This window comes from Oncorhynchus masou, chromosome 12 (assembly GCF_036934945.1).
Source record: "Oncorhynchus masou masou isolate Uvic2021 chromosome 12, UVic_Omas_1.1, whole genome shotgun sequence".
NCBI lineage: Eukaryota > Metazoa > Chordata > Actinopteri > Salmoniformes > Salmonidae > Oncorhynchus > Oncorhynchus masou.
In genome coordinates, this window is record NC_088223.1 from 44921216 (window position 1) to 44993304 (window position 72089).

The window sequence follows — 72089 nt, forward strand, 5'->3', positions numbered from 1 at the left end:
AGCAGACGCTCTTATCCAGAGCGACTTACAAATTGGTGAATTCACCTTCTGACATCCAGTGGAACAGCCACTTTACAATAGTGCATCTAAATCATTAAGGGGGGGTGAGAAGGATTACTTATCCTATCCTAGGTATTCCTTGAAGAGGTGGGGTTTCAGGTGTCTCCGGAAGGTGGTGATTGACTCCGCTGTCCTGGCGTCGTGAGGGAGTTTGTTCCACCATTGGGGGGCCAGAGCAGCAAACAGTTTTGACTGGGCTGAGCGGGAACTGTACTTCCTCAGTGGTAGGGAGGCGAGCAGGCCAGAGGTGGATGAACGCAGTGCCCTTGCTTGGGTGTAGGGCCTGATCAGAGCCTGGAGGTACTGCGGTGCCGTTCCCCTCACAGCTCCGTAGGCAAGCACCATGGTCTTGTAGCGGATGCGAGCTTCAACTGGAAGCCAGTGGAGAGAGCGGAGGAGCGGGGTGACGTGAGAGAACTTGGGAAGGTTGAACACCAGACGGGCTGCGGCGTTCTGGATGAGTTGTAGGGGTTTAATGGCACAGGCAGGGAGCCCAGCCAACAGCGAGTTGCAGTAATCCAGACGGGAGATGACAAGTGCCTGGATTAGGACCTGCGCCGCTTCCTGTGTGAGGCAGGGTCGTACTCTGCGGATGTTGTAGAGCATGAACCTACAGGAACGGGCCACCGCCATGATGTTGGTTGAGAACGACAGGGTGTTGTCCAGGATCACGCCAAGGTTCTTAGCGCTCTGGGAGGAGGACACAATGGAGTTGTCAACCGTGATGGCGAGATCATGGAACGGGCAGTCCTTCCCCGGGAGGAAGAGCAGCTCCGTCTTGCCGAGGTTCAGCTTGAGGTGGTGATCCGTCATCCACACTGATATGTCTGCCAGACATGCAGAGATGCGATTCGCCACCTGGTCATCAGAAGGGGGAAAGGAGAAGATTAGTTGTGTGTCGTCTGCATAGCAATGATAGGAGAGACCATGTGAGGTTATGACAGAGCCAAGTGACTTGGTGTATAGCGAGAATAGGAGAGGGCCTAGAACAGAGCCCTGGGGGACACCAGTGGTGAGAGCGCATGGCGAGGAGACAGATTCTCGCCACGCCACCTGGTAGGAGCGACCTGTCAGGTAGGACGCAATCCAAGCGTGGGCCGCGCCGGAGATGCCCAACTCGGAGAGGGTGGAGAGGAGGATCTGATGGTTCACAGTATCGAAGGCAGCCGATAGGTCTAGAAGGATGAGAGCAGAGGAGAGAGAGTTAGCTTTAGCAGTGCGGAGCGCCTCCGTGATACAGAGAAGAGCAGTCTCAGTTGAATGACTAGTCTTGAAACCTGACTGATTTGGATCAAGAAGGTCATTCTGAGAGAGATAGCGGGAGAGCTGGCCAAGGACGGCACGTTCAAGAGTTTTGGAGAGAAAAGAAAGAAGGGATACTGGTCTGTAGTTGTTGACATCGGAGGGATCGAGTGTAGGTTTTTTCAGAAGGGGTGCAACTCTCGCTCTCTTGAAGACGGAAGGGACGTAGCCAGCGGTCAGGGATGAGTTGATGAGCGAGGTGAGGTAAGGGAGAAGGTCTCCGGAGATGGTCTGGAGAAGAGAGGAGGGGGATAGGGTCAAGCGGGCAGGTTGTTGGGCGGCCGGCCGTCACAAGAAGCGAGATTTCATCTGGAGAGAGAGGGAGAAAGAGGTCAGAGCACAGGGTAGGGCAGTGTGAGCAGAACCAGCGGTGTCGTTTGACTTAGCAAACGAGGATCGGATGTCGTCGACCTTCTTTTCAAAATGGTTGACGAAGTCATCTGCAGAGAGGGAGGAGGGGGAGGGGGAGGAGGATTCAGGAGGGAGGAGAAGGTGGCAAAGAGCTTCCTAGGGTTAGAGGCAGATGCTTGGAATTTAGAGTGGTAGAAAGTGGCTTTAGCAGCAGAGACAGAGGAGGAAAATGTAGAGAGGAGGGAGTGAAAGGATGCCAGGTCCGCAGGGAGGCGAGTTTTCCTCCATTTCCGCTCGGCTGCCCGGAGCTCTGTTCTGTGAGCTCGCAATGAGTCATCGAGCCACGGAGCGGGAGGGGAGGACCGAGCCGGCCTGGAGGATAGGGGACATAGAGAGTCAAAGGATGCAGAAAGGGAAGAGAGGAGGGTTGAGGAGGCAGAATCAGGAGATAGGTTGGAGAAGGTATGAGCAGAGGGAAGAGATGATAGGATGGAAGAGGAGAGAGTAGCGGGGGAGAGAGAGCGAAGGTTGGGACGGCGCGATACCATCCGAGTAGGGGCAGTGTGGGAAGTGTTGGATGAGAGCGAGAGGGAAAAGGATACAAGGTAGTGGTCGGAGACTTGGAGGGGAGTTGCAATGAGGTTAGTGGAAGAATAGCATCTAGTAAAGATGAGGCCGAGCGTATTGCCTGCCTTGTGAGTAGGGGGGAAGGTGAGAGGGTGAGGTCAAAAGAGGAGAGGAGTGGAAAGAAGGAGGCAGAGAGGAATGAGTCAAAGGTAGACGTGGGGAGGTTAAAGTCGCCCAGGACTGTGAGAGGTGAGCCGTCCTCAGGAAAGGAGCTTATCAAGGCATCAAGCTCATTGATGAACTCTCCGAGGGAACCTGGAGGGCGATAAATGATAAGGATGTTAACCTCTTACACTTATGGTGGCGCTATTTCATTTTTGGAAGAAAAACGTTCCCGTTTTAAACAAGATATTTTGTCACAAAAAGATGCTCGACTATGCATATAATTGCTACTGTTCGAAAGAAAACACTCTGACGTGTCCAGAAATACAAATATCTTCTCTGTGCGTGCCCTTTAACGTGAGCTTCAGGCAAAACCAAGATGACTTGGCATCCAGGAAATGACAAGGATTTTTGAGGCTCTGTCTTTCATGATCTCCTTATATGGCTGTGAACTCAAGAGGAATGAGTCTGCCCTTTCTGTCGTTTCCCCAAGGTGTCTGCAGCATTGTGACGTATTTGTAGGCAGATCGTTGGAAGATTGACCATAAGAGACCACATTTACCACGTGTCCGCCCGGTGTCCTGCGCCGAAATTGGTGCGCAAAAGTCACCTGCCAGTATTTTTCCATGGGGCACAGACAGAGAAGCAAGCTTCCAAGAACTGCATGTCAATGAAGAGATATGTGAAAAAACACCTTGAGGATTGATTCCAAACAACGTTTGCCATGTTTCGGTCGATATTATGTAGTTAATCCGGAAAAAGTTTCACGTTGTAGGTGACTGCATTTTCGGTTCGTTTCGGTAGCCAGGCGCAATGTAGAAAACGGAACGATTTCTCCTACACACAGACGCTTTCAGGAAACACTGCGCATTTGGTATGTGGCTGGGAGTCTCCTCATTGAAAACATCAGAAGCTCTTCAAAGGTAAATGATTTTATTTATTTGGTTATCTGTCTTTTGTGAAAATTTTGCTACATGCAAAAAATGCTATGCTAGCTTTGCATACTCTTACACAAATTAGTCAATTTCTATGGTTCAAAAGCATATTTTGAAAATCTGAGATGACAGTGTTGTTAAGAAAAGGCTAAGCTTGAGAGCAAACGCATTATTTTAATTTTATTTGCGATTTTCAGAAATCGTTAACGTTGCGTTATGCTAATGAGCCTGAGGCTTAGTCACAATCCCGGATCCGGGATGGGGAGTTTCAAGAGGTTATTAAGCTTGAAAGGGCTGGTAACTGTGACAGCATGGAATTCAAAGGAGGCGATAGACAGATGGTTAAGGGGAGAGAGAGAGAATGACCACTTGGGAGAGATGAGGATCCCGGTGCCACCACCCCGCTGACCAGAAGCTCTCGGGGTGTGCGAGAACACGTGGGCGGACGAAGAGAGAGCAGTAGGAGTAGCAGTGTTATCTGTGGTGATCCATGTTTCCGTCAGTGCCAAGAAGTCGAGGGACTGGAGGGAGGCATAGACTGAGATGAACTCTGCCTTGTTGGCCGCAGATCGGCAGTTCCAGAGGCTACCGGAGACCTGGAACTCCACGTGGGTCGTGCGCGCTGGGACCACCAGATTAGGGTGGCCGCGGCCACGCGGTGTGGAGCGTTTGTATGGTCTGTGCAGAGAGGAGAGAACAGGGATAGATAGACACATAGTTGACAGGCTACAGAAGAGGCTACGCTAATGCAAAGGAGATTGGAATGACAAGTGGACTACTCGTCACGAATGTTCAGAAAGTTAAGCTTACGTAGCAAGAATCTTATTGACTAAAATGATACAGTACTGCTGGAGTAGGCTAGCTGGTAGTGGCTGCGATGTTGACACTACACTAATCAAGTCGTTCCGTCGAGTGTAATAGTTTCTACAGTGCTGCTATTCGGGGGCTAGCTGGCTAGCTAACAGGTTGATTGCGTTACGTTACCTTAAAAGAACGACAATAGCTGGCTAGCTAACCTAGAAAATCGCTCTAGCCTACACAATTGTCTTAGATACAAAGACGGCTATGTAGCTAGCTAGCTACGATCAAACAAATCAAACCGTTGTACTGTAATAGTTTCTACAGTGCTGCTATTCGGGGCTAGCTGGCTAGCTACGTTAACAGAACGACAATAGCTGGCCAGCTAACCTAGAAAATCGCTCTAGACTACACAATTGTCTTAGATACAAAGACGGCTATGTAGCTGGCTAGCTACGATCAAACAAATCAAACCGTTGTACTGTAATGAAGTGAAATGAAAATGTGATACTACCTGTGGAGCGACGCGGAATGTTGACCGGGTAGTTGAAGTTCAATTCGGTAGAGGTAGGCTAGCTGTTGGCTAGCTAGCTAGCAGCATCTCCTACGTTAAGGACGACAAATAGCTGGCTAGCTAACCTCGGTAAATTAAGATAATCACTCTAAGTCTACACACTCTAAACTACACAATTTTCTTGGATACGAAGACAGCGAAGACAACTATGAAGCTAGCTGACACTACGCTAATCGAGTCGTTCAGTTGAGTGTAATAGTTTCTACAGTGCTGGTGGACAGTGGATGTTAGCTAGCTGCTTAGCTAGCTGCTGGGCAGATACGTTATGACGACGAAATACGATAATTATGCAATTATCTTTGATACAAAGACGGCTATGTAGCTAGCTAAGAAGAAATTGCTAAGATTAGACAAATCAAACCGTTGTACTATAATGAGATGTAATGAAAAGTTATACTACCTGCGGACCGAAGTGTAGATGCGACCGCTCGCTCCAACCCGGAACCGGAAATGACCTCAACCAAATTGAGATGGTTTGGGATGAGTTGGACCGCAGAGTGAAGGAAAAGCAGCCAACAAGTGCTCAGCATATGTGGGAACTCCTTCAATACTGTTGGAAAGGCATTCCAGGTGAAGCTGGTTGAGAGAATGCCAAGAGTGTGCAAATCTTTCATAAAGGCAAGGGGTAGCTACTTTGAAGAATCTCAAATATAAAATCTGTTTATTTGTTTAACACTTTGGTTACTACATGATTCCATGTGTTATTTCATAGTTTGAAGTCTTCACTCTTATTCTACAGTCTATAAAATATTACAAATAAAGAAAAACCATGGAATGAGTAGGTGTTTCCAAACTTTTGACTGGTACTGTACATCATTGGTCAAAACACTTGCAGTAGTCACCCCTATACAGTTTTTAGGTTCCCCTCACAAAATAGGTTAAATTAACTGTTAAATAAAAAGTGAAAGGCAAGAGTCTGTTTTGACATGAAAGTACTCAGAAAATGTGACATATTTTGCAAAGGACAATGCAAAGGACAATGAACTGAAGCTGGTTTGACTACTACTACCACCCATAACAATAAGGAGGACAGATTTTGCTTATTTTCAGAATGTGTATTTATTTAGAGTTAATTCTTGGTCTATGTTTTTTATTTTTATTTTACAAACATTCTGCCAGCAGGAGAAGTCTACATTTCGTCTGCGTCCCACTTTTGACCAAGAATCGAGTTGGTCGAAAGTAGTGCACAATATAGGGAATAGGGTGCCATTTCAGAGACAACCTACATTTCTAGAAAGCTTATCATTCATAAGAAGCACTGCTCATTATTTACAATCAAGCCCACTTTGAAATAATCCAAAAATATTCCCTAAAAGCCCAAATGATCATTAGCCAATGGTGATCAATATGATTATCAGACAAGTGAATTACTGCATTCTCGCTCCTTCTCTTACACACGCACGCACACACGCATGCATGCACGCACACACGCATGCATGCACGCACACACTGCAGAAGTTAAACATTGGAAAAACAATCAATGCACAAATGTATTAATCAAGAAGCAAGTGATAAAGGTGGCTGAAGCCGAAGCAGTATCATTCAGTTCCTAATTACAGTATTGCCTCATGTTCATGTTATCCACCTAACTAAATCTACTGTCTACTCAATTACAACAGTATTTAGTCCAGAGAAATCACTTTGGTTGGGGTTGTGATGGAGTGAGTGGGAAGATTTCACTAACAAGTCAGGACTTTTTACCATTGGGGATACACAGACGTAGATGTGTAAAAAGTGTTAGTACACAGTGAAGGGGAACCTGTTACATGAAGTATCAAAAAACATAGATCCGTCAAATTCAAATCTGTACCTCAAAGCCAGTTCCACCAGGGACACCAGGTAGGTGCAATTAATTATCAGGTAGAACGGAAACCAGCAGTAGCCCGGACCTTGTAGGGTAAGATTTGAATACCCCTGACCTAGATGAACACCCAGACATAACATGACTGAGAAAGAGTGTTTCTAAACTATATCTGTTCTTGCATATATATATATAAACATATATACTGTAAATATATACAGTATAGTGTGGATAATAGTGCAAGTGTCCGAGATATAATGAGACATTACATAATTGCTGTGTGTGTAATTTGACAGCTCCTACTTAAGCAATTTAGTATTTCTGACAAAATAAAATGTGCAAACCCCAAAAATAATGCAAAGTTAGACATTTGCATATTGGTTGCAATAAAAACTATTTTTCTCATACAAATGAAATACAAAACAACACAATCTCTGAGGTTACTAACTTTTTGCTCCGGCCAAGTAAATAGCTTACAATGAACTTTTCTTTCTATGTCCAATCAATCACCTCAGATGATTGATGTGCATTTTAAAGGCAATGTTACTGCATTTGCGGAGATCGCATTCAAGGTAAACGCTGCAGATGTTGTCACAATTACCTTTAAATGTCAAGCACGCTACGCCGTGTTTTCGGATTGAATCTGGCCTAGTTATTCAGATTAGTGACACGTGGTTGGATGGTGACCCTCCTGACTGGAGTCTGGTCTGCCATCCGATTGGCCACAAGCTCCTGTAACTGCAGCGCCCCTCCGCCAATAAAACAGAAAGCCGGGCAAACAGGGCCGGAGCAATCGACAGGCCCTTCCCATAGTGGACGGAGCGAGTGGGCATCGTAGAAAGTGACGCGACCCTTTTCGAAGTCAAGGCACACCCCGAGCCTGGGAGGCAGGGGGTAGGTGAGGCCCGTAGGCGAGGAGGCGGGGATGTTCCCGTTGGAGATGGTTGGGCTGCGGCGAGGGCTGGTGCCATTGGCGGGGCAACCATGGTTGTTATGATGGTTGGGACCGTGGGGCAGGAAGATCTTGCCCATCCCCATGGTGAGGAAGGAGAAGGGGGGAGGGGAGTCCAGGGAATCCTCCGCCCCACTGTCATGTCCACTGTCTGGGTCATAGCTAGAGAGCGAGAGAGCGAGAGAGCGAGAGAGCGAGAGATGAGTCATACATACACAACTAGAGCCTGTATTCATAAAGCATCTCAGAATAAGAAGGCTGATCTTCATGTCCCCCTGTCCATGTAATTCTATTCATTACGCTGTAAAATGCAAAACTGATCCTAGACCAGCACTCCTACTTTGAGACGTTTTTTGAATACAAGCCCTGATGTAGGTCAGTCTCTCAACATATTTTCCCATTGACTACTTCCTGTATTCCATGCACTTTACAGCCTTAACCTCCAGCACCACTCACCGGGGACTGGCCATGTCTTGGGGAAGATGAAACCACTCCTGTAGTTTGGCCTCTAGGCCCACCCCCACCTGCGGAACAGATAGAGGCACTGAAAAGGCGCAGCAGCATACAACGGGGTCTAAAATTATTGGCACCCTTGATAAAGATTAGCAAAAAAGACAGTATAAAATAATAATACAAATATTGAGCTATATTGTATGCTCCAGAATATTTTTAAATTACATTATTTTATACTAATACAATTGCTCAGAGAAATAGATTTTGTTTAACAAGAAATCTTTTTTTTCTCCATTTAAATGGTTGTTTTTGTCATCATTATTTTGACAGCAAACCCACCACTGGTGTGTGTGATAAAACAGCTCTATTTTCATTTAATCTGACCATAGCACCGGTTCCAATCGAAGTGACAATGCCATTTAGTAAACTCCAGGCATTTACATTTGTTGGATGACGTGAAAATAGAGATCTTTGGCCATGCATACCAGTGGTGGGTTTGTCGTCGAAAAATAAGTAACGCATAATCAGAAAAGAACCCCATATCTACTGTAAAATATGGTGGAGGATCTTTGATGTTATAGGGTTATTTGGCTTCCACTGGTCCTGGGGCCCTTGTTAAGATCAACGGCATCATGAACTTTACCCAGTACCAGGACATTTTAGGAAAAAAAACTGGTTGCTTCTGCCATGAGGCTGAAACTTGGCTACAAGTAGATCTTCCAGAAAGACAATAAACCCAAGCACACAGCGATATCCACAACTGGTACATTTCCACAAACTCAACATTTTTCAATGGCCATATCTTCGGACTTGAACCCCATTGAAAACCTGTGGTTTGAATTGAATAGGGCAGTCCATAAGCACAGACGAAGGATATCAAGAATCCTGTACGGAGTTATGGTTTAGAATCCCTCCCAGTGTGTTCTCCAATCTCATAAAATATTTTTTGAAAAATAACTTGCATGGTGAGTTATTGAAAGGTATTGAAAATGGGGTGCCAATAATCTTGACCCCTGTCCTTTTGAGAAAAATATGAGTTGTTAACTCAGAGAAAGAGTTATCATACAATATGATTATTTTCACATTTGTTTTGCGTACAATATAGCCCAGTATTTTGTATTATTATTTTTTTGCTCATCTTTATCAAGGGTACATTATTACCCAAGAGGTCAACATGCAAAAACACATGATCACACATTCATTTTCATACACATTTTTGTATATAGCCTACAAAACCATACAAAATACACCACACCATCTACAGTACAGTAAGGGCCAATCCCAAATTGCTCTTTAACTTCACTAGGGTAGGGGCACTATTTTCACCTCCGGATGAAAAGTGTGCCCAAAGTAAACCGCCTGCTACTCAGGCCCAAAAGCTAGGATAGAAAACACTCTAAAGTTTCCAAAACTGTTCAAATAATGTCTGTGAGTATAACAGAACTGATTTGGCAGGCAAAAACCTGAGAAAAATTCATCCGTGAAGTGGGATTTTTTATGTTTGCAGTTTTCTATTGAATGCCATTACAGTATCCATTGACTTAGGACTCAAATTGCACTTCCTATGGCTTCCACTAGATGTCAACAGTCTTTAGAAATTGTTTCAGGCTTGTATTCTGAAAAATGAGTGAATGAGTGGACACTGCAGTGTCCCAGAGATTTTTCAAGCGTGTGACCGAGACCACGCCTTTCTTGTTGACCTTTAATATTGACGACGTTATTGTCCGGTTGAAATATTATCGATTATTTAGGCTAAAAGCAACCTGAGAATTTATTATAAATATTGTTTGACATGTTTCTATGAACTTTACGGATACTATTTGGATTTTTCATCTGCCTGTTGTGACTGCATTTGAGCCTGTGGATTACTGAACAAAACGCGCAAACAAAAGGGAGGTTTTGGGATATAAAAGAGGGACTTTATCAAACAAAACAAACATTTATTGAGTAAATGGGAGTCTTGTTAGTGCAACCATATGAAGATCATCAAAGGTAAGTTATTAATTTTATTGCTCTTCCTGACTTGTGTAACTCCTCTACTTGGCTGGTAACTGTTTGTAATGATTTGTCTGCTGGGCGCTGTTCTCAGATAATCGCATGGTATGCTTTCGCCATAAAGCCTTTGGATTAACTGACACCGTGGTTGGATTAACAAGAAGTTAATCTTTAAACCAATGTATAACACTTGTATGTTTTATGAATTTTTATAATAAGTATTTCTGTTTTTGAATTTGGTGCTCTGCAATTTCACTGGATGTTGGCCAGGTGGGATGTTACCATCCCACGTTCCCTAGTGAGGTTAAGCCCTATGCAGTAGCGGAGATCTGAGAGGATTTGATTGGTATAAGAAATATGAGTAAACGTCCACGTCTGATGTTAGCCTATCAGAGGGCAAGGTGGAGTTATTACCAAATGGATTTCACCTGTCAAATCCTCTCAGATCTCCACAGGTGAATAGGGCACGGGGCTGTGGGGACGATATGGGATTGGGCAAAACTCTCTTCCCAGCCATTCCACTTGCCTTGACCAGATAGGAGCCGGGCTCCACTGAGCATGCCCAGTAGTGCCTGCCCTGGGTGATGGCCACGTCGCCCACCAGCAGGTCTGCAGTCAGGTGACAGGAAGTGAGCGCTAGGTCTGCGGCCTGCAGCAGGGACAGACCGGGGACGCTCCGGGCGCAGCGCTGCTCCTTACTCACCACCAGCCGGTCGGCATGGAGACCCCAGCGAGAGTCCAGGTAAAAATTTAACACTGAGAGAGGAAGGCAGGGGAGGAGAGTGAGATGGAGGGAGAGAGGGTGGAAGGAGGAGTGCAGGAAAGAAAGAAGCGGGAAGGGGAGGGTTTTGACGGGATGGAGTAAAGAAGTGAAATAGGAGAGAGGTAGAAAATAAGGGTACAGAGGAGGTAAATACAGGAATAGACTTAGAATCAGGGCAAGGAAAGAACTGAGAGTGTTAAGAGAGGAGGAGAGGTATGGACAACATGCAAGTCCTCTGTAATGAGGAGAGGAGACAAGGACTAATAGAAAGGGAGTCAAACTGTCCATCAACAAACTGGAAACGGATAGAAAACATTCAAAGCCAAAGGTCAATCAAAAGAGGGGATGCTTCTTTCCTAAACTGGGATAATTTTGGGGATTAATATGCCTGAGGGAAATATCACAGGATAGAATACTTTACTAGGGGAGACAAGGGATACATTGACCACTTCTCAGACCCATTAGCATGGATCTCAACCAACCAAATTGATTTCTCAAGCCTCAGGTCTTAACAAACAGCAAACCTCATAAACACACTCTGAGATTTCATTATGGGAGAGAGGGAGAAAGAGGGTGGCTGGGAGAACAAGAGATGCATGGTATTCATGTAAAAGAAGTAGAGATATGTGCAAAGCAACAAGAGGAAAAAGGGTGTAGATGCTCACACTAACAGGCAGAGGTAGAAATGTGGATTGGGAGATTGGATCTAGGAGCGGAATGAGAGAGATGAGGAGAGATATGTGAAGACAAAGTGTAAAGAGGAAAGAAGCTGGGTTGGATAGAGAGATGGGATGGGTAAAGAGAGGGATGGGAGGAGAGATGGATGTATGGGCAGAAAGAAGTATGGGAATGGGCAGAAAAAGAGAGACATTTGTCATTAAGATGATTTCCATGGATACTGTTCTGATATGCATACCAGCTATACCAAGACTTATAATGAGGCCAAGTGTGTGTGTTCGTGTGTGTGTGTATAGTGTGTGTGCGCCTTTAGAACAGTGTATAGACCTCACCTGGTGCTGGCGGGGTGTGTAGGTACACCTCCTCACTGTACTCCCCGAAGCCGGCCTTGTTGCAGCCTCTCACCCTCAACACATACACACTGTCCATCTCCAACCTGTCAATCACAGCACTGGTCCCGCCCACTTCCTCCAGCCGCTGCCAGCCCCAGCGGGCCGCAGCCAATCGTCCTTGGATACCACCTCTGGCCCCGCCTCCTGGCACCACCCCACGTCGACGGAACTCCACAGAGAAGTGCCAGGCGGGGGCGGATTCCTGAGGCAGCCGCCAACACAGAAAAAGCTGGTCATAGGCCAGGGTCTTTTGGGTGTCAATGACAGGGGCCAGAGGGGCTGATGGGAGAAAACATTACAGCTGTCAGTCAGATGTTAGATTCACAAACATACAATTCTCTCTGGCTTGATTATACTGTATATGCAATACTACCAGATGTTCATTACAGTTTATAGGGAAGCCTAGTGGTTAGAGCGTTGGACTAGTAACCGGAAGGTTGCAAGTTCAAACCCCCAAGCTGACAAGGTACAAATCTGTCGTTCTGCCCCTGAACAGGCAGTTAACCCACTGTTCCTAGGCCGTCATTGAAAAAATAATTTGTTCTTAACCGACTTGCCTAGCAAAATAAATGTAAAATAAATAAACAGTTTGTAAACAAATCAAACTTTATTTGTCACATGCACCCGAATACGTAGACCTTACCGTGAAATACATAGTTGAAGATGCAGTAATATGACATAATTAAAGGTAGAATCAGCGGGATGACGTGACCTTAACCCTCTCTGGCTGACTCTATCCTCCTTCACCTTCATATTATCCTCCTCTCTCTCTGGCTGACTCTATCCTCCTTCACCTTCATATCCTCCTCTCTCTCTCTGGCTCACTCTATCCCTCCATACCCCCCTAGACCCCACCTTCATCTTCCTCTCCTCTCTCTCTGTCTGACTATCCCTCCCCAGCCATCTCCTCTTATCCTCTCTCTCTGGTGGACTCTATCCCCGCTACCCCTCCCTAGCCCCTGGTCCCCTCCTTCATCTTTTTCTCCTCCTCTGTCTCACCCTGTATGAACTGCAGGTCTGTGAGGAGTTTGAGCTCTTTGGAGACGTCCAGCTGGAAGTGTCTGAAGGAGGGATCAGCGGCCAGAGAGAAACACTGCAGCCCCTCGATGGACGTGGATAACCTTGGAGAGCGCGGAGGGGGGGAGGGGAGAGATGGAGAGAGGGGAGGGAGAGAGAAAGTGAGATATATTTAGATTAACTGTTTGGAAGTAGTGGAGACATACAACAAGTCGGGGGAGGGAGACAATTTTATCATTAGGGTAATACACACAGAGATAGGCAGCATTTCTGTAGCATGTACACTACCAGTCAAAAGTTTTAGAACACCTACTCATTCAAGGGTTTTTCTTTATTTATACTATTTTCTACATTGTTGAAGAGTTTGCAAAGCTGTCATCAAGGCAAAGGGTGGCTATTGGAAGAATGTCAAATATGAAATATATTTTGACTTGTTTAATACTCAGAACACCAACCAAAAACAACAAACAGAATAACGACTGTCACGTTCTGCCGGCTTCACAAAGCTAACAAAAAAACAAGATCCCACAATATAGGTGGGAAAACAGGCTACCTAAGTTTGATTCCCAATCAGAGACAACGATAGACAGCTGCCTCTGATTGGGAACCACACTCGGCCAAAACCAAAGAAATACAAAACATAGAATGCCCAACCCACATCACACCCTGACCTCACCAAATAGAGAAATAAAACATCTCTCTGAGGTCAGGGCGTGACAAGTACATACGCAGAGGGTTAGGCAAATTAACATAGCAGGTTAGGAGAATTAGGCTAAGCTGTATCCCATCAAGACATGATCCCAAAAAAAGGTCAATAATAATACCCAGTGTGCTTTGCAGTTCATTTTGGAATGTTCATTTTCACATACAGTGACTTATTTCACATTCTGTTGTATTACAGCCTGAATTCAAAATAGATTAAATAAAACATTTTCACATTTTTGGGGGCAAATTTATTGAAAATTAAATACAGAAATATTAAATGTACATAAGTATTCACACCCCTAAATCACATGTTACAATCACTTTTGGCAGTGATTACAGCAGTGAATCTTTATGGGTAAGTCTCTAAGAGCTTTGCACACCTGGATTGTACAATATTTGACCATTGTTCTTTTTTACATTCTTCAAGCTCTGTCAAGTTGATTGTTGACCATTGTTAGACAGCCATTTCCAAGTCTTGCGATAGATTCTCAAACCGATTTTAGTCAAAACTGTAACTCGGCCACTCAGAAACATTCAGTGTCATCTTGGTAAGCAACTCAGTGTAGATTTGGCCTTGTGTTTCAGGTTATTGTCCTGAATAAAGGTGAATTTGTCTTCCAGTGCCTGTAGGAAAGCAGACTGAACCAGGTTTTCTTCTAGGATTTTGCCTGTGTGTATCTCTATTCTATTTATTTTCTATCCTAAAAACCTCCCTAGTCCTTGCAGATTACAAGCATACCATAACATGATGCAGTCACCACCATTCTTCAAAAAATATGTAGAGTGGTACTCAGTTATGTGTTGTTGGATTTGCCCCAACGCTTTGTATTCAGGACAAAATGTTCATTTCTTTGCCACATTTTTTGCAGTATTATTTAAGTGCCTTGTTGCAAACAGGATGCATGTTTTTTGTATTTTTATTCTGTACAGGCTTCCTTCTTTTCAGTCTGGAGTAAATACAATGTTGTTGATCCATCCTAAGTTTTCTCATAATACAACCATTAAACTCTGTAACTCTTTTAATATCACCTTTGGCCTCATGGTAAAATCCCTGAGCAGTTTCCTTCCTCTTTGGCAACTGAGATAGGAAGGACGCCTCTATCTTTGTAGTGACTGGGTTTATTGATACACCATCCAAATTCTAATTAACAACTTCACCATGCTCAAAGGGATATTTTTTTTTACACATCTAGCAATCAGTCTCCTTCATTGCGAAGCTTTGAAAAACCTCCCTGGTCTTTGTGGTTGAATCAGTGTTTGAAATTCACTACTCGATTGAGGGTCCTCAGGTTTGAAACTAACTGTATGTTTGGGGTACAGAGATGGGGGTAGTTATTTAAAAAATCAGGTTAACCACTATTATTGAACATGGAATGAGTCCATGCAACTTATTATGCAAATTGTTAAGCACATTTTTACTTCTGAACTTATTTATGCTTTCCAAAACATGGGGGTTGAATACTTATTGACTGAAGACATTTCAGCTTTTCATGTTTTATGAATTTCTAAAACATAATTCCACTGTGAAATCATGGGGTATTTGTGTGTAGATCGGAAGGGACTGTACATGTTTCATGCCACGGATCCAGTGTCAGTCAGACAAACTATCATTGGAAACAGTGAACACCGGTTGGAGCACAACTAAACTCAGCAAAAAAAGAAACATTCCTTTTTCAGGAGCCTGTCTTTCAAAGATAATTCATAAAAATCCAAATAACTTCACAGATCTTCATTGTAAAGGGTTTCAACACTGTTTCCCATGCCTGTTCAATGAACCATAAACAATTAATGAACATGCACCTGTGGAACGGTTGTTAAGACACTAACAGCTTTTCAATTAAGGTCACAGTTATGAAAAGTTAGGACACTACTAAAGAGGTCTTTCTACTGACTCTGAAAAACACCAAAAGAAAGATGCCCAGGGTTTATGTGTGTCTATGGTTGCCTAGATTGGTTGTCAATTAGAGGCAGCTGTTTATCGTTGTCTCTGATTGGGAACCATATTTAGGCAGCCAACTTCTTTGGGTATTTCGTGGTTATTGTCGATGTCTAGTTGCCTATGTCTGAACGTTTGTAGTATAGCTTCACATTCGTTTTGATATTTTGTTTGTTTGTTTGTTTGTTTTGTTTGTTTGTTTAGTGTACTTCGTGTTTGTTTTCATCTATCATTAAAAGGGTGTATTCACATCACGCTGCTCTTTGGTCTCCTCACTACAACGTTCATGACAGCGTGAACGTGTCTTAGGCATGCTGCAAGGGGGCATGAGGACTGCAGATGTGGCCAAGGCAATGAATTGCAATGTCTGTACTGTGAGACGCCTAAGACAGCGCTACAGGGAGACAAGACGGACAGCTGACCTCCATTGCAGTGGCAGACCACTTGTAACAACACCTGCCCCTTGATCGGTACATCAGAACATCACACCTGCGGGACAGGTACAGGATGGCAACAACAACTGCACGAGTTACACCAGGAACACACAATCCCTCCATCAGTGCTCAGACTGTCCAAAAAAGGCTGAGAGAGGCTGGACTGAGGGCTTGTAGGCCTGTTATAAGGCAGGTCTTCACCAGACATCACCGGCAATGTAGCTGGGCCAGACAGGACTGGCAAAAAGTGCTCTTCACTGACGAGTTGCGGTTTTGTTTCACCAGCGGTGATGATCGGATTCGCGTTTATCGTCAAAGGAATGAGTGTTACATTGAGGCCTGTACTCTGGAGGGGGATCGATTTGGAGGTGGAGGGACCATTATGGTCTGGGGCGGTGTGTCACAGCATCATCGGACTGAGCTTGTTGTCATCGCAGGCAATCTCAACGCTGTGCGTTACAGGGAAGACATCCTCCTCCCTCATGTGGTACCCTTCTTGCAGGCTCATCCTGACATGACCCTCCAGCATGACAATGCCACCAGCCGTACTGCTTGTTTTATGCGTGATTTCCTGCAAGACAGGAATGTCAGTGTTCTGCCATGGCCAGCGAAGAGCCCAGATCTCAATCCCATTGAGCACGTCTCGGACCTGTTGGATTGGACGGTGAGGACTCTAGGGGCCATTCCCACCAGAAATGTCTGTGAACTTGCAGGTGCCTTGGTGGAAGAGTGGGGTAACATCTCACAGCAAGAATTGGCAAATCTGGTGCAGTCCATGAGGAGGAGATGCACTGCAGTACTTAATGCAGCTGGTGGCCACACCAGATACTGACTGTTACTTTTGATATTGACCCCCCTTTTGTTCAGGTACACATTATTCCATTTCTGTTAGTCACATGTCTGTGGAACTTGTTAAGTGTATGTCTCAGGTGTTGAACCTTGTTATGTTCATACAAATATTTACACATGTTAAGTTTGCTGAAAATATATACGCAGTTGACAGTGAGAGGAGTTTAACAAAGAACAACATCACTAAAACCACGCCATGTTATTTTGATCTAACAGGTATAATGGTTCCCTTTTGTGTCCATTTGTTATTTTGCTGGTGATGTGGGATGAGCAACGAAAACACACAGAAAAAGGAAAGAAGCATAGACAATAGACATTGATAGAAGCAGTGGGAGTAGAAACGGAACAATAACAGAGAAACAAACAAACAAAGGAACAGCAAAATGAACAAACAACAAAACTAGGGAGTTAAAGAGTCCTGGGTATGCGTCCCTAATAGCACACGATTCCCTACAGTGCTTTTGACCAGAACCCTATGTGGAATAGGGTGTTATTTGTATAACAATAGGGTGCAATTTGTTTAAGTTGCCACGCTGTCTGCTGTCCAGCCAGTCAGACCTATTGTGTGTACCTGCTGTGTGTCTGGCGTGCTGCCTGGACGAAGCAGGGCGGGTCCGTCTCCTTCAGCAGCTCCTGGGACAACGCCATGAGGCCTGCATGCTCCAGCAGGCTCCGCCTCTCCGCTACCTGGCCCGCCAACGCATCGCCCCGCTTCTGCCTCGCCCTCTCCAGGGCCTCGGTCAATGAGGCGTGACGCTCGGCGAGGAGGGCAGTCAGGTCTCTCACGCTCTGAGACAGCTGCTCCCGTGCCGCTATGCTGTTGGCCTGGGGACAGACAGCAACACACAGGGAGTTTAGGACCATAGAGATATACTGTATATGAATCTATATTATTCTAGAGTTGTGTTCTATTTCATTCTGTGATTAACACTGGCTACGCATTTCAACAGTCAGACAGCAACACACAGAGAGGTTAGGTGGACCACAGAGATGATGTTTTACACAGCAACACACAGGTTAGGACCATAGAGCAAGATATTTTATATATACAGTATACAGTAGCATAATGATGTTTACTGTGGTAAACAATGTTGTCCATCGTGGTGTGGTCAGTAGGATCAATGATCCTAATTTGCCTAAATATTCTGAAATAACTTGAAATGGCCATGGTCTAATTGACTCAACAACCAAAAAACACATGTCTAAGTTGAACTTTCTTCACAAACCAGAAAATCTATAGTTATTGCTGGTTCTTTATCAAAGTTAGCTGGCTAACTCATTGATCCTGCTTTGTAGTATACTCCTCTGGTGGGGTATTTCTGGAGCTCTGCAGACTGCAGTATTATTTAGTCACCTCTGTCTGCGTGATGGCACTCTCCAGCTGTGTGATCTGGCCCAGCACTGTCTCTTGGTTGGCCAGAACGTAGTTCATCTCCTTGGTAATCTTGTCCTGACAAATAAACAGTGACAACAAACAAAGAGTTTAGCACCCAGACCAGACTTAAATCCTAATGCACAACAGTAGTTCTGTATTACACTACATACTACATTTTAACTGTACTCATCTCTTACACACTGGACGATCTAAACCCACAGTTCAATGGCTACTCTTACCCCTTTCCTGTCATGCACTGTACTACTAGACTAACCACCAACCGTTGGGGTGGCAGAGTAGCCTAGTGGTAAGAGCGTTGGACTAGTAACCGAAAGGTTGCAAGTTCGAATCCCTGAGCTGACAGGTACAAATCTGTCGTTCTGCCCCTGAACAGGCACTTAACCCACTGTTCCTAGGCTGTCATTGAAAATAAGAATTTGTTCTTAACTGACTTGCCTAGTAAAATATTGGTAAAAAAACAAACATCTCCATTGCATGTGATATCCACTGATGCCACCGAGTATAACAACAACTTGCCATTTAGCAGATACTTTTATGCAAAGCAGCTAAAAGGTATTACATACATTATTCAGTATATTGTACAGTATAAGGCCAATGCAGGAACCATGCTATAACCAATTAAGCTATTGCACCCAGATGCCCACCTTGAGAGTCTGGTAGGCCTGGGCGACTGGCGCCACTTTGTGCCCGGCGTGTACGCGGCGCAGCTTGCAGAGCGGGCACAGCAACCGCTGGCACGTCCTACAGTAGAAGTGCAGACGCTCCTGGTCATGCTCAGGACACGACAGAACCTGGAGGAGTAGAGGCAAGAGGGATGAGAGAGAGGAGAGAAGAGAGGGATGAGAGAGGACAGAGAGGGAGAGAGAGGCAGGCCTCACCTTGGGCCTAAAGTTGAGGGTGGGCTGGACGTGTTCGTGCTGGGCGCGCGGTGTCCCCCAGGGGTGGTAGAGCTTGAAACACTCATTACAGAAGCTGGCTCGGCAGTCGGCACAGCCCTTAGTGGCCTCCAGGGACTGGGGAGGCTTGCAGAACTGACACATCACAGCCACACTGCCTAGGCTCACTGTGTGTCTGTACCTGAGAGGAGGAGGGGAGAGGGAGTGGGGGGGGAGGAGAGGGGAATGATTAAATGGAGTAGGAGAGAAAGAGAGAGCATTGGGCGAATTAGGGCTGGATCGTAGTGGAAAGGGGGTGAGTGAGGGCGAAAAGAAATGGAAAAAAAGAGAGACAAAAAAGAATACGGTGGAAGGAGAAAACGGTGCCAAGACAGAGAGAGAGTGGATGGGTAAGACATGGTGATAAATATCATAAAGAGATTACTGTACAGGGGGGAAATAAGTTTCTTGCAGCTACACTGCAGTAGTCCAGTGGAAGTGCAGTGTATGTCCTGCTGCAGTAGGTTACAGGAGCTCTGCTAGCTTCCTCTCTAGCGCAGCTTCACGCTGATTAACAAGAGTCAGCACTTGGCACCCTATTCCCACTATGTAGTGCACTACTTTGACCAGGGTCCGCGCTACTTTTTAGCAGGGTGCCATTTGGGACGTAGAACTTGGACACGCTCTCTCACTCACTATTTAAGGAGCTAAAGCTGCTACTAAATTGAAATGTTACACTATAGCCTACCCTGCAGCATAGAGGCATGTAACAACCGACCACCACGCAGTGTGAATGCTGTTTTTATATGTATCTTTGTCTGAGTGTGTTTGTGCACGTGCATGTGTGTGTGCGCGCGTGTGTGTCAGGGGCAGCAAGTAGCCTAGAGGTTAAGATGTTAGGCCAATAACCAAGAGGTCACTGGTTCAAATCCCCGACAAGGTGAAAAAACTGTCAAGGTGCCCTTGAGCAAAGGCACGTAACCCTAACTGCTCCTGTAAGTCGCTCTGGATAAGAGTGTCTGCTAAATGATTCAAATGTGAGATCTGAACCTCTTGGGAAACAAATCTTAAACAGAAATTCCTTTCCAATGGTGACACCGATTTTGCGGGCAGGGAGGGCTACATCCTCCCATAACAGAAGAAACACGATTTCACGGAAAATTCAGAAAATCATGTGAAAAGGTCATTTCGGAACACCAAATGTGATCATGTGTTTTGCATGTTATCACATTAACTTCACATAAGGTCACGTGAAATTCTCAATTTTTCACATAAGGGCTCACAAGACCATGAACCGACACCTCCACTCCATATGATTGTGCATACGCGCATGTGTGCGTGCGTGCATGTACAAGTGTAAGTGTGTATAAGTGTGTGCGTGTTACCTCTCTACAATGCGCTCCAAGGTGAGGTTACGCAGGCAGTCAGTCAGACCCTTCTCTCCCAGCTCTACCTCCCTCCCACAGGGCATGCATGGAAATAACATTGCATGGGGTGGTTCCTTACGCCGTCGCCCGGGCGACAGATAGGTCCCAAATCCTGGATACAGGGTGGGAGAGGGGATGGGTAAAGGGTGGAGGAGAATAGAGTAAAAACAAGAATCAGAGGAGGATGTGTGTATTCCCATCGCATCCCCAGACTAGTCCTATTGATCGTCACATTCGACATTGAATCTAAAGACACACACACTCTCTCTCATGTGCACACACACAAACATTACCTGAACGTAGCACGCGGTCAATGGGTCGATGGTCGGCCTTGCTGGGCATGGGCCTGCGTGCCTGGTGGGGAGAGCGGGTGTTGGGGGTGGAGGCAGGAGAGTTGGGCTCGGGCGGCAACTCCGGAGGAGGGTAGCCATTTTGAACCAGGACCTCGGAAGCACACATCAGACAGACGCTGTGCTGACACGGCAGGACCACGGGCTGCTTGACGATCTCCTTACACACCGGGCAATGCAGCTCGCGCTCCATGCTCTTCATGTTAGACTGTGGAGGAGGGAGATGGAGAGAGTCAATGAATCACACAGGTACAGCAGATAGACAGAGCTAAGGCTGAGCCATGTCGCTCAGTTGGTAGAGCATAGCGCTTGCAAGGTCAGGGTGGTGGGCCACTACTGTACGTCGCTCTGGTTAGAGTGTTTGCTAATTGACCTAAATGTAATGTAAATGGGGAGTCTCTACTATATTGATATTCAAGGGAATTACTGTAATTAATTTAACGAAAATTAACCCACCAAGACAACAACAAAAAAGGAGGGGGTCCAGGGATGAATTTATAATACATTTTTTGAAAAGAGACCGAAGTATGTACGGGACAGAAAAAGAGGAATGACATGAAGAAAATTTAAGAGAGTTATAGAAATAAAACAAATAGCTGCACCACCAACTACAATAAACCGCAGCACTCAAGATCCATAACCATGCAAGTCACGAGAACACAGAGCACAGGAGATGAGCGGTCTCGGTAACTGAGTGAGATACAAAGAGGCTGAGAGGTTGAAGGAGGAGAGATAGGCTGGCATCCCAAATTACACCCTAGTCCCTATATAGTGCACTAACTTTGACCAGAGCCTTGGCCTTGGTAAAAAAAAGAATGCACTATATAGGGCCATCGAACTGAATTATTGGCCTCGAAGCCAATTCCACTGCATTTTTTCATTGTTCCCCTATAATCAGGGACTGATTTAGACCCGGACAACAGGTGAGTGTAATTAATTATCAGGTAGAACAGAAAGCCAGGAGGTTCCGGACTTCGTAGGGTAAGAGTTGATTACCCCTGATATAGATAATAGAGGGCCATTTGGGATTCAGCCGTAGCGTGAGAGAGGGCAGAGATTTCTCTAGCTAAGTGTTAACATGTGACATTATGACAGTGGGCTTTATAAATAGCTGTCCCCAATGGGCTGTCGAAACAGTGTGAGACGCGTTAAATATCAATAAGGAAGGAGGAACAGACGTTTTGTAATTCCTGCACACGCCTGATCCGGAGTTTGTGTGTGTGTGTGTGTGTGTGTGTGTGTGTGTGTGTGTGTGTGTGTGTGTGTGTGTGTGTGTGTGTGTGTGTGTGTGTGTGTGTGTGTGTGTGTGTGTGTGTGTGTGTGTGTGTGTGACCCCTGGTCCCGATGAATTCATTCCACACACCTCTGCTTTATAGACGGGTGCTCCCTGCTGTCACACACACCATACCTGAGTGTATTCATAAAGTTTCCTGCAGAAGTGAATGGAGGAAATGCATTTGTAATGCTGAAGATAGCGTGTCCCTTAGAGCTAGACAGTGGGCACTGATAGGTCCAAGACTAGGTGTGTTGCTTCTGCGGGTGCCTTTGACAGAGGTCTGAGACATAAAGCTTTGGCTAAAACAGCTAGCGGCTAGATTCTGTTAGCTGTTTAACTTTTTAGATCATAATGAGTAAGATTACATGGACAGGGAGGACCTGATCCTAGATCAGCATTCCTACTCTGAGTGAAGGAAATTAATGAATTAAGAGTGAATGAGTGAGTGAATGAATGAAGGAAATCCCTCTGTAAACTGTAGCAGCGAAGGTGCTATCCAGAACCTAAAAGGATTCTTCGGCTGTCCCCATAGGAGAACCCTTTGAAGAACCATTTTTAGTTGCAGGTAGAACCCTTTTCTACAGAGGGGTTCAACATGACACACACACACACACACACACACACACACACACACACACACACACACACACACACACACACACACACACACACACACACACACACTCACACACACACACACACACACACACACACACACACACACACACTGCCACAATTTAATCAGACAGATTACATTGAAAACCACCTAACATGTCCATTATATTGATTGCAGAGGGGAGAGGGGAGAGGAAGAGGATAACAACCTCCCTGTGAATTTTCTAAACAAATCACATCCACTTGAATTACATTATTTGCATTTGATTATATTATTTAAGCAACAATATAAACTGGGTGGTTCAAGCCCTGAATGCTGATTGGCTGACAGCTGTGGTTTATCAGACCATATACCACTGGTATGACGAAACATTTATTTTTACTGCTCTAATTACATTGATAACCAGTTTATAATAGTAATAAGGCACCTCAGGGTTTTGTGGTATATGTGCAATATACCACAGCTAAGGGCTGTATCCAGGCACTCTGCGTTGAGTCGTGCTTAAGAACAGCACTTACAGTGAGGGAAAAAAGTATTTTTTAATTTTTTATTTCACCTTTATTTAACCAGGTAGGCTAGTTGAGAACAAGTTCTCATTTGCAACTGCGACCTGGCCAAGATAAAGCATAGCAGTATGAAAAGACAACACAGAGTTACACATGGAGTAAACAATAAACAAGTCAATAACACAGTAGGAAAAAAAAGAGTCTATATACATTGTGTGCAAAAGGCATGAGGAGGTAGGCAAATAATTACAATTTTGCAGATTAACACTGGAGTGATAAATGATCAGATGGTCATGTACAGGTAGAGATATTGGTGTGCAAAATAGCAGAAAAGTAAATAAATAAAAACAGTATGGGGATGAGGTAGGTAAAATTGGGTGGCTATTTACCGATAGGACTATGTACAGCTGCAGCGATCGGTTAGCTGCTCAGATAGCAGATGTTTGAAGTTGATGAGGGAGATAAAAGTCTCCAACTTCAGCGATTTTTGCAATTCGTTCCAGTCCAGAGAACTGGAACGAAAGGCGGCCAAATGAGGTGTTGGCTTTAGGGATGATCAGTGAGATACACCTGCTGGAGCGCGTGCTACGGGTGGGCGTTGCCATCGTGACCAGTGAACTGAGATAAGGCGGAGCTTTACCTAGCATGGACTTGTAGATGACCTGGAACCAGTGGGTCTGGCGACGAATATGTAGCGAGGGCCAGCAGACTAGAGCATACGCAGTCGCAGTGGTGGTTGGTATAAGGTGCTTTAGTGACAAAACGGATGACACTGTGATAAACTGCATCCAGTTTGCTGAGTAGAGTGTTGGAAGCTATTTTGTAGATGACGTCGCCGAAGTCGAGGATCGGTAGGATAGTCAGTTTTACTAGGGTAAGTTTGGCGGCGGGAGTGAAGGAGGCTTTGTTGCGGAATAGAAAGCCGACTCTAGATTTGATTTTCGATTGGAGATGTTTGATATGAGTCTGGAAAGAGAGTTTACAGTCTAGCCAGACACCTAGGTACTTATAGATGTCCACATATTCAAGGTCGGAACCATCCAGGGTGGTGATACTAGTCAGGGTGCAGGCAGCGAACGGTTGAAAAGCATGCATTTGGTTTTACTAGCGTTTAATAGCAGTTGGAGGCCACGGAAGGAGTGTTGTATGGCATTGAAGCTTGTTTGGAGGTTAGATAGCACAGTGGCCAAGGACGGGCCGGAAGTATATAGAATGGTGTCGTCTGCATAGAGGTGGATCAGGGAATCGCCTGCAGCAAGAGCAATTTGATCCCCTGCTGATTTTGTACGTTTGCCCACTGACAAAGAAATGATCAGTCTATAATTTTAATGGTAGGTTTATTTGAATAGTGAGAGACAGAATAAAATAAATATTTAAAAACCGCATGTTAAAAATGTTATACATTGATTTGCATTTTAATGAGGGAAATAACTATTTGAGACCCTCTCAATCAGAAAGATTTCTGGCTCCCAGCTGTCTTTCATACAGGTAATGAGCTGAGATTAGGAGCACACTCTTGAAGGGAGTGCTCCTAATCCCAGTTTGTTACCTGTATAAAAGACACCTGTCCACAGAAGCAATCAATCAATCAATCAGATTCCAAACTCTCCACCATGGCCAAGACCAAAGAGCTCTCCAAGGATGTCAGGGACAAGATTGTAGACCTACACAAGGCTGGAATGGGCTTCAAGACCATCGCCAAGCAGCTTGGTGAGAAGGTGACAACAGTTGGTTCGATTATTCGCAAATGGAAGAAACACAAAAGAACTGTCAATCTCCCTCGGCCTGGGGCTCCATGCAAGATCTCACCTTGTGGAGTTGCAATGATCATGAGAACAGTGAGGAATCAGCCCAGAACTACACGGGAGGATCTTGTCAATGAACTCAAAGCAGCTAGGACCATAGTCACCAAGAAAACAATTGGTAACACACTACGCCGTGAAGGACTGAAATCCTGCAGCGCCCGCAAGGTCCCCCTGCTCAAGAAAGCACATATACATGTCCGTCTGAAGTTTGCCAATGAACATCTGAATGATTCAGAGGACAACTGGGTGAAAGTGTTGTGGTCAGATGAGACCAAAATGGAGCTCTTTGGCATCAACTCAACTCGCCGTGTTTGGAGGAGGAGGAATGCTGCCTATGACCCCAAGAAACCATCCCCACCGTCAAACATGGCGGTGGAAACATTATGCTTTGGGGCTGTTTTTCTGCTAAGGGGACAGGACAACTTCACCGCATCAAAGGGACGATGGACGTGGCCATGTACCGTCAAATCTCGGGTGAAAACCTCCTTCGCTCAGCCAGGGCATTGAAAATGGGTCGTGGATGGGTATTCCAGGATGACAATGACCCAAAACACATGGCCAAGGCAACAAAGGAGTGGCTCAAGAAAAAGCACATTAAGGTCCTGGAGTGGCCTAGCCAGAATCCAGACCTTAATCCCATAGAAAATCTGTGGAGGGAGCTGAAGGGTCGAGTTGCCAAACGTCAGCCTCGAAACCTTAATGACTTGGAGAAGATCTACAAAGAGGAGTGGGACGAAATCCCTCCTGAGATGTGTGCAAACCTGGTGGCCAACTACAAGAAACGTCTGACCTCTGTGATTGCCAACAAGGGTTTTGCCACCAAGTACTAAGTCATGTTTTGCAGAGGGGTCAAATACTTATTTCCCTCATTATTAAAATGCAAATCAATTTATAACATTTTTGGCATGCGTTTTTCTGGATTTTTTTGTTTGTTATTCTGTCTCTCACTGTTCAAATAAACCTACCATTAAAATTATAGACTGATTATTTCTTTGTCAGTGGGCAAATGTACAAAATCAGCAGGGGATCAAATACTTTTTTCCCTCACTGTAGCTGTGGTATATTGGTAATATACTACACCTCCTTGTGCCTTATTGCTTAAATATAGCACAGCCTAAATCAATTGATACATTTCCCACATTACAGTTTTTTTCAATCACTTAGAAAAAAAATCAGATATAAGTGGTACATTTTCAAAATTTTAAGTAAAAAACTCTTAACCGATAACACTTGTAATGCCCCCTATCTTATGTTCAGAAACTTTGACAGTGCATTCATTGGGGTTTCACACATTTTTCACCACTGAGCCATTCATGAAAAATCAAAGTTTTCCGTGAAATACCATGTGCACATTTGGTTCAGTCACCAATACATCAGATAATGATAGGCTCACCATTTAGTCATTTTAACTATCATTTAATCCAATCTCATTTTCCATACAGTACTTGACTATAAATTGACATGCACCATTTCGTTTTTTTGTATCCAATGGTAGGTTGTGAGGATGTTGAGAAATATGTCAGTGTTACCGTTTTATTATCCCTATACATTACATACGTAGGACAAATCATCAGAAATAGGGGTATTGTGAAGCAGTTTGCTAAAAACGTAGCATAGTGTTTTCTCCCCCATGCAAGATTGTACAAGATCACGTTTTCTACGTGACTTGTCAACTGACGCAGTACCACCTATCTGCTTGACAAAATGGATTCGCTTACAGTGCATCAATGAAATTCAGATAGCGAGTGGAATATATTGCTATATACAACCCAGATCTTTCAGCAGTGCATTGTACACTACACTCTTCGAAAAAAGGTGCTATTCAGGGTTCTTCGGCTGTCTCCATAGGAGAACCCTTTGAAGAACCCTTTTTGGTTCTTCGGTTTGCACGACCGAAGAATTTCTGCACAAACTGTCAGAAACCGTCCCAGGGAAGCTCATTTGCGTGCTCATCGTCCTCACAAGGGTCTTGACCTGAATGCAGTTCGGTGTCATAACCGACTTGTGGGCAGATGCTCGCCTTCGATGACCACTGGCAAGCTGGAGAAGTGTGCACTTCACAGATGAATTCCGGTTTAAACTATGCCGGGCAGATTGCCGGGCAGTATGGTGCAGTGTGGGTGAGTGGCTTCAACGTTGTGAACAGAGTGCCCCATGGTGGTAGTGGGGTTATGCTATGGGCAGTCATAAACTACGGACAATGCACAGAGATACCTTGAAGAAATCCTGAGGCCCATTGTCTTGTCATTCATCACCTCATGTTTCAGCATGATAATGCACGGCCCAGTCAGTGTCTCAAGGATCTGTACACAATTCCTGGAAGCTGAAAATGTTCCAGTTCTTCCATGGCCTGCATATTCACCAGACATGTCACACATTGAGAATGTTTGGGATACTCGGGATCGATGTGTACGACAGCGTGTTCCAGCTCCTGCCAATACCCAGCAACTTCACACAGCCATTGAAGAGTAGTGGGACAATATACCACAGCTCACAATCAACAGCCTGACCAACTCTATGCGAAGGAGATGTGTCGCGCTGCATGAGGCAAATGGTGGTCACACCAGATACTGTCTGGTTTTCTGATCCACACCCTTACTTTTTTTTAAAGGTATCCATGACAACATATGCATATCTGTAATCTCAGTCATGTGAAATCCATAGATTAGCGCCTAATGAATTTATTTCAATTGACTGATTTCCTTGTATGTAAGTTAAATATTTTTAATTGTTGCATGTTGTGTTTATTTTTTTGTTCAGTGTACAGGAGACACGTTAACTATTACACTACTTTTGGTCCAGCAGTTAACAGTTTTAAGCAGTTTGATTAAATGATAGTTAATTGTATTGTTAACAAATGACAAGAACATCATATCAAAAGTAGGCTTATTGCATTTTGAAAAGCAGATACTTCGATTGAATATGTATACAACTTGAAAGAATGATTTGATGTAATTAACAAGTGACTGTGAATTCATTTGTTGTACTCAGTCAATTTAAAATGTGCTTAGAGTTTTGAAACATGAGCCATTTTCGTTTGGATTTGTGTGCTTACAGTTGTGAAAATGTACCACATAGCCAGCCTACTTGTTGAAATTGCACCAAAGCGATTTTTTGTTGTATTATATGAAGCAATACCAAACAATCCACACACACATCACATCATAAAAAACATGCAGACCTGGAGGTTAAAGAAAGATCATTTATAATTTACCAGCAGGACATGGTTAGAGATCCTGTCTCGCTGCCATTCACCAATGTCAAATCCGTCCTGTCCTTTCTTGTTCTGTTCAAAACAGCCGGCGACTAAATTAGCAATAGGCTAGACAGGCTATGCTACACTGGCTACAATCTATTGACGCCCACAAATTAGTTTTCCAAATAGGACCTATATTCCATATTACAGCGAAAATTGATTTGCAATGCGATGTCTGTCTGTCACCGGTTTGATTTCCAGAACACGCGTTGTGCTACAGTGTATTTCTTACCTTCAACTGGAATCGAGGCGCCATGATATGAAGGTTTCTTCCATAGTAATCTGAGCGACGCACCCAGAGGGGATAGTAGAAACTGAAAGCCGGGGGTATTTCTGCCCCGCCACAAGGTGTGGCATGGGAGATTTGTGAGATGCAAATATTTAAGGACTCCCTTTTCATCCCTGTTAATATAGTGCGTAAAAATAGTTATTTTCAGTCTCTCGTTGTTCTTATTTTTCAAAAGTAGGTTAGCCTATTGCGCTGTGCAATAGTCCCCTAGTTTTTTTTATCTCCCCCTCTGCTGCGCAAGACGGCGGCGCTTTCCTGCATCCCGTCTCCATGGTAACCAGCATCCGTGGTCCCTGCGCATCCCCGGAGCATGCACAAAACGCCTAGCATTTTAGTTGCACGGCTTCTTTATTTGTTTCCAGTGTGTCTAATGTTGCATTTGAGTAGGCATATGGTCTACATTTCTTTAGCATTTTTGTTGTCCACCCCAAAACATATATATACATGATAGAGCACCTTATAGCCTAGTTCTCAAAAATGTTGCCCAGAATGGGTAACGCCTATAAAAGGCCTATAAGTGGTTCAATACATTTGGTAGGCATCCACATATTTGCAGGTGCATTCAATGGAAATTGGAATATTGCCTAATGGGAATAGTATGGTAAATGATAGTGTTATTTAAAACATAAATATATGTTTCCTTTTGGTCTAGGTTGAAGAATATTTAGGCCATCATAACGAATTCATCACCACATTCAAGGTAGAGGAATGGGGTGGAAGGGGAATAGATTTTCTAGAAAACAGTGTACAAACAGGCATATATCACCTAAAAAAAAGATACCAATGTGTTACATTGAGCCGTGTTAAATGTTGGCATTTATGTCGTAGACTAATAAGAGGGGTCCGACAGATGCATATGAGGGCGAATCATACACCTGAAAATAAATGGTGATCTGTTTCTGGTAGCCAAGGCTTTAGGCTACAGCCTGCATCATTAGCCTTTGAAATGTAATAGGATATTAGTAGACTACAACGGGGAAACAACAAACCATGTAAACATATACAAAACACTGACATGACCAGATACATGTTACTCACACTACTCACACGAACCAGAGCGTCCATCATTGAAGAAGTGAGCGTTCAATCCGATTGTGCCTCCTTCGATGAATTAGACATGATAGGCCTACCGTTATCATAACAATAACAACAGGTGCCATGAAGGCAAAAACGGCAAAATAGATATTCATAACTCCTGGATCAATAAAGCGTATTTAGCCATAATAGACATTTGCGCATTATTAGAAATGGACGCATGCGCATGAGCCTACAACCTCCAAAAAAACCTTAACAAAATAAAAAATGAAGCCAAATGGAAGAGAGAAATGGAATTCGTAACCAAATGAAATGAAAGCGAACATGAAAATACACACACCATTCCAAATCCTGCCAGATTATGCGCTTGGTAGGGTACTCCCCACCTAGTCGTCTCTCAACCTTCATTTACCGAATCACATCAGCCTCGGAAATTCTGCCCACGATTCAGTTTTTCTGTCTCTGTCGGGGTGAGGACCACAGTAGTCGGAGCATGCGTAATAAACCCGGCCTGTTACTAAAAAGAGTGACCTCAATTTATTTATTTGTTTTACTTTAAAAAATGCTACAGCTTTATAAACAGAATTTTAAAAAAGTACACTAGAGTCTATAGCACAGGCAGGATTGCAAATGTTCATAAACGTGTGCAAAATAAACCACTTTCCAAACGTGGATCTTTGGTTGGGGATTTTGCCCATTTATTAGCAGCAAAGATAAAACATATCACGGTAAATACACATAGCCAACACACACTGTTTACTATCTCACATGCTATGCTCTGTTTAGCAGCATTCTTGAGATCTTAATATAATCTAACAATATAGGTCATTCATAGCAGAGGCTTTTATCCAAAGCGATTTAGTCATGCGCGCCTACATTTTACAACGGGTGTGCCCAGGAATCAAACCCACTATCCTGTTATCGAAAGCGCCATGCACTACCAACTGAGCTACTTTCTGACAACGAATCCTTGTGGGTGCATGTATTTGAGGATCAGTCTCATAATTATTGCCGAGTTATGCAACCCTTTGTGTCTGTGCGGGCGTGCGTGCATGCGTGTGGACACAGGGAGGAGGGCATTTACCCAATGTACTCAATGAGATATGAGACATTAGTGTGACATGTAGGCCTAATGCAATACACTGTAGAAAGCAGATGGAAGCAGGCAGGTTTTTTCATGAAATGCAAACACATTTTCCCTTCCAGGACGCAGTTGCACATGCAGGCAAGGGATATAATCAGGGTAAGGTACTCCATGAAGTTCAGAGCGCCGTCGCCGTCCTGGTCCAGCATCGTCATCAGGTCATCCCCTTCAGGACCACCCTTCTGCTCATGACAACGTAATACAGGATCACAAGGAAGACACAATACATTAGGATTTCAGTATTTTGTTGTCAATCGCACTTGAATAGCTGACACTTCGCACATGTCAAGAGAACGTGAAGGGGGGTTTGGATCACAAGGAAGACAATACATTAGGATATCTATACTTTGCTGTAGGCTACTAAATGAATGAGACTCCATGCATTATAATCAGTCAATCTCAATTCAAATTTATTTCATGTAAATGTTTTATTAAATTCACAACACATAACAATAAAAAATAGCATTTGCTAGTTTGTGAAGGATTAGTTTCCCAGACACAGATTAAGCCTAGTACTGGACACAGATTAAGCCTAACTGGCACGACTGTTTGCGATCTTACAACAAAAAACGTTACTGCAAACAATTTATACTTTTCACTCGGATATCCTTGCACGCGCTATAGAACAGCACAATACGTACGGCATTTCCTTTTTATCACATTGCACGACGCTCCTCACCAATACATTGTCAACAAAGCAAAAAAAAAATAACAACAGTGGTTGGGCAGGCTGTGTCCTCACTGCGGATCCCATCTTCACCTAAAAAAAGGCATGCTCAACTGATAATCTTAATTTAAAGTGTTTTTTAGTTCAGGACTATAGGCTTGATCTGTGTCCGAGGTCTTGCAATGACTCACCACAGCGATGATGGACAGCTTTGCCTTGAAGAGGTTGGTTAGCTTTCTTGCTGAGGGTCTTGGCATCTCCACTGCCAGCTTGCTTGTGGAATGTCATGATGATGGCTCCCAGGGAGGCTTCCAGGGGTGTGGGCTGTGCCATGGTGTCTGAGGGTGATGGTGATCCTGGGGGTGGAAACTATTATAAGTAGGCTACTAGGCAAGCAGCTTACTTGTGGAATGCCTTATGTTTTGCATCGGAATAAAGAGGACTAAGTCAGTAAGTAAGTGAAACTACATACAGTAATGTAAGTAGGAGTTTACCACATGCAGAATATACATGTTAAATTGATACATTTACTCAGACGATGATATCACACAAGTAACTGACATTTGAACTCTTGTGAATGCATGAACAGTAAATTAATGTTCATGTTTGAGACATTCTAAGTATTTTTATGACAAAGTAGCGTGTGTAGGTAAAGAACTAAACAGATATGAATAGTACACTTTAAGGAAAAAAATCATTAACAGAAGAATAATTTCTCAAAAATGTTTAAAAGTATTTACTTCCTGCATTCTACCCTAATGATCAATGTACTATTTTGTTCTTCAGTCGAATCAGCCGATTAAAAAATATCCCCCCCAAAAAATGGTATGTAGGGAAGACCAGGGATGGCTGTAACACTTTTTGCATTTTTGTCAATTTCTCAGATTGTTTGAGGTACTAAATTCAAAACTTGATACGAACAACTTACATCTGCTACAAATTGGTATAGGTGTTATTTATCTAAATCAAACTGACAAGGTGTGACTTTTTCCTCAAATACAAGGAGTGAAATTACAATTTTACACCACTTCCCGGGTCAGATGTAACAGGGCTTGGGGTGAAACGTAACATTTTGCAAAATTGCATAAATCATGACAAGCAACAAAATATTGAAATCCTTTATTCAGACCATGAGAACAACATTGCCATGTTTAACATATATTTTTGTGTGGCAGAAATAATAAAATAATACAAATCATAAAATGTTTATTATTTTTACACTCCATTAACTGTCCCTTCTCAACTAAACAAAAACATCTGACAACTAAACAACAACTGAACAAAACAGCTGAATGTTTGTGGTGTGTGTGCACATGTGTGTTTGTGTGTGTGTGTGAGTTTGAGAGAGACAGAGGTGTGTGTGTGTGTGTGTGTGTGTGTGTGTGTGTGTGTGTGTGTGTGTGTGTGTGTGTGTGTGTGTGTGTGTGTGTGTGTGTGTGTGTGTGTGTGTGTGTGTGTGTGTGTGTGTGTGTGTGTGTGTGTGTGTGTGTGTGTGTGTGACTGAATCTTGGACATGCTCACTGAATCAGAGTCACAGTTGTGATAGTGGTAGGGTATTCCTGGGGTACAGGCTTGGTGGGACCTGTCAATGCCAAAAAGTGTCCCTTCCGCCTGCGTCACAATGGGATTCAATGACCTCTAGGTTCCATTGATAGGGCTGTTACTTGAACTTCAAAATTCTGACTGGCCTACGTAATGAAACAAAGAGTCCTTTGCTATGCTGGTTGCTTGGCTCTATTTTACCTTGTAGCGTCTCGGAAGAGGGACGACGTTCTAGATCTATTTCACCTCATAAGTGCTCACTCGGTCCGCACAAATATATTACCTCAGAATCGCTCTACAAGGACGTTGTTTTTACGGTGAATACCTGCTGACTACCTACTGCTTCAGAAGATCGAAAATACCGAAAAGGAAAAAAACTCTTTCTTTGATATTTGTCTTTATATAAGAAAATATTGTCAAATAGGAAGAAATAATTGAAGCTGTTTTTAGATTGATTTTAGATGGACATCGCTAGCTATGTATTTACAGTACATTCGGAAAGTATTCAGACCTCTTGACTTTTTCCACATTTTGTTACGTTACATCCTTATTCTAAAATGGATTTGCAAAAAGAAATAAAATAAAAAGAAATATTACATTTAAGTATTCAGACCCTTTACTGAGTACTTGGGTATGATGATGCTACACGCTTGGCACACCTATATTTTGGGAGTTTCTCCCATTCTTCTCTTCAGATCCTCTCAAACTCTGTCAAGTTGGATGGGGAGCGTTACTGCACAGCGATTTTCAGGTCTCTCCAGAGATGTTTGATCGGGTTCAAGTCCGAGCTCTGGCTGGGCCACTCAAAGACATTCAGAGACTTGTCCCAAAACCACTCCTGCATTGTCCAGTTGGAAGATGAACCTTCGCCCCACTCTTAGGTCGGGTGCACTCTGGAGCAGGTTTTCATCTAGGATTTCTCTGTACTTTGCTCTGTTCATCTTTCCCTCAATCCTGACTAGTCTCCCAGTCCTTGCCGCTGAAAAACATCCCCACAACATTATGCAGCCACCACCATGCTTCACCATAGGGATGGTGCAAGGATTCCTCCAGAAGTGTCTCTTGGAATTCATGCCAAAAAGTTCAATCTTGGTTTTATCAGACCAGACAATATTCTTTCTCATGGTCTAAGAGTCCATTAGGTGCCTTTTGGCAAACACCAAGCAGGCTGCCATGTGCCTTTTACTGAGAAGTGGCTTCCGTCTGGCCACTCTGCCATAAAGGCCTGGTTGGTGGAGTACCGCAGAGATGGTTGTCCTTCTAGAAGGTTCTCTCATCACCATAGAGGAACTTTGGAGCTCTGCCAGAGTGACCTTCAGGTTTTTGGTCATCTCCCTAACCAAGGCCCTTCTCCCCCAATGACCCTGATTGGCGGGCGCCCAGCTCTAGGAAGGATCTTGATAGTTCCAAACTTTTTCCATTTAAGAATGATGGAGGCCACTGTGTTCTTGGGGACCTTCAATGATGCAGAAATCACCCTTTCCTAGATCTGTGCCTTCGACACAATCCTGTCTCTGTGCTCTACGGACAATTCCTTCAACCTCATGGCTTGGCCTCATGGCTCTGACATGCACTTTCAACTGTGGGACCTTATACTTGTGTGCATTTCCAAATCATGTCCAATCAATTTAATTTACCACAAGTGGACTCCAATCAAGGTGTAGAAACATCTCAAGGATGGTCAATGGAAACAGGATGCACTGAGCTCAATTAGAGTCTCATAGAAAATAAAACTTATGAACACTTAAGTAAATAAGGTGTTTCTGTTTTTTATTTGCAATAAATTAGCAAAAAAATGCCTAAAAACCTGTTTCCACTTTGTCATCATGGGGTATTGTGTGTAGAGTGATGTGGAACATTTTTTATTTCATCCATTTTAGAATAAGGCTGTAACATAACAAAATGTGGAAAAAGGGTGGGGGGGTCTTAATACTTTACGAATGCACTGTACTTCAGCCTGATTTGTCAGCTAGCTAGCCAGACAGTTTTATTTAGCTAACTAACTGTTTTTGTAGCTTTCTGAATGTATGTAGCTTGCACTTTAATGGCATCCCTCGAGGAGATTTTGTTTTATCTTTCCAATCAGGTGGAATACTATGAAGGCATCGCTGATCTCGAACAAGAGACATTCACAGGGTAAAGTTTAATAACTAACTTCAATTAGATCACTTTTTATTTATTTATTGAACAACTGTTTTTCAACACTTAGCCATCTGGTTGGTGATCTATGTGTTGCTCGCTATACATTTAGTTATCGGTCTGTCATATTGAGGTATCTAGCTACAAGTTAACCTTGATAAATCCAATTTTTTATTTTTTTACTAGGCAAGTCAGTTAAGAACAAATTCTTATTTTCAATGACAGCCTAGGAACAGTGGGTTAACTGCCTGTTCAGGGGCAGAATGACAGATTTGTACCTTGTCAGCTCAGGGATTTGAACTTGCAACCTTTCGGTTATTAGTCCAATGCTCTAACCACTAGGCTACCCTGCCTCTCCAAATGTATAGGTGTGAGCAATTATGTAGCTCCAACTGCCCTTAGCTAGGTTTCTTCACTAGACACAGAGAGAGAGAGAGAGAGACAGACAGACAGACAGACAGACAGACAGACAGACAGACAGACAGACAGACAGACAGACAGACAGACAGACAGACAGACAGACAGACAGACAGACAGACAGACAGACAGAGGAAGAAAGTGTGGAGAGCGGGAGGTGGGAAGAGAGTGAAAGACAGAGAGCGAGACGGAGAGAGAAAGAGAGGGAGAGAGAGGGAGAAACAGAGAGAAAGAAAACAGAGCAAATTTACTTAGACTAGTATTTCAACAACCCTTGTCTTCCAACTTGTTAGACAATCACATCAAATCGTATTGCGATGCGGGGGGCGGACACTATTTGGCATGACAGGCCCATAATTTGCATTCCCAGCACTGAACCCATACCCATGAAGGCTTGTTACAACTAACCCTGATCCTTGCATTGTTATCTTACATCAATCTACACACACTGGTTATGAACCTGATACAAGTTTGGTGAATCTAACTACAATGCAGGTAATGCCATCACAAAAACAATTTTGGTAAAAAAAAAGTATTTCTTACCTCCAAATCAGATTCTTGTCAATGAAATCTGCTGTCTATCACAGGTCCATGTTTCTTCACATGAGGGTTGAGGACTAAACTGAGCATGTGCACAGCCAGTCACATAATTCTAGCTTGTTCCTGATTGGAGATATTGAGAGTGTTACAACTATCCTATGTTACAAACAACCCTGGTCTCCCCTAATTTACTGGCAGACAGTTAATCACCATAAAAACAACATTTTTTTTTAGAGTGCAGGCAGGATCCTCCACATACCACTGGTCCTCACAAGCAATTTGTCCAAATAGCCTATTACAGCGCAAATTGCTGTGCAATGCGATGTCTGTCTGTTACCGGCTTGGTTACCAGAACAGCGCATTTCTTACCTTCACCTGGAATCTAGCCGCCATGATAGGAAGGTTTCTTCCATGGTAATCGGAGCGATGCTCCCGGAGAGGATAGAAACTGAAGGGGAGGAGGGGTATTTCTGCCCGCCACAAGGAGGGGTGAAAGGAAGATTTGTCTGCATGCATCATCATTAGCCTATAAAATGTCATAGGCTATAACTACAACGGGAAAACAACAACACGTGTAAACACAGACAAATCACACACTGACACGATCACAGACACAGGCTACTCACGAACCAGAGCGTCCATCATTGAAGTGAGCGTTCAATCCGACTGTGCCTCCTTCGATGAATTACACATGATACCCCAACCGTTATCATAACAATAACAACAGGTGCCATGAAGGCAAATATTGCAAAATAGATATTCATAACTCCTGGATGATCACGTTATTTAGATGTAGAAGGCCTTGCTTTAATATGGCGTATGTTTTGCGCAATAAAATTGGAAATGGACGCAGGCGCGTAAGGCTATAGCCTACATTATTCAACGCAATAGAACAATCAATTCAAATGGAAGAGAGAAATTCAATTTGTAACGAAATTAAATTTAGGTCTAAACGATAATTCGATCATGAAAATGCACACACCCCTTTCAGAGTGTTTGCCAGATTATGCGCTTGATAGGCTACTCCTGCCCTCTTGATAGATTTCTCCCGCCCTCCTTTATGGAATCGCATCATCCTTGGACACCGTGCCACGCTTCAGGGATTTCGGTCTCTTGCTGGTACACTGCAATATAATGGGGCGGGGGTAAGGGCTACAGTAGTCAGAGAGCATGTGGTAGCCTAATAAACCATGTTAAAGTGGCCTCAGTTAAATGTATATTTTACATAATAAATTACTGCTGTAAAAAAAATGGTATTACAGGACATGCCTGTTTACCACTGTCAGGTGGGATTGCAAATGTTCGTAAATGCTTTACAAAACGTACTTGGGTCTTTGGCCCATTTATTAACAGCAAAGATAACATATTTTGTAGTGATCATCACTATATGAGTCATTTTCACAATTCCCTCCGGTTGAGGTAACCCTATTACCGCGATGGTGTTTGACTTTCAATCCAGCGACCCAGGTTCTCTTCCCTGCCCCACCGACGTGTGAAGAGGCGGAGAAGTAAAAAACTAGAAGGGGCAGTGTCGCGATTCTTGCTATATGAGCCACTTAGAGATGTATAGAGGACTCTAATGCCCAAAAGTCAATTTTAGCATCAAATCAAACTTTATTTGTCATATGCGCCGAATACAACAAGGTGTAGAACCTACCATGAAATGCTTACTTTACAATCCCTTAACCAACAGTGCAGTTCAAGAAGAGTTAAGAAAATATTTACCAAATAAACTAAAGTAAAAAATACAAAATAATAAAAAGTAACACAATAACATAACAATAGCGAGGTAATAGGTACATGTAGGTATGGGTGAACCGATTATGCATAGATAATGAACAGCGATTAGCAGCAGTGTACACAAATGTAATTATTTGATTAATTGCACAGCAGCCTTATGGCTTGGGGGTAGAAGCTGTTAAGGAGCCTTTTGGTCCTAGACTTGGTGCTCCGGTACCACTTGCCATGCAGTAGCAGAGAAAACAGTCTATGACTTGGGGGACTGGAATCTCTGACAATTTTATGGGCTTTCCTCTGACACCACCTATTATATAGGTCCTGGATTGCAGGAAGCTTTGCCCCAGTGATGTACTGGGCCGTACGCACTACCCTCTGCAGCGCCTTATGGTCAGATGCCGAGCAGTTGCCATACCAGGTGGTGATGCAACCATGCTCTCGATGGTGCAGCTGTAGAATTTTTTGAGGATCTGGGGACCCATGCCAAATCTTTTGTCTCCTGAGGACGAGACTGAAAAGAGGGCACAATTGTCTTGGTGTGTTTGGACCATGATAGTTCGTTGGTGATGTGGACTCCAAGGAACTTGAAACGCTCGACCCGCTCCACTATAGCCTTGTTGATGTTAATGGAGGCCTGTTCGGCCCGTCTTTTCCTGTAGTCCACGATCAGCTCCTTTGTCTTACTCAGATTGAGGGAGAGGTCGTTGTCCTGGCACCACACTGCCAGTTCTCTGACCCCCTCCCTATGGGCTGTCTAATCGTTGTCGGTGATCAGGCCTACCCCTGTTGTGTTGGAGTCATGTTTGGCCATGCAGTCGTGGGTGAACAGGGAGTACAGGATTAGCCTACTAGTTAGTTTTTATTTTATTCATAAAACCTTTCATTCCTTATAAATTCCTTAATCCACAAAACCTATTCACAAAGAAAACAAACAAATGAAAATGAAACAGCCATTTATTAATGTAGAATCTACAGTATATTATAATACTGTAAGCCTCTCAACTGCGGTTGATTTGGTCATTGATTTTCTTCATTTTAGGCTGAAAGGAAGCACGTCCTCTTGTGTTTTGTATTTTTTATTTTTTTTCCTGGTTTTTGTGTTTTGGAATATCCGATATCCCTGGGATATCATGCTGTCACAATATAAATTATGTAAGCAGTTGAAGCCAAATTTTGATTCTGTAGAATCAATTGCGCATTGACTGGACAATCCAAATTACCATGGCAATTATGCATCACATTAGAAGTATTAACATGCAACATGCAGCAATCCAAGGTATACTATCAACAGTGCTGCTGCGTTTATAGCACCCTATTCCCTGTGCATAACATTTGCAAAGGCAGATCTCATGGCTCACTGCCCTGTTTTCCCCAACTCTTAAACTAACCCTCAAAGCCTTTCAAATAATGCTGTTAAATAAAGCAAGATACTTTGACAGGTACCAAAGTGCAGCGTGGTACGTATCCATAATACTTTTAATCAAGAATGAATACACAAACAAAAACAACAAAACGATAACCAAACAGTTCTGACAGGGGCAACAAACACTAACCAGAAAATAATCACCCACAACTCAAAATGGAAAAACAGGCTACCTAAGTATGGCTCTCAATCAGAGACAACAATAGACAGCCTCTGATTGAGAACCATACCAGGCCAAACACATGGAAAAAGAAAACCTAGACCTACAACATAGAATACCCACCCACATCATACCCTGACCAAACTAAAACTAGAAACCTACAAAGCAATCTACGGTCAGGGCGTGAAAGTAAAGGTGCGGACTCCGGCCGCAAAACCTAAACCCTTAGGCGAGGGTCTGGGTGGGTATCTGTCCGCGGTGGCAGGATGTGGACCCCACTCCACAAACAGTCTTGGCCCGCTTAAGTGGCGCCTTTGGAGCGGCGACCCTTGCCGCCGACCTCGGGCTGGGGAACCTTGCAGTGGGCCCCAAATAGACGGGAGACTCCGGCAGTGCCGGACAGGCGGGAGACTCCGGCAGCGCTGGAGTGAAGGGCGACTCTGGCGGAGCCGGAGTGAAGGGCGACTCTGGCGGAGCCGGAGTGAAGGGCGAGGACTCAGGCACAGGACGCACTGGGCTCTACAGACACACTGGAGACACAGTTCGCAGAGTTGGAGCAGGATAACATGGGCCGAGGAGATGCACTGGAGACCAGATGTGCTGAGCTGGCTTCATCCCTCCTGTCTCGATGCCCACTCTAGCCCGGCCGATTTGAGGTGTTGCGATGTAACGTACCGGGCTGCGAACGTGCACTGGAGACACTGTGCGCTCCACCGCAAAACACGGTGCCTGACCAGTACGACGCCCCACCCGGTAAGCACAGGGAGTTGGCTCAGGTCTCCTACCTGACTCCGCCAAACTGCCCGTGTGCCCCCCCAAGAAAGTTTTGGGGCTGCCTCTCGGGCTTCCTTGCCAGCCGTGTTCCCTCAAATCGCTGGCTCCCTTTTCCTGCTGCCTCCACTCTCCTGGTCATGGTCATGGTCATGTTTTTCTGTAATAAAAGGGGTTATTACCGGCTGGCATGGTTACACGTGGTCTGTGGTTGTGAGGCTGGTTGGACGTACTGCCAAATTCTCTAAAACGACATTGGAAGTGGCTTATGGTACAGAAATGAACATTACATTCTCTGTCTGTCAACAGCTCTGGTGTACAGTCCTGCAGTCAGCAAGCCGAGTGCACACTCCTTCAAAACTTGAGACATCCGTGGCATTGTGTTTTGTGACAAAACTGCACATTTTAGAGTGGCCTGTTATTATCTCCAGCACAAGGTGCTCCTGTGTAATGATCATGCTGTTTAATTGATATGCCACCCCTGTCAGGTGGATGGATTATCTTGGCAAATGAGAAATGCTGACAAACAGGGATGTAAACAAAATGTGTGCACAAAATTGGGAGAGAAAATGACAGAAATAAGCATTTTATGTGTTGGAACATTTCTTGGATCTTTTATTACAGCTCATGAAACATGGCACCAACACTTTATTGTTCAGTATAGTTCAAAGAACGTTAAGAAACAACATTCTACTGTGGAAATGTCAGTACTTCAGCATAACGTTTCCTACAGGTTTCCACATGGTTCTATTTAAATTCATGCTCTCAAATTTTCCAAGAAAGTTAAGAAAACTACATAAAAAATCACAAGAAAACATTCTTAGAACGTTCTCTGAACATTACCAAAGTTATCTAAAAACATATACATTCCATTCTCAGCATCATCATACTCCCAGGAAACTTTAAAGGAACCAAAGTAAAACATTCTCAGAACCTCCCTGCAAGCTAAAATTAAACTTTCCCAGAACAGGCAACATTTTCACTTCTTTTCTCAGAAGGTTTAAAAAATGTTTGGGTTTACTGATCAGGAAACCTATGGCTTCATTACCAAAATCAATGTTAAACCAAAAATATACAGTGCCTTGGAAACTATTCATAGCCCTTGGATTTCTTCACATTTTATTGTGCTGCAAAATGTATTTAATTGTCTTTTTTTTGTCAACAATCTACTCAAAATACTCTGCAAGAAATTTTTTTTAAAGAATAATACAAACTAGATCACTAAAATATAGTTGTTGCATAATTATTCAGCCTAAATTAGTTCAGGAGTAACATTTGGCTTAATTAATAAATCACATAACAAGTTACATGGACTCACACTGTGTGAAATAATAGGGGTTGACATCATAAAGAAGTGTAGTGATTGGTAGATGGGTAACAATAACAAATAAGACATTAAATATCTCTTTAAGCATGGTCTAGTTAACAATTATGCTGTAGATTATGTATTAAACCACACAGACACACCAAAGATACAGTCATCCTTATAAACTGAGCTGAAGGACAGGAATGAAACTGCTCAGGGATGTTACCATGAAGCCATTGGTGATTTTAAAACAGTTACAGAGTTCAATGGCTATGATGGGATAAAACTGAGGATGGGATCAACAACATTGTAGTGACTCGAAAATAAAGACTTAAATGACAGAGTAAAAAAAATTAAAAAAATACAGAATAAAAATATTCCAATATATGCATCTTGTATTTTATTTAACTTTTATTTAAGTAGGCAAGTCAGTTAAGAACAAATTCTTATTTACAATGACAGCCTACCCTGGCCAAACCCCAACCTTGACAACGCTGGGCCAATTGTGCGCCGCCCTAGGGGACTCCCAATCATGGCCGGTTGTGATACAGCCTGGAATAGAACCAGAATCTGTAGTGACACCTCTAGCACTGAAATGCAGTGCTTTAGACCGCTGCGCCACTCGGGAGCAGAGGTCTATGCAATAAGGCACTAAAATAAATGCATTAAAAACCATGGCAAAGGAATACACTTTTGGGCCTAAATTCAAAGCATTATGTTTGCAGATGAGTCGCAGCAGTACAGATTGCCTCCCATTGAAATTAATGGATTTCCGTAATGGCAGTTGGTGTGCACTAGGCTTAAAGGAACATTCCATTCGGGGTATGATAGTAGGTGCCAGGTGCACCGGTTTCAGTGTGTCAAGAACTGCAATGCTGCTGGGTTTTTTACGCTCAACCCCATGTGTATCAAGAATGGTCCACCACCCAAAGGACATCCAGACAATTTGACATCTGACGGAAGCATTGGCGTCAACATTGGGCAACATCCCTGTGGAACGCTTTCGACACCTTGTAGAGTCCATGCCCCGATGAACAGAGGCTCTTCTGAGGTGCAACTTATTAGGAAGGTGTACACTCAGTGTATTTAAAACATGCCTTTAGGTCTAGGTTGAATACTATTTAGGCTAACATAACAAATGAATGACCACATTCAATGTAGTGGAATGGGGTAATGATGGGCAGGATGAGGCTATAGCTTTTTTTTAATAGCCTATAGATAGGCCTATAGGGCTATCGTGTTAAAAATATCAATGTGTTACATTGCGTTGGGTTAAATGTTGGAATGGAATGACATGAGGTATTGCATTGAGTGCTGAATGTTGTTGTGAGGATATAGAGCATAATAAGAGTGGTCCAACGGCAAAAATGCGGACAAATCAGACACCTGAAAAAGAATGGTAGCAATCTGTTTCTGGTAGCCTTGGCTACCAGTATGCATCATCATCAGCCTGTAAAATGTCATAGGCTATAACAAAACATGTTAACACAGACAAAACACGCTGACATGACCACAGACACAGTATACTCACTAATACGAACCAGAGCATAGAAGTGAGCGTTTTCAAATCCGACTCTTGCCTCCGATGAATTATACATGGTACCCCTACCGTTACTATCACAAAAATGTAAGGTGCCATAAAGGCAAATACTGCAAAATAGAAATTCATAACTGCTATTTTGATGGAGTAGGCCTAGCCCTAATATGGCATCGGTTTTGAGCGATAAGATTACTGAAACTGGACACACGCACGTACTGTAGGGCAATAGCAGTTCACGATAGAAAAATGAATCCAAATGGAAGAGAGACATTGAATTTGTAATAAAATTAAACGGAAACGACCACGAAAATACACACACTGTTCCAAATGCTGCCAGATGATGCGCTAATGTGACTCCCCAAGCTCCCAGAGGTCTCCCAACCTTCCTTTATCGAAGAGCATCAGACTCTGAAAATCTGCCGATTCAGGGGCCTCTGTCTCTGCTATACACGGTATGTAATATAATGGGGCGGTGGGTGAGAAGGGCTGCAGTAGTCACACCATGCACAATAAACCCTGTTTAAAAAGAGTGGTCTCTAAATTCATTTATTGCAATTAAATTAATCTGATATTTTACATAGGAAATTGCTACTGCTTCACAAACAGAATAAAAAGAGCACTGTAGTAGTAGGCCTAGCCAATGATCTACATAAACACTAGATTGCTGATGCTATGTATTGGTCAATGAGAGGCCCTGAAGCCATATTGGTTCTCATTAGAATGACCTGTCCTCCATAGGAATGAATGCTATTCTTCAGTTCAAAAATTATATTATATCAGTATACATGTCATTGATAGTAGCCAACATCCCTGTTAGCCACACAGGTGGGATTGCAATGTTCATAAACGCATGCGAAACAATCAGCTTTCCAAACATTGATCTCTGTTTGGGTCTTTTGCCTTATGAGCAGCCAGGGGCATAGGCCTGGGTGGACACAGGCTCACCCACTGGGGAGCCAGGCCCCGCCAAGCCCACCCGATCAGATTGAGCAAAAACAAAAGAATAATGCATTATTAGTTAAAAAATACTCCCCAGCATTCATTGCGTTACCGATGAGAACTATACAATATGCTCTCCATACTTTTGCTAAGAATTAAACTACGGTGTTTAACATACTACAAAGAACTCTGATTGTAAAATGTCTACACTTTTTAGTCAATAGGCTATGGCTATCCATACCTGTGCATCCCTACTTCTTGGTCACCTCCAGTGGGGCAAAAACGTATTTAGTCAGCCACCAATTGTGAAAGTTCTCCCACTTAAGATGATAGAGGCCTGTAATTTTCATCATAGGTACACTTCAACTATGACAGACAAAATGAGAAAAAAAAATATCCAGAAAATCACATTGTAGGATTTTTCATGAATTTATTTGCAAATTATGGTGGAAAATAAGTATTTGGTCAATAACAAAAGTTTATTTCAATACTTTCTTATATACCCTGTTGGCAATGACAGAGGTCAAACGTTTTCTGTAAGTCTTCACAAGGTTTTCACACACTGTTGCTGGTATTTTGTCCCATTCCTCCATGCAGATCTCCTCTAGAGCAGTGATGTTTTGGGGCTGGTGCTGGGCCACACGGACTTTCAACTCCCTCCAAAGATTTTCTATGGGGTTGAGATCTGGAGACTGGCTAGGCCACTCCAGGACCTTGAAATGCTTCTTACGAAGCCACTCCTTCGTTGCCCGGGCGGTGTGTTTGGGATCATTGTCATGCTGAAAGACCCAGCCACGTTTCAACTTCAATGCCCTTGCTGATGGAAGGAGGTTTTCACTCAAAATCTCACGATACATGGCCCCATTCATTCCTTTACACGGATCAGTCGTCCTGGTCCCTTTGCAGAAACACAGCCCCAAATCATGATGTTTCCACACCCATGCTTCACAGTAGGTATGGTGTTCTTTGAATGCAAATCACCAAAAAAATAATATTCTATCTGCTATGACTACAAGGTCCGATAGGAATTCAGGGAACTCAATGAGGAACGCTGTATATGGCCCAGGAGGCCTGTAAACAGTAACTATAAAAAGTGATTGAGTAGGCTGCATAGATTTCATGACTAGAAGCTCAAAAGACGAAAACAAAAGGCCTCATTTAACAGTAAATTCATCAGGCTTAAGCCATGTGTCAGTCAGGCTAATCACATCAAGATTATGATCAGTGATTAGTTCATTGACTATAATTGCCTTTGGGGTAAGGGATCTAACATTAAGTAGCCTCATTTTGAGATGTGAGGTATCACGATCTCTTTCAATAATGACTGGACTGGAGGAGGTCTTCATCCTAGTGAGATTGCTAAGGCGAACACCGCCATGTTCAGTTTTGCCCAACCTAGGTCGAGGCACAGACACTGTCTCAATGGGGATAGCTGAGCTGACTACACTGACTGTGCTAGTGGTAGACTCCACTAAGCTGGCAGGCTGGCTAACAGTCTGATGCCTGGCCTGCACCCTATTTCATTGTGGAGCTAGAGGAGTTAGAGCCCTGTCTATGTTGGTAGATAAGATGAGAGCACCCCTCCAGCTAGGATGGAGTCCGTCACTCCTCAGCAGGTCAGGCTTGGTCCTGTTTGTGGGTGAGTCCCAAAAAGAGGGCCAATTATCTACAAATTATATCTGTTGGGAGGGGCAGAAAACTTGTGAGACTGCTGTAGAGCTCATCACTTCCCCTAACTGGGAGGGGGCCAGAGACAATTACTCGATGCTGACACATCTTTCTAGCTGATTTATACTCTGAAGCCATGTTGCGCTTGGTGACCTCTGACTGTTTCTTCCTAACATCATTGGTGCCAACGTGGATAACAGTATCTCTATACACTCACCAGTTTTAGCTTTAGCCAGCACCATCTTTAGATTAGCCTTAACGTCAATAGCCCTGCCCCTGGTAAAACAGTGTATGATCGCTGGATGAGTCATTTTAAGTCTAATACTGCGGGTAATGGAGTCGCCAATGACGAGAGTTTTCAATTTGTCAGAGCGAATGGTGGGAAGCGTCGGCGTCTCACACCTCGTAACGGGAGGAGTAGAGACAAGAGAAGGCTCGGCCTCAGACTCCGACTCGCTGCTTAATGGTGAAAACCAGTTGCTAATTGGGGAGTCGCTTATTCAACCAGTGTCTGCTGAATAAGCAACACCGGTTGAGCATTCTTACAGCATTTCCCTCCAGAAACCACAAGAAAGTTGTCCGGCTGCGGGGACCGTGAGAGGGGATTTATACTAACGTTACTATCTGTATTTACTGGTGGCACAGACGCCGTTTCATCCTTTCCTACACTGAAATTACCCTTGCGTCTGAAGCTGAGCTTGCAGCACAGCTATCCTCGCCGTAAGGCGATCGTTCTCCTCTATATTATGAGTACAGCGACTACAATTAGAAGGCATCATGTTTATGTTACTACTTAGCTTCGGCTGTTGGAGGTCCTGACAAACCACGTCCAGATAAAGCGTCCGGAGTGAAAAAGTTGAATGAAAAAAAGTTGAGTGAGGGGAAAAAACAAAAATAAACGGTAATTACAAAGTAAAAACCGTAAAGTTGTCAGGTAGCAAAGTAAGGTTGGCAACAAAACGCACAGCAACACGTAAACAAGTCTGCAAGTTGTGACCTGAAATGGCGTAAACAGTTTCAGTCATCTATCAGATAACCAGTGCAACTATGTGTCAAACATTTTTCCACATACAAAACCCTTATTCACACAAAACACTCAAAGTAAACACCCAAAAAGACAAATTAAAATTAAACTACCATTTATTAATGTAGAATGTAATGTACAAAGCAGATGGAAGCAGGCAGGTCTTAACATCCAATCACATACTCCTCAACAGGGCACAGTTGCATGTGTAGGCAAGGGATCCAATCAGGGTAATGTACTCCTTGAAGTCCACGGAGCCGTCAGCATCCTGGTCAAGCATCATCATCAGGTCATCTACTTCAGGACCACCCTTCTGCTCATGCAAATGTAATATAGGATAATTTACATTTTAGTCATTTAGCAAATGCTCTTATCCAGAGCAACTTACAGGAGCAATTAGGATTAAGTGCCTTGCTCAAGGGCACATTCAGATTTTTCATGTAGTAGGATCACAAGTAAAGAAAGACCTAATACCTTAACATTTCTGTATTTAATTGTCATTCGCACTGAATACAAAACATTCCTTGTCCTCTCTTGTGTTTTTGTGAACAGTATGCCTTCATATATCATGCAACAACAACTTCATATAGAGAGGATGGTAAATGGTTTATGTTATCTAAGTTCATTTTCTATTACACTGTCGGTGGCATTTCATTGAATGGCAGGGTGTGTCCATGCTCTCTTTGTCTTGCAGTAAATACTTGCATTCCAGATCAGGTTATATTTTAGTTTATCCTGTTTATGGTTTGTTATAGTGGTGTCATTGAAAGCACAGCCTCTCAACCGTCATTTAAAACAGGCATTTTTTAAGTCAGACTCCATGCAATATAGAATCAGTCAAAGTTCAATCAAACAAAGCATTAAATTGTTTTTATTCAAATCGCAACACACTTAAAGGGTTACTTCAGGATTTTAGCATTGAAGACCTTTATCTAGAACCCAGAGTTAGATGAACTCGTTGGCACAATTTCTATGTCTCTGCGTACAGTTTAAAGGAACTGCTAGCATGCTAGTAGATACCATAGACTTCTAATCATTGCGGTAATGCTAGTTAGAATTCACTAGTGAAACTACCTCTAACTTCCTTCGCACTGGATGCAGAGACATAAAAATAGTATCCATGAGATAATCGGACACTGGGAAAGTAAATAAAGGGCTTAGTTGCCAAAATCCTGAAGTATCAGGGTGGCAGGGTAGCCTAGTGGTTAGAGCGTTGGACTAGTAACCACAAGGTTTTGAGTTCAAACCCCTGAGCTGACAAGGTACAAATCTGCTGTTCTGCCCCTGAACAGGCAGTTAACCCACTGTTCCCAAGCTGTCATTGAAAATAAGAATGTGTTCTTAACTGACTTGCCTTGTTAAATAAAGGAAAAATTAAAATTAAATCTCTTTAACAATAAAAGGTGGCATTAGAATAGCATTTACTATCTCATGAGCGGCCAGTTTCCCAGATACAGATTAAGCCTAGTCCTAGATTTAAAAAGAATGCTCAGTGGTAGCTAGCAAATCGAAATGGGCCAATGTGATATTCCATTATCCGTTGCTGGATAGCTACTGTTTGGCGTAGCACAGAGAATTTTCGACCAATTCGGCCAAACTGTCAGAGTCCAGTTGGTTTGTTTGAATTGATAAAATCCGGAATTATAAAGTTTTGCTCCATGAAGTAATCTAACAATGTGTTCGTCGCCATCTTGTCTTTTTCAAATCTTTTCTCATTGATTGAGACAGGTGGGTCCACCCCAAAGTGTTACAATGACACTCATCGGTCTCGATCAATGAGAGAAGATTTGAAAAATAAAAGATGGTGGCGTACACATTGTTGGATTACTTCATGGAGCAAAACATTTATTTTAATAACGGAGCATTTTCTAAATTGAAACAGACCATCTGCAACTGGACACGGACTTTTTTGAAGATACATGTTTGGCCTGAATCGAGAAAGATACAATTACCTAAATTAAGGTTGGTTGAATATTCTCTGTGCTACGCCAAACAGTACCTATCCTCTCGCAGGACTGGGCACACACACACACGTTTGCCCTAACACACCTGACTCCAATAAGCAGCTAATCATGATCTTCAGTTAAAAACACTTTTTTTTTTAAATCAGGTGTGTTTGCTAGGGATAGGGGAAAAGTGTGACACCAATCAAGCCCACAAGGACTGGAATTGCTCAGGCCTGCGAGCATCACATCAGCCCGTTACAATCTGCTAGCTACCTTAATAGATACTCTTCATTGAAAGTGATTTTTAGTCCAGGACGATAGGCTTAATCTGTGTTCGGGAAACTGTCCCAAGGTGTTGCAATGACTCACCCCAGCGATGTTGGGCAGCTCTACCTTGATGAGGTTGGTTAGCTCTTTTTTGTTGAGGGTCTTGGCATCTCCACTACCAGCGTGCTTGTGGAATGTCATGATGATGGCTCCCAGGGAGGCTTCCAGAGATGTGGGCTGTGCCATGGTGTCTGAGGGTGATGGTGATCCTGGGGGTAGAAACTATTATAAGTACTAGGCAAGTAGCTTACATGTGGAAGGCCTTATGTTCTTTACAGGAATGAAGAGGACTATGTAAGTAAGCACTTACAAAATGAAGAATAGACATGTTAAATTGATAACAGTTACTGTATTATCTTTTAAGGTTCAGTCTAAGAATGTATTCAGTTTCCTGTCGGTCTTACCTGTGTGTAGAATAGGAGAATCTGTCAGGTGCAGAGGGGGTGGAAAGGGAAGGAGCTTATATAGAACAGCACCTGGCCTGTGACACTCCCCTTGATTCCATCCTTCTCTCTGCCCTTCCCTGTTCCCTCCTCTCTCTCCTCTCCCTCATCTCTCTCTATGCTATGCCCTTCCTGCATGTCCCTGTGTGACCTGACCTTTCATGGTAGCTGCTTTAGCAAATATAAAAATTCTCTGTAGAATATGCTGTCTAAAAAAGTATTGTCCATATTAATAGCATCATCCTTAGCCTTAATAGCGTTTGTGTGATTAATAGTAGTAGTCTATACACTAAAGTTGCATAACATGCAACTCACATGAATACAAAACATTCCTTGTCCTCTCTTGTGTTTTTGTGAACAGTATGCCTTCATATATCATGCATGTATCATGCAACAACAACTGCATATAGAGAGGATGGTAAATGGTTTAAGTTATCTAAGTTCATTTTCTATTACACTGTCGGTGGCATTTCATTGAATGGCAGGGTGTGTCCATGCTCTCTTTGTCTTGCAGTAAATACTTGCATTCCAGATCAGGTTATATTTTAGTTTATCCTGTTTATGGTTTGTTATAGTGGTGTCATTAAAAGCACAGCCTCTCAACCGTCATTTAAAACAGGCATTTTTTAAGTCAAATCAAATGTTATTTGTCACATGCTACGTAAACAACAGGTGTAGACTAACAGTGAAATGCTAAACGTTTAGCCCAGTGACTAAGAGAGTATGTGTTTATACTGTTGTTTTGATTATACAACAGTATAAATATGACTTGGCTAGTCATCTGAAGAGCTGAAGGACTAATGTGACTGATGATAAACCATGAGATTTAAAAACCCTCATAATTATTCACCCCTATCAAAATGAAACCTACAGTTTTATTGCTTCTAAAAAGTAAAGCATTTTGTAACTTCGGTGAACTATCCCTTTAATATTTCAAATACACACTGTGGACTCAATTCAATTGTACGCCCTTGGCTGGATTCATGTAGTTGCACTTTTTCTCATGGACAAATAAAATCACAAAATGGTTTTGTGCCCTGTGAATACCTCCTTGACATCCTCACAGGTGGATGCTTCAATTTGACAGATGTTTTTATGGGATACCAAATTCACTTTTCATTTGATGATGATGATAAGGAGAAGAAGGAAGATGGTATGGATCTTACATGTGGGACACCTTTAATATCAACACATGTATTGTTGGCATTTCTCCTCCTGTGAGAAACATTTCTGACATCTTCTCATGACATTCTTTTGCAACACATTCATGAGTTGCAAAAGATATTTGATAAATGCCATTCACAGCAAATTAAATGTTTCTGCAAGGCACAAAACACCAGGGAAATCATGACAGTTGCAGAAGGTTTTTGTAGTATAAAAAGAAAGTTGCTTATGTACTGTATGTTCCCAACAATTGGCTAAACCTAATAACCAGCGTTTCAGCAACACAGTGCTTTCAGGTTTTAGTGTATCAAATATTTATCTTGGGTATGGGCAGTTTGGTTTGGCCGGTTGTCTCTCTCTGACCTTGTAGATATTCAAGTTGAACTTGTTTGTGTGATGACATTTAGTTTAATATCATCGGAGTTATACAAATAGAGAACCCTCATGCATGATAAGCAGCACAAATGATCTCTATCTAAGGTTAAGCCATGGGTAGAGGAGCACAATGAGGCTCAAAGAGCCATTGAATGTCATGTGTGAGTCATACACTGATGATGCATAGAGAAATTAAGAGTGGGAAAGCGTTAGGAACAGGGCCATTTGGAGGCCATAAGCGAGACTTAGAATTACATGCAATTCTACTCATTTTGCCCCCTGGAAGTCAGGCCCCTGGGCACGTGCCTTGTTGGTATTCGGCCATGATTTGGCCTACTACAAATTTAGATAGCTGGCTAGACTGGTGTACCAATCTAAAAAAGTGTAAGCTGACATGGCTAATTGAGTGGCTGTCAGTGGCTGACATAACAAGGAAACATTGCTGATGCAGAACCAAATGTCAAACTTGCACCTTGTGTATTCTGCTATTCTAACTCTCAACAGTAAGCTGAAACCCAGACTGAGTAAAAACAAATACAAATCTTTTGGGTGGGGTTGCGTCCCCCTAGCAGCTTGGGGCCGAAGCAACTGCATATGTTGCTCATGCCTGGAGCAGATTGAGAGGGAAAAGGGTGTAGACCGAAAAGGGTGTTCTTTTTAAAGAAGCTGGGTGTTGTCACTAGGTGACCCTCCCTGTATGCCTATTTCTTTTTGGTCACAAAAATGATTTCAAACATATTTATGCACACACACACACAAACACACACACACACACACACACACACACACACACACACACACACACACACACACACACACACACACACACACACACACACACACACACACACACACACACACACACACACACACACCAGAGATCAAGAGGGAGGGAGAGTCTGGTTATTTTTTTAACTAGGCAAGTAATTTAAGAACAAATTCTTATTTACAATGATGGCCTACCAAAAGGTAAAAGACATCCTGCAGGGATGGGGGCTGGGATCATTTTTATTTTTTAAATGAAATATAAATACAGGACAAAACACACATCACGACAAGAGAGACAACCCAACACTACATAAAGAGAGACCTAAGACAGCAACATAGCAAGGCAGCAACACATGACAACACAGCATGGTAGCAACACAAAACATGATACAAACATTATTGGGTACAGACAACAGCACAAAGGGCAAGAAGGTAGAGACAACAACACATCACACAAAGCAGCCTCAACTGTCAGTAAGAGTGACCCTTTTTGAACGAAGTGATTGAGATGAAACTGTCCAGCTTGAGTGTTTATTGCAGCTTGTTCCAAATCAAATTTCAATTTTATATATTTTTTTATATAGCCCTTCGTACATCAGCTGATATCTCAAAGTGCTGTACAGAAACCTAAAACCCCAAACAGCAAGCAATGCAGGTGTATAAGCACGGTGGCTAGGAAAAACTCCCTAGAAAGGCCAAAACCTAGGAAGAAACCTAAAGAGGAACCAGGCTATGTGGGGTGGCCAGTCCTCTTCTGGCTGTGCCGGGTGGAGATTATAACAGAACATGGCCAAGATGTTCAAATGTCCATAAATGACCAGCATGGTCAAATAATAATAAGGCAGAACAGTTGAAACTGGAGCAGCAGCACGGCCAGGTGGACTGGGGACAGCAAGGAGTCATCATGTCAGGTAGTCCTAAGGCATGGTCCTAGGGCTCAGGTCCTCCGAGAGAGAGAAAGAAAGAGAGAAAGAGAGAATTAGAGAGAGGACACTTAAATTAAGTACTCCAGATATAACAAACTGACCCTAGCCCCCCGACAAACTACTGCAGCATAAATACTGGAGGCTGAGAAAGGAGGAGTCAGGAGACACTGTGGCCCCATCCGAGGACACCCCCGGACAGGGCCAAACAGGAAGGATATAACCCCACCCACTTTGCCAAAGCACAGCCCTCACACCACTAGAGGGATATCTTCAACCACCAAATTACCATCCTGAGACAAGGCCGAGTGTAGCCCACAAAGATCTTCGCCACGGCACAACCCAAGGGGGGGGCGCCAACCCAGACAGGAAGATCACATCAGTGACTCAACCCACTCAAGTGACGCACCTCTCCTAGGGATGGTATGAAAGAGCCCCAGTAAGCCAGTGACTCAGCCCCTGTAATAGGGTTAGAGGTATAGAATCCCAGTGGAAAGAGGGGAACCGGCCAGGCAGAGACAGCAAGGGCGGTTCGTTGCACCAGAGCCTTTCCGTTCACCTTCCCACTCCTGGGCCAGACTACACTCAATCATATGACCTACTGAAGAGATGAGTCTTCAGTAAAGACTTAAAGGTTGAGACCGAGTTTGTGTCTCTTACGTGGGTAGGCAGACCATTCCATAAAAATGGAGCTCTATAGGAGAAATCCCTGCCTCCAGCTGTTTGCTTAGAAATTCTAGAGACAATTAGGAGGCCTGCGTCTTGTGACCGTGTCGGTATGTACGGCAGGACCAAATCAGAGAGATAGGTAGGAGCAAGCCCATGTAATGCTTTGTAGGTTAGTGTTACGTTCCCCAGTTTATGTGTTGTAGTTTGTGTATTTGCATGTGTTTATTTCAGGAAATGGCTACCTGAAATCCCTCAAGCAGCTGATTGGTCGACTCCATGGCTAATTGGAGAGCTGACCCCGCCCCCTCGTCAAGACGCAGCTGTCTCCAATTACCCATTCATTCTGAAGCTATATAAATGCCAGTGTTCTGTTTAGGAGAGAGATTTGCTGGGAGGTCATGCAGAGATTTTGCTAGAGAGATTTTGCTGGGCTGAGAGTTGGTATGTTTTGTGAGTTTGTTGCTCAGATAGTTTTTTTGATGTCCTTTGTTTCTTAGTTTGTTTGTGAAATTGTTTAATATTCTGTTTCATTTGTTCCCAGGGGGAAGGGGAAGGCACCTAGGGAGTGCTTAGGCAAGAGGCCCGCGGGCATACATATACCCGTAGCATATTCGCTGTCTAGGCACACTAGGTAAGACCTGGGCGGACCACCCCCTTGTATTTTGGTTAGGGCACCAGGTGGTGCTAAATTAGGTAAGTAGTGGGTAGGCAGGTAAGATAGGAGAGGGGGGGCTTTGAGATTTACTTTCTTTGCTTTGGTTCCGTCCAGCTCCTTTTCCCCATATTACCTGTGTGAAGGAATAAAGTCCTGGTAAACGGTACCACATTCTGCCTGTTGTCTTTCTTGCACCTACAGTCCATACCTTTTTCACTTCACGGAGAGTTTAGTTGTAGCAGGGTGTTGCGTTCCCTCTTCATAGAGGCGTGCGTAACATAATGGGGGCTCATCCGAGATGAGTAAAACCTTAATCAGCCATTGCCTTGACAGGAAGCCAGTGTAGGGAGGCAAGCACTGGAGTAATATGATCAAATTTTTTGGTTCTAGTCAGGATTCTAGCAGCCGTATTTAGCACTAACTGAAGTTTATTTAGTGCTTTATCCGGGTAGCCGGAAAGTAGAGCATTGCAGTAGTCTAACCTAGAAGTGACAAAAGCATGGATTAATTTTTCTGCATCATTTTTGGACAGAAAGTTTCAGATTTTTGCAATGTTACGGAGATGGAAAAAAGCTGTCCTTGAAATGGTCTTGATATATTTCTTCAAAAGAGGGATCAGGGTCCAGAGTAACGCCGAGGTCCTTCACAGTTTTATTTGAGACGACTGTACAACCATTAAGATTGTCAGATTCAACAGAATTCTTTGTTTCTTGGGACCTAGAACAAGCATCTCTGTTTTGTCCGAGTTTAAAAGTAGAAAGTTTGCAGCCATCCACTTCCTTATGTCTGAAACACATGCTTCTAGCGAGGGCAATTTTGGGGCTTCACCATGTTTCATTGAAAAGTACAGCTGTGTGTCATCCGCATAGCAGTGAAAGTTAACATTATGTTTTCGAATGACATCCCAAGAGGTAAAATATATAGTGAAAACAATAGTAGTCCTAAAACGGAACCTTGAGGAACACCGAAATTTACAGTTGATTTGTCAGAGGACAAACCATTCAGAGACAAACTGATATCTTTCCGACAGATAAGATCTAAACCAGGCCAGAACTTGTCCATGTAGACCAATTTGGGTTTCCAATCTCTTCAAAAGAATGTGGTGATTGATGGTATCAAAAGCAGCACTAAGGTCTAGGAGCACGAGGACAGATGCAGAGCCTTGGTCTGATGCCATTAAGGTCATTTAGCACCTTCACAAGTGCAGTCTCAGTGCTATGATGGGGTCTAAAACCAGACTGAAGCATTTCGTATACATTGTTTGTCTTCAGGAAGGCAGTGAGTTGCTGCGCAACAGCCTTTTCTAAGATTTTTGAGAGGAATGGAAGATTTGATATAGGCTGATAGTTTTTTATATTTTCTGGGTCAAGGTTTGGCTTTTTCAAGAGGCTTTATTACTGCCACTTTTAGTGAGTTTGGTACACATCTGGTGGATAGAGAGCCGTTTATTATGTTCAACATAGGAGGGCCAAGCACAGGAAGCAGCTCTTTCAGTAGTTTAGTTGGAATAGGGTCCAGTATGCAGCTTGAAGGTTTAGAGGCCATGATTATTTTCATTGTGTCAAGAGATATAGTACTAAAATACTTGAGCGTCTCTCTTGATCCTAGGTCCTGGCAGAGTTGTGCAGACTCAGGACAACTGAGCTTTGAAGGAATATGCAGATTTAAAGAGGAGTCCGTAATTTGCTTTCTAATAATCATGATCTTTTCCTCAAAGAAGTTCATGAATTTATCACTGCTGAAGTGAAAGCCATCCTCTCTTGGGGAATGCTGCTTTTTAGTTAGCTTTGCGACAGTATCAAAAAGGAATTTCGGATTGTTCTTATTTTCCCCAATTAAGTGGGAAAAATAGGATGATCGAGCAGCAGAGAAGCAAGACAGAGAAAGGAATGAAATGGGAGAAATAAAGAGAACTCATTTCATCAGCTTCCCCATCATCGCTGCAGTTCCAAACAACCGCATTTAAAACTCTATTTTAAATCTTTCACTTATAGTACAGTAATCTGTCATTGAAGATATTTCACTAGAGGGCATAAAAACATGACTTCTATTGAAGAAATGGACCCAACCATCCAAAAGTTTCAATGTCGCACAATAAAACGGTTGCACCCCTCCATTAGGATCGCTTTACATGGTGGTTGTAGAAGTAGATTGCTATTTGCTATTTAACCACGCAGTGTTGATATGTGGAGCTGCCAAATATACATTACCGCTTTTCTCAAATGTATCTAAATGTATAGGAAAACATAACATGTGGCATGAGAATCTATTTTAAATGATTTTCATGAGACGTTTCCATTAGCAAACCCGCTAATATAAAAAAATGTGCTGTAGGCTACAGTCACAGACCGTGGAAAGATTTTTCGACAGGGATTTTTCAGGTCATCCACTTCAGGACCACCCTTCTGCTCATGCATTTACATTTTAGTCATTTAGCAGACACTCTTAACCAAAGCAATTTACAGGAGCAATTAGGGTTAAGTGCCTTGCTCAAGGGCACATCGACAGATTTTTCATGCAGTCAGATCACAAGTAAAGAAAGACACAATACCTTAACATTTCTGTATTTAATTGTCATTCGCACTGAATGGTTGAGACTCCATGCAATATAGAATAAGTCAAAGTTCAATCGAACCAATAATTAAATAGTTTTTATTCAAATCACAACAAACTTAAGAACAATGGAACATTTTCAAAGAATAGTAAAAATGAAGAATTCTGATATTATATGCCTTCAAGAAACACATTGGGACAATGTATGTATTTTAGAAGTTAAAAAAATATGGAGAGATTTTATTTTTGTTAACAATGGCAGGGGGAATTCATGTGGTGTTGCTATTTTATTGAGGAAGGATGTGGTAGAGAATGTGAAACATATATATAATGATAATAATGGGAGGATTTTAATTTTGGATTTTGAATATATGAGTATGGTTTTTAGAATTATAAATATTTATGCGCCTAATACTGAAATAGAGCGCAAAGATTTATTTTTAGAATTAGGGAAATGGTGTGAGGGGAATTGTATTGTAGTTGGGGATTTTAATGTTAAAATGGATAGACTGGATATGACAAGAGGAGCTATTTTTAGAAGTGATGTAATCTAGGGGGGTTTTAAAGAAGATGATGTTAGAAAAAGGAATAATTGATATGTGGAGAGAGGAAAATCCAGACAAAAGAGAATTTTCTAGAAGGCAGGTGGTTTTAGGGGATTTGAAACAAACAAGGATAGATCTGGTTTTAGTAAAAGAAGGTTTAAGGAATTTTATGAAAGATATTAAGTATGTTTTACAACTTTTAGTGATCATGCAGGTTTAACATTTTCAGTGAGTTTAGATAAGGAAAGAAAAGGGGTGGAATATGGTGTATGAATGCATGGTATTTAGAAGATGTGGAATATGGGAAACAAATTAAATATTTGATAGCATGTGAAATGGAGGATAAGCGGAAAGAGAATGATAAGTGTTTATGGTGGGACAAGGTTAAGGAAAAAATAAACGTTTTTAGTATAAGATATCCAAGGAAAAAGAGAGGAAGGATTAAAAGAGAAGAAAATGAGTTGAGGGCTAGATTGGATGAAGAAATGGGGAAGTGTGACAGTGAACTTAATCATAATATAGAAACGTTTTTAGATTTAAAAGAAAAACTGAGTAAATATGAAATAGATAAGTGTCAGGGGGCTATTATAAGAAGTAAAGCAAAGTATTTTTTGGAGGAGGAGAAATGCACTTCGTTTTTTCTTTTATTAGAGAAAAGTACTCGAAGAAGAACATATCTTAGACAGATTGAAAATGTAAAGGGAGAAGTAGTAGATGATTATGTAGAGATGTTAGAGACAGTGCAGAATTTTTATAGGGACTTATTTAAGAAAGGGGAGGTGGATGAGGGGTGTGTACAGGAGATTTTAGTGTGGAGTTGAAAATTAATGTAGAGGATAAGTTGATGTGTGATGGGACGATTACAGTAAATGAAATTATAGATGCGATTAAGGATTTACAGGTGAATAAGAGCCCTGGTGTAGATGGGATCATTGCAGAATTTTATAAAATGTATGAAAGTTTTTTAGCACCTATTTTATTGGAGGTTTACCACTATATGGAGGAGAATGACTGTGTTTCAGAATTGATGGTGACAGGGATGATAACTATTTTATATAAAAACAAAGGGAGTAGGGTAAAATTGGACAATTATAGGCCTATTAGTTTATTGAATGTGGATTACAAGATTTTAGCCAAAATTTTAGCGAATAGGATGAGGAGAGTATTACATGATATTATTGCACCAACACAGAATTATAGTGTCCCTGGGAAGGACATAGCTGACACAATTAATACAATTAGAGACGTGATACACAAAATTAATGGGGATAAGATAGGGGGTATTGTTTTAAGCATAGATTTAAATAAGGCTTCTGATAGGGTAGAACATGATTTGGTTTTGGTAATAAAATAATAATAAATAGATAATAAATAGAAATGCAAAAAAATAGGGGGAAATGCAATGGGATTTTAACTGATTCTTTTACTCTTGAGAGATCGGTAAGACAGGGATGTCCTTTATCAGCTTTATTGTATGTTTTATCAGTTGAACATAGCGGCTTTTCTTAAGAAGGATAAGTTTATTAATTGTGTACAAACTCCACAGTTTTTTTTTAGTTTGATTCACCAATATGCAGATGACACAACTATAACAGTTAGAGATGAGGACAGTGTAAAAGGGGTAATAGAAGGTTTTAAAGTATATGGAAGAGCATCAGGAGCTAAAGTTAATATGGAAAAAATCTGTTGTAATGTATATTGGGAATGGTAAATGAGGGGAATTTTTCTTTTAACTTTTCGTTGAGCAATCCCGGATCCGGGATCCTATTTATAGCCTCAAGCTCATTAGCATAACGCAACGTTAACTATTCATGAAAATCGCAAATAAAATAAATATATTTGCTCTCAAGGTTAGACTTTTGTTAACAACACTGTCATCTCAGATTTTCAAAATATGCTTTTCAACCATAGCTAAACAAGCATTTGTGTAAGAGTATTGATAGCTAGCATAGCTATAAGCCTAGAATTTAGCCAGCAACATTTTCACAAAAACAAATAAAATCATTTACCTTTGAAGAACTTCAGATGTTTTCAATGAGGAGACTCAGTTAGATAGCAAATGTTCAGTTTTTCAAAAAATATTATTTGTGTAGGACAAATCACTCCGTTTTGTTCACGTTTGGCTATGAAAAAAACCTGTATCCAGTTATAGCCTCAAGCTTATTAGCATAACGTAACGTTAACTATTTATGAAAATCGCAAATGAAATGAAATAAATATGCTATAAGCTTAGCCTTTTCTTAACAACACTGTCATCTCAGATTTTCAAAATATGCTTTTCAACCATAGCAAAACAAGCATTTGTGTAAGATTATTGATAGCTAGCGTAGCATTTAGCGTAGCATTTAGCGGGCAACATTTTCACAAAAACCAGAAAAGCATTCAAATAAAATCATTTACCTTTGAAGAACTTCGGATGTTTTCAATGAGGAGACTCTCAATTAGATAGCAAATGTTCGGTTTTTCCTGAAAGATTCTTTGTGTAGGAGAAAAATGCTCCGTTTTGTACATCACTTTTGGCTACCAAAACAAACCGAAAATTCAGTCACCAAAACGCCAAACTTTTTTCCAAATTAACTCCATAATATCGACTGAAACATGGCAAACGTTGTTTAGAATCAATCCTCAAGGTGTTTTTCACATATCTCTTTATTGATATATCGTTCGTGGAATTCAGAGAATTCTTCTCTGAATCACATGGAAAAATACTTGCAGCTGAGGTTTGCGCACCAATTTCGGCGCAGGACACCGGGCGGATACCTGGTAAATGCGGTCTCTTATGGTCAATCTTCCAATGATATGCCTACAAATACGTCACAATGCTGCAAACACCTTGGGGAAACGGCAGAAATTGTGGGCTCATTCCTGTCGCATTCACAGCCATATAAAGGAGACATTGGAAAACAGAGCTTCAAAAATTTTGCTCATTTCCTGTTTGAAGTTTCATCTTGGTTTTGCCTGTAGCAACAGTTCTGGGGCACTCACAGATAATATCTTTGCAGTTTTGGAAACGTCAGAGTGTTTTCTTTCCACAGCTGTCAATTATATGCATGGTCGAGCATCTTTTTGTGACAAAATATTGCACTTAAAACGGGCACATTTTTTTATCCAATAATGAAATAGCGCCACCACAGATTCAAGAGGTTAAAGAGGTAAAATATTATTTTAAGGTGTTAGTAGTGTTTTTAGGGGTAAAAGAAAAGGAAGCTAGGGATTTGACATGGAGTGGTGTGATAAATAAAGTTAGGAAGGTAGTAAATATGTGGAAGGGGAGGTTTTTAAAATTAAAGGGGAAAGTAATTGTTATAAATTCTTTATTGATGTCAATTTTTATACATGTAGTGAATGTTTTAGATATGCCAGATTGGGTTTTATCTGAAATGAATAAGATTTTGGTAGATTTTTTTATGGGACAGAAAGGGGGTGAAAATAGCAGGGTAGCCTAGTGGTTAGAGCATTGGACTAGTAACCGCAAGGTTGTGAGTTCAAACCCCCCGATCTGTCGTTCTGCCCCTGAACAGGCAGTTAAGCCACTGTTCCCAGGCCGTCATTGAAAATAAGAATGTGTTCTTAACTGACTTGCCTGGTTAAATAAAGGTAAAATTAAATTTAAGACTTTGATTGCAGGTTATGAGGAGGGGGGGTTGAGGTTGGTGGATTTAAGGGTAAGGAAAATAGCAATAAGAGTGAAAATGGTAAAGAAATATTTATATGGTGAATTGGATTATGGGTGGAAAAGGTTTTTTATAGAGTATTTGAATAAGGTTGGGAGGATTGGGGATAATGGTTTATTGATGTGTGTGTGTGAAACAGGAAATGTTAGAAAATATACCGTTGTTTTATAAAGAGGTTTTTGAGGCTTGGGGGCAATTTTTACCAAATATTTCTTATGAATGTACCATTTTAGAAAATATTTTAAATCAGACGATATTTTTAAATCCAAAGATAAGGTGTAATAATATGACCTTGTATTGTAAATATTTTATGAGGGCTGGGATGAGGCAGATAGGTGACATAGCATATGAGGTAATTCCTGGGTTTCTTCCGTTTCAAGCAATATATGATAATGTGGTTGAAATAGATGAAGAGATAAGTAAAACTACTGTGGAGAATATGTATAAGAAAATATTAGAATGTATTCCTGGGGAGTGGGTGATTTTAATAAATAAAGAGGTGGCTAAAAGAGCGAGGGGTTTACCGGTTTTATAATATGAAAGTAATGGGGAGAAACATGATTTGTCAGGTTTAAAAGTTAAAATGGCTTATATAGTAAATGTATTTTAAAAGAGATAAAAGTTCCTGCTTCGGAAAAAGTGTGGTCTAGGGTGTTTGCAAATATGGATGTGAAATCAATATGGAAGAATGTAAATGTAAAATATAATTCTATAGAGTGTGAGGACAATGATTTTAAATTGAAACATAATAGGATTTTTACAAATGTGGTTTTGCATCAAATAAATAGGGATATTAAAAGAGAATGTGATATTTGTGGTACGGGGTGGAAAATTTTATGCACTTTTTTGTTGAATGTAGCAGGTTAAAAGATTTATGAGTTTTTAAAGGGGCTTTTAGTTAAACATTGGGGGGAGGAGATTTTTAATGGGGTGGAATGGAGGAGATTCTTTCTTTTTGGTATAAATGGGAAAAGTAAAGTTTTGAATTTTAATTTGGTTAATTATGTTTTAAGTCATGCTAGATACGCTGTAAGATTAAGAAGGAACATGAGTCATTATGAAGGAAAATGTGTGAGTGTGGAAGGTCTTTTTAGGAGGAGTTTAGAAAAGGATTTAGAGATAATATATAAATACGGTGGAGGAAATTTTGAAAAACTGTTTGTGTGGGGGAGTACTTTTATTGAAATAATGTCAAATGGGAAAATTGTATTTAATTATTAATTGGAATTAGTGAATGATTGTGTTTTCTTCTATTTCTTTTCTTCTATTATTTTTCTGATTTTGTAAAAGGGTAAATTGTTCATCCTTAATTATTATTGACTGAATGTTGTAAATATTCTGTGATTTTTCATAATAAAAGATTTTTAAAAAGTACGCCTGATCCCGTCTGATCTCGGAAGCTAAGCTGGGTCGGGCCTGGTGAGTACTCGGATTTGAGACCGCCTGGGAATACCAGGTGCTGTAAGCTTTTTGTCACTGCCTTGTGGAATTTCAACTCTTTGTCCGTTTTTTTCCCACAAGGCTGAAATATGTGCCCTCGCTTTGAAATAAGTAAGCAAGGTTAGTTTGTATTTCATCCAACAATCTGTGCTACAAATTATGGCTACAGTATATGCAATTTCTTCCACTTTTTGAGTGACACAAAGATGCTTATCGAAATGGTGAAAATGCAACAGCTGTTAATCAAGACTCACTTTGACTTTATATAGTGTACCAAGAGATGGTTTCTCGCTTACGACCACACCGGCCTGAGTACGCCCCTTTTTGGTAGTTTCAGGAAGTGAGTGAGCAGCAGGTGTTTGAATTGTTTGGAGAGAAAAAAAAACTTTTTTGGTTTTGGTTGTTCATATACTTTAATTTTGGAAGTTTGTGTTGGGAGTGTAGTCTATTTTTTGTAAATATTTGCGTTTTTATCCCCCAACGGCGTGAGCTGTTTGGGGGATTCTACGTATAAATAACCGGACGGATGCAATGGCTTCGACATCAAGAATAACGACAACAACGAGAATGGACAATGGTGAAAAAAGAGCGTCGAATGAAGAGTTGAGGAGAAGAAAATATGAGAAAGAACTGACAGTGAACGTGGAAGTTATTGGTGAAGAAAAAATAACAACGATGGAATTGCTGAGAGGAATAAAAGAAGTACAGTGCCTTGCGAAAGTATTCGGCCCCCTTGAACTTTGCGACCTTTTGCCACATTTCAGGCTTCAAACATAAAGATATAAAACTGTATTTTTTTGTGAAGAATCAACAACAAGTGGGACACAGTCATAAAGTGGAACGACATTTATTGGATATTTCAAAAAAATTTAACAAATCAAAAACTGAAAAATTGGGGGTGCAAAATTATTCAGCCCCCTTAGGTTAATACTTTTTTTCTTTGACTATATTTCTACATACATCAACAATGGTTAAAGTTGCATCACTAAATGGCAACAGTCTGAGAAATATGAACAAATTGGAGCAGGTTTTGGTGTCTGTGAAAGCTGACATGTGGTGTTTTCAAGAGATTAATTGGACAGACTCCAACATGTTAGAGATTAAGAGCAAATGGTCTGAGCTAATATTTTGTAGTCACGGAAGTGAAAAAACATGTGGAGTGGCTATTGAGTGGCTATTTTGGTAAAAAATTATGTGGTTCAAAATGTCAAGCAGGTATATGCAGATAATCAGGGCAGACTTATTGTTATTGAGTTTGAAGTACAAAATGTCATTTTTCGTCTAATTAATTTTATGCTTTGAATATTGAATCGGAAAGGAGAGATATGTTTAATAACCTGTGAACACACTGTGTTCAGAAAATTGTAAACTGGTAGGAGATTTTAACGTGAAGTGTACTAGAATGGATTTCTCAAGATGTGATAGCTTCAGACATGATTCGTCTAGAAATGCTTTATGGGAATTAATGAAAAATGAGAATCTTGTCGATATATGGAGGGCTGAAAATTTAAAAAGAGTGTTTTCGAGAAGGCAGGTGGTGTTAAATGAACTAAAACAAAGCAGAATTGATTTATGTTTAGTAAAAGAAGATGTGATACAGCAGGTTCAGAAGATGTCATATAACTTTACAGCATACAGTGATCATGCAGTAATGTCATTTCAGATAGGTTTTGCTGTGGAGATGAGAGGGGGAGGCGTCTGGTGTTTAAATGCCAGTCTGTTAAAGGAGGAAAGTTATATAAAGGAAATTGTTGAATGTATCGAAGGTGAAATGTCTAATGTACTGTTAAAAGAGAATGTGTGTTTATGGTGGGAGGAAGTGAAAGTTAAAGTAAAAAACAGGAGTATTAGGTACTCCAAAAATCGTAACCGTGTAGATAAGTTGAAAGAAAAAATGCTTAGAAATAGGATGTTACATGAACTTGAAAAGGCCGATGCTGTGATGTAGTGAACTATTTGAAAATCCATGCAGAGCTAGGGTTTTATGAAAAAAGAAATGTTTAGGTGCTTGGAGGGAGAGAAATGTACTTCCTTTTTTCTGGGATTGAAAAACGAAAGCAATTTAAGAGTTATATTGTGGAATTGGAAAATGAAAAAGGTGTAAAGGTAAATGATTTTGTTGACATCGTAGATTCAGTTAAATCCTTTTACAGAAATATTTATAAAATAATTATGTAGATAAAGTATGTGTTGAAAAAGTGTTGGAGAAAATCAGTGCCAAAGTATCTCAGACAGATAGGATGTGTGATGAAGAGATTTCAATTATAGAAATCAAGGAAGCAATTGAGAATACTCAAGGAAATAAAAGTCCAGGTTTGGATGGTTTAACAAATGAAGTTTTTGTGGATATTTTGGCACCCATTTTATTGAAGGTTTTTCAGTATATTGAAGAGAATAAGGAAATCCCTGAGTCTATGTCAATTGGTATGTTAACCATCTTATTTAAAAATAGAGGTAGTAGGATAAAGTTCGAAAATTATAGGCCTATTAGTCTTCTAAATTCAGATTATAAAATACTGACTAAAGTTTTAGCTAATAGGATGAAAAAGGTGATTGGAAGTATTATTACATCAACAAAAGCCTACGGAATACCTGGAAGATGTAATTTGTACAATTAGAGATGTTGTTAATCAAATGAAAAATGAAGGTGGTATAGTTTTAAGTTTAGATTTTAAGAAAGCTTTTGATAAAGTGGAACATAGTTTTCTGCTACAGACTTTGGAGAGGTTTGGTTTTGGGCCAAAATTTGTATCTTGGATTAACTTGTTGTATAGTGGAGCAAAAAGTTGTGTTAAATGTAACGGTGTGTTAACGGATACATTCCCTATAGAGAGGTCAGTAAAGGCAGGGTTGTCCTTTGTCAGCTCTATTGTACAGTGTTTCTACGGATCCTTTAGCTGTTTTAATACTTGGAGACAAAGGGGTGAGGGTGTTGGAATCCCAGGTGGTGATGTCAGTGTTATACATCAGTATGCTGATGACACTACTTTTACTGTGAAGGATGTAGGTAGCATTAAAAGAATTATGAAAATCAGAGATATCTACTGTAAGGCATCAGGGGCTGAAGTTAATATAGAGAAGACAGAAATTATGTTTTTTGGGGATATTAATGCAAATAAGTGTGGGATTCCATTTAAGGTAGCTAAGGATTTTATGAAAGTGCTGGGAGTAAATATTGGTGTAAAAGAGAAAGAGGCAAGGGATATAACTTGGACAGGGATCCTCAATAAAATCAAGCTAACTTTGAATTTCTGGAAAAATAGAAAATTAAAGTTAAAAGGTAAAGTAATTGTTGTAAATGCTTTGGTATCATCTAAACTTGTGTATATTTTGGGAGTTCTAGACATGCCAGAGTGGGTTATAAATGAATTGAATAATGTGGTGTCTAATTTTATATGGGATGGTAAAGGTGTTAGAATTGCGCAGAAAACATTGATAGCAGACTATGATGATGGAACCTTGTAGATTTTTACATTAAAAGAAAAGCTATTAGGATAAAAACAGTAAAGAAATATTTGTATGACAGTTTAGATTATGGCTGGAAACATTTTTTCAAAGTCTATTTAGATGAGAGTGGTGGATGTGAAGATAATGGTTTGTTGATGGGTCTTAAAAGTAAAATGTGTGAAAAGATACCAGATGTTTATAAAGAAGTGCTAAATGCATGGGCAGAGTTGTTGCCTAATGTGTATTATGTGTGGGCATATTGACCTAATTATGAATCATCCTGTTTTTCTGAATGACAAAATTAATTACAAAGAAAAGGTGTTATATAGTGAAGTATTCATGAGTGCAGGTCTTAGACAGATAAAAGACTATACATATGAGGTAATTCCAGTTTTTTTTCCTGAAGAAGCTATTTTTGACACCATCCATGAATGGGATGTAGAGGTGGGTAGGGGAATAGTGAGAAATATGTACGAGAAGGTAAAAGAAAGTATACCACACACATGGGTGGATTTAATAAATAGTGAAGTTGTTAGAGAAGATTTATTTGTCTTTCCTAATTTATTTATTGGTAACAGTAAGGAGAAGGCTCATTTATCTAGTATCCCGGTGAAAAAATTCTATAAAATAATGGTAGAGAAAAAGGGGAAAATGCCAGCTGCGGAGAAAGTTTGGGAGGATTTTAATTTTGGATTTTGAATATATGAGTATGGTTTTTAGAATTATAAATATTTATGCGCCTAATACTGAAATAGAGCGCAAAGATTTATTTTTAGAATTAGGGAAATGGTGTGAGGGGAATTGTATTGTAGTTGGGGATTTTAATGTTAAAATGGATAGACTGGATATGACAAGAGGAGCTATTTTTAGAAGTGATGTAATCTAGGGGGGTTTTAAAGAAGATGATGTTAGAAAAAGGAATAATTGATATGTGGAGAGAGGAAAATCCAGACAAAAGAGAATTTTCTAGAAGGCAGGTGGTTTTAGGGGATTTGAAACAAACAAGGATAGATCTGGTTTTAGTAAAAGAAGGTTTAAGGAATTTTATGAAAGATATTAAGTATGTTTTACAACTTTTAGTGATCATGCAGGTTTAACATTTTCAGTGAGTTTAGATAAGGAAAGAAAAGGGGGTGGAATATGGTGTATGAATGCATGGTATTTAGAAGATGTGGAATATGGGAAACAAATTAAATATTTGATAGCATGTGAAATGGAGGATAAGCGGAAAGAGAATGATAAGTGTTTATGGTGGGACAAGGTTAAGGAAAAAATAAACGTTTTTAGTATAAGATATCCAAGGAAAAAGAGAGGAAGGATTAAAAGAGAAGAAAATGAGTTGAGGGCTAGATTGGATGAAGAAATGGGGAAGTGTGACAGTGAACTTAATCATAATATAGAAACGTTTTTAGATTTAAAAGAAAAACTGAGTAAATATGAAATAGATAAGTGTCAGGGGGCTATTATAAGAAGTAAAGCAAAGTATTTTTTGGAGGAGGAGAAATGCACTTCGTTTTTTCTTGGATTAGAGAAAAGTACTCGAAGAAGAACATATCTTAGACAGATTGAAAATGTAAAGGGAGAAGTAGTAGATGATTATGTAGAGATGTTAGAGACAGTGCAGAATTTTTATAGGGACTTATTTAAGAAAGGGGAGGTGGATGAGGGGTGTGTACAGGAGATTTTAGTGTGGAGTTGAAAATTAATGTAGAGGATAAGTTGATGTGTGATGGGACGATTACAGTAAATGAAATTATAGATGCGATTAAGGATTTACAGGTGAATAAGAGCCCTGGTGTAGATGGGATCATTGCAGAATTTTATAAAATGTATGAAAGTTTTTTAGCACCTATTTTATTGGAGGTTTACCACTATATGGAGGAGAATGACTGTGTTTCAGAATTGATGGTGACAGGGATGATAACTATTTTATATAAAAACAAAGGGAGTAGGGTAAAATTGGACAATTATAGGCCTATTAGTTTATTGAATGTGGATTACAAGATTTTAGCCAAAATTTTAGCGAATAGGATGAGGAGAGTATTACATGATATTATTGCACCAACACAGAATTATAGTGTCCCTGGGAAGGACATAGCTGACACAATTAATACAATTAGAGACGTGATACACAAAATTAATGGGGATAAGATAGGGGGTATTGTTTTAAGCATAGATTTAAATAAGGCTTCTGATAGGGTAGAACATGATTTGGTTTTGGTAATAAAATAATAATAAATAGATAATAAATAGAAATGCAAAAAAATAGGGGAAATGCAATGGGATTTTAACTGATTCTTTTACTCTTGAGAGATCGGTAAGACAGGGATGTCCTTTATCAGCTTTATTGTATGTTTTATCAGTTGAACATAGCGGCTTTTCTTAAGAAGGATAAGTTTATTAATTGTGTACAAACTCCACAGTTTTATTTTAGTTTGATTCACCAATATGCAGATGACACAACTATAACAGTTAGAGATGAGGACAGTGTAAAAGGGGTAATAGAAGGTTTTAAAGTATATGGAAGAGCATCAGGAGCTAAAGTTAATATGGAAAAAATCTGTTGTAATGTATATTGGGAATGGTAAATGAGGGGAATTTTTTCTTTTAACTTCTTGCGTTGAGCAATCCCGGATCCGGGATCCTATTTATAGCCTCAAGCTCATTAGCATAACGCAACGTTAACTATTCATGAAAATCGCAAATTAAATAAAATAAATATATTTGCTCTCAAGCTTAGACTTTTGTTAACAACACTGTCATCTCAGATTTTCAAAATATGCTTTTCAACCATAGCTAAACAAGCATTTGTGTAAGAGTATTGATAGCTAGCATAGATATAAGCCTAGAATTTAGCCAGCAACATTTTCACAAAAACAAGAAAAGCATTCAAATAAAATCATTTACCTTTGAAGAACTTCAGATATTTTCAATGGGGAGACTCAGTTAGATAGCAAATGTTCAGTTTTTCAAAAAATATTATTTGTGTAGGACAAATCACTCCGTTTTGTTCACGTTTGGCTATGAAAAAAACCTGTATCCAGTTATAGCCTCAAGCTTATTAGCATAACGTAACGTTAACTATTTATGAAAATCGCAAATGAAATGAAATAAATATGCTATAAGCTTAGCCTTTTCTTAACAACACTGTCATCTCAGATTTTCAAAATATGCTTTTCAACCATAGCAAAACAAGCATTTGTGTAAGATTATTGATAGCTAGCGTAGCATTTAGCGTAGCATTTAGCGGGCAACATTTTCACAAAAACCAGAAAAGCATTCAAATAAAATCATTTACCTTTGAAGAACTTCGGATGTTTTCAATGAGGAGACTCTCAATTAGATAGCAAATGTTCGGTTTTTCCTGAAAGATTCTTTGTGTAGGAGAAAAAATGCTCCGTTTTGTACATCACTTTTGGCTACCAAAACAAACCGAAAATTCAGTCACCAAAACGCCAAACTTTTTTCCAAATTAACTCCATAATATCGACTGAAACATGGCAAACGTTGTTTAGAATCAATCCTCAAGGTGTTTTTCACATATCTCTTTATTGATATATCGTTCGTGGAATTCAGAGAATTCTTCTCTGAATCACATGGAAAAATACTTGCAGCTGAGGTTTGCGCACCAATTTCGGCGCAGGACACCGGGCGGACACCTGGTAAATGCGGTCTCTTATGGTCAATCTTCCAATGATATGCCTACAAATACGTCACAATGCTGCAGACACCTTGGGGAAACAGCAGAAATTGTGGGCTCATTCCTGTCGCATTCACAGCCATATAAAGGAGACATTGGAAAACAGAGCTTCAAAAATTTTGCTCATTTCCTGTTTGAAGTTTCATCTTGGTTTTGCCTGTAGCAACAGTTCTGGGGCACTCACAGATAATATCTTTGCAGTTTTGGAAACGTCAGAGTGTTTTCTTTCCACAGCTGTCAATTATATGCATGGTCGAGCATCTTTTTGTGACAAAATATTGCACTTAAAACGGGCACATTTTTTTATCCAATAATGAAATAGCGCCACCATAGATTCAAGAGGTTAAAGAGGTAAAATATTATTTTAAGGTGTTAGTAGTGTTTTTAGGGGTAAAAGAAAAGGAAGCTAGGGATTTGACATGGAGTGGTGTGATAAATAAAGTTAGGAAGGTAGTAAATATGTGGAAGGGGAGGTTTTTAAAATTAAAGGGGAAAGTAATTGTTATAAATTCTTTATTGATGTCAATTTTTATACATGTAGTGAATGTTTTAGATATGCCAGATTGGGTTTTATCTGAAATGAATAAGATTTTGGTAGATTTTTTTATGGGACAGAAAGGGGGTGAAAATAGCAGGGTAGCCTAGTGGTTAGAGCATTGGACTAGTAACCGCAAGGTTGTGAGTTCAAACCCCCGATCTGTCGTTCTGCCCCTGAACAGGCAGTTAAGCCACTGTTCCCAGGCCGTCATTGAAAATAAGAATGTGTTCTTAACTGACTTGCCTGGTTAAATAAAGGTAAAATTAAATTTAAGACTTTGATTGCAGGTTATGAGGAGGGGGGGTTGAGGTTGGTGGATTTAAGGGTAAGGAAAATAGCAATAAGAGTGAAAATGGTAAAGAAATATTTATATGGTGAATTGGATTATGGGTGGAAAAGGTTTTTTATAGAGTATTTGAATAAGGTTGGGAGGATTGGGGATAATGGTTTATTGATGTGTGTGTGAAACAGGAAATGTTAGAAAATATACCGTTGTTTTATAAAGAGGTTTTTGAGGCTTGGGGGCAATTTTTACCAAATATTTCTTATGAATGTACCATTTTAGAAAATATTTTAAATCAGACGATATTTTTAAATCCAAAGATAAGGTGTAATAATATGACCTTGTATTGTAAATATTTTATGAGGGCTGGGATGAGGCAGATAGGTGACATAGCATATGAGGTAATTCCTGGGTTTCTTCCGTTTCAAGCAATATATGATAATGTGGTTGAAATAGATGAAGAGATAAGTAAAACTACTGTGGAGAATATGTATAAGAAAATATTAGAATGTATTCCTGGGGAGTGGGTGATTTTAATAAATAAAGAGGTGGCTAAAAGAGCGAGGGGTTTACCGGTTTTATAATATGAAAGTAATGGGGAGAAACATGATTTGTCAGGTTTAAAAGTTAAAATGGCTTATAGTAAATGTATTTTAAAAGAGATAAAAGTTCCTGCTTCGGAAAAAGTGTGGTCTAGGGTGTTTGCAAATATGGATGTGAAATCAATATGGAAGAATGTAAATGTAAAATATAATTCTATAGAGTGTGAGGACAATGATTTTAAATTGAAACATAATAGGATTTTTACAAATGTGGTTTTGCATCAAATAAATAGGGATATTAAAAGAGAATGTGATATTTGTGGTACGGGGGTGGAAAATTTTATGCACTTTTTTGTTGAATGTAGCAGGTTAAAAGATTTATGAGTTTTTAAAGGGGCTTTTAGTTAAACATTGGGGGGAGGAGATTTTTAATGGGGTGGAATGGAGGAGATTCTTTCTTTTTGGTATAAATGGGAAAAGTAAAGTTTTGAATTTTAATTTGGTTAATTATGTTTTAAGTCATGCTAGATACGCTGTAAGATTAAGAAGGAACATGAGTCATTATGAAGGAAAATGTGTGAGTGTGGAAGGTCTTTTTAGGAGGAGTTTAGAAAAGGATTTAGAGATAATATATAAATACGGTGGAGGAAATTTTGAAAAACTGTTTGTGTGGGGGAGTACTTTTATTGAAATAATGTCAAATGGGAAAATTGTATTTAATTATTAATTGGAATTAGTGAATGATTGTGTTTTCTTCTATTTCTTTTCTTCTATTATTTTTCTGATTTTGTAAAAGGGTAAATTGTTCATCCTTAATTATTATTGACTGAATGTTGTAAATATTCTGTGATTTTTCATAATAAAAGATTTTTAAAAAGTACGCCTGATCCCGTCTGATCTCGGAAGCTAAGCTGGGTCGGGCCTGGCTAGTACTTGGATGGGAGACCGCCTGGGAATACCAGGTGCTGTAAGCTTTTTGTCACTGCCTTGTGGAATTTCAACTCTTTGTCCGTTTTTTCCCACAAGGCTGAAATATGTACCCTCGCTTTGAAATAAGTAAGCAAGGTTAGTTTGTATTTCATCCAACAATCTGTGCAACAAATTATGGCTACAGTATACGCAATGTCTTCCACATTTTGAGTGACACAAATGGTGAAAATGCAACATCTGTTATCCCTTCGAAACAGCCCCTTATGACACCATTTTAAGGCACATCCGGTTGGCACAGGGAGCTTGACATGAACACATATCCTCATTTGGGTAGGCTCTTACGGAATCCTGAGTTTTAAGTCTTTATGTTTAGAATTGACTGATCTACACAGGGTTGAATGCAGTGATTTTCAAAGTTGCAGGTTATGTATATCAAAACACTTTTAGGCTGAATTTAATCACTTCCGGTTGCTTCAGGAAGCTTAGGATCCAGGGCCAGGCTTCATTTTAGGCCTACTTTTTTCACGGTCGCTGCAGTCAGAGCGAGCTACGGTCAAGCGGGGCATCTCGTTGAACTCGGCACGGCCTTGAGAAT

The 72089-nt window shown here is 41.2% G+C and overlaps 2 protein-coding genes and 1 long non-coding RNA gene across 6 annotated transcripts; all 3 read right to left on the reverse strand.

Moving 5' to 3' along the window:
* Positions 1 to 5449: 5449 nt before the first annotated feature.
* Positions 5450 to 29956, reverse strand: LOC135550168 (tripartite motif-containing protein 46-like). 3 transcript variants are annotated; one of them, XM_064980717.1, is made up of 12 exons: positions 29559 to 29955; positions 20716 to 20980; positions 20381 to 20534; positions 18999 to 19197; positions 18765 to 18911; positions 18079 to 18174; positions 17296 to 17549; positions 12783 to 12904; positions 11724 to 12062; positions 10477 to 10706; positions 7959 to 8026; positions 5450 to 7664 (listed from the first exon to the last, which is right to left on the reverse strand). In XM_064980717.1, exons 1-12 carry the CDS (start codon positions 29586 to 29588, stop codon positions 7199 to 7201), a joined length of 2370 nt encoding a protein of 789 aa, XP_064836789.1. In that variant the 5' UTR covers positions 29589 to 29955; the 3' UTR covers positions 5450 to 7198. The 3 variants fall into 3 exon arrangements, with proteins under 3 accessions (XP_064836789.1, XP_064836790.1, XP_064836791.1); XM_064980718.1 differs by having other exon boundaries at positions 29896 to 29951; XM_064980719.1 differs by lacking the exons at positions 5450 to 7664; positions 7959 to 8026; positions 10477 to 10706 and adding an exon at positions 10719 to 11482 and having other exon boundaries at positions 29559 to 29956.
* A 275-nt stretch (positions 29957 to 30231) lies between these two features.
* LOC135550169 (uncharacterized) lies at positions 30232 to 37102 on the reverse strand. 2 transcript variants are annotated; one of them, XR_010457082.1, is made up of 5 exons: positions 36635 to 37102; positions 36374 to 36474; positions 36008 to 36127; positions 31558 to 31722; positions 30232 to 30881 (listed from the first exon to the last, which is right to left on the reverse strand). It is a non-coding gene; the product is annotated as an uncharacterized LOC135550169 (long non-coding RNA). The 2 variants fall into 2 exon arrangements; XR_010457081.1 differs by lacking the exons at positions 36008 to 36127; positions 36374 to 36474 and having other exon boundaries at positions 36635 to 37096.
* A 9568-nt stretch (positions 37103 to 46670) lies between these two features.
* Positions 46671 to 49327, reverse strand: LOC135549114 (protein S100-A1-like). Its single transcript, XM_064979167.1, has 3 exons — positions 49250 to 49327; positions 48888 to 49054; positions 46671 to 46885 (listed from the first exon to the last, which is right to left on the reverse strand). Exons 2-3 carry the CDS (start codon positions 49029 to 49031, stop codon positions 46748 to 46750), a joined length of 282 nt encoding a protein of 93 aa, XP_064835239.1. The 5' UTR covers positions 49032 to 49054; positions 49250 to 49327; the 3' UTR covers positions 46671 to 46747.
* Between the last annotated feature and the right edge of the window lie 22762 nt (positions 49328 to 72089).

Excerpts from the sequence above, each read along its gene's own strand:
- LOC135550168 (XM_064980717.1), bottom strand. The coding sequence starts at position 29,588 with ATGATGGACGCTCTGGTTCGTGTGAGTAGT. Across the intron at positions 18,912-18,998 it reads CCCTCAACTTTAGGCCCAAG|GTTCTGTCGTGTCCTGAGCA; the intron begins GTGAGGCCTGCC and ends CTACTCCTCCAG. Across the intron at positions 12,905-17,295 it reads GCACGCCAGACACACAGCAG|GTTATCCACGTCCATCGAGG; the intron begins GTACACACAATA and ends GCGCTCTCCAAG.
- LOC135549114 (XM_064979167.1), bottom strand. The coding sequence starts at position 49,031 with ATGGCACAGCCCACATCTCTGGAAGCCTCCCTGGGAGCCATCATCATG. Across the intron at positions 46,886-48,887 it reads AGCTGCCCAACATCGCTGGG|AAGGGTGGTCCTGAAGTAGA; the intron begins GTGAGTCATTGC and ends TTGCATGAGCAG.